Source organism: Urocitellus parryii, chromosome 2, assembly GCF_045843805.1.
Source record: "Urocitellus parryii isolate mUroPar1 chromosome 2, mUroPar1.hap1, whole genome shotgun sequence".
In the NCBI taxonomy this organism is placed as follows: domain Eukaryota; kingdom Metazoa; phylum Chordata; class Mammalia; order Rodentia; family Sciuridae; genus Urocitellus; species Urocitellus parryii.
The window spans coordinates 119,413,756-119,474,703 of record NC_135532.1 but is presented as its reverse complement, the minus strand read 5'-3'; the positions used below and the strand labels follow the sequence as shown (position 1 = coordinate 119,474,703).

The 60,948-nt window shown below is 48.5% G+C and overlaps 1 long non-coding RNA gene across 2 annotated transcripts; it reads left to right on the top strand.

Annotated features, from left to right (window-relative positions):
* Window positions 1-23,192: 23,192 nt before the first annotated feature.
* LOC113178033 (uncharacterized) lies at window positions 23,193-39,114 on the top strand. Of its 2 annotated transcripts, none has more exons than XR_003300168.2 (3): window positions 23,193-23,556; window positions 23,872-24,008; window positions 38,458-39,114. It is a non-coding gene; the product is annotated as an uncharacterized LOC113178033 (long non-coding RNA). The 2 variants fall into 2 exon arrangements; XR_003300169.2 differs by lacking the exon at window positions 23,193-23,556 and adding an exon at window positions 23,563-23,785.
* Window positions 39,115-60,948: the final 21,834 nt, after the last annotated feature.

Sequence of the window (60,948 nt, the reverse complement as noted above, 5' to 3'; positions counted from 1 at the left end):
TTTGTGGATATTGACAGATTGATTCTAAGGTTTGTATGGAGAGACAGAGACCCCCATTTAGTCAATTCATCATCAAAGGAAAGGAGCAAAGTCAGAAGACGGGGGCACATGACATCAGTACTTACTAGAGCTGGCAAAGGTCTCCCCCTTTCGGCAGGCTCTCTGCACTTTTTCCTTTGGCTATGCAAAAGCTCTTTCATTTGATGTCACCCCATTTGTCAATTCTGGCTCTTGGAGTTCTATTGAGGATATATAAGCTGTCTGAGTTCTGTTCAGGACATCACTGCCTACAGCACTCCCTGGAACGGTCTCCCCTTGTTTTCCTCTAATAGTTTCAAAGTTTCAGGTATCACATTAAGGTCTTTGATCCACTTTGAGTTGAGTTTGTACAGGGTGAGAGAGTTTCAGTCTTCTACAGGTGGGGATATAGTTTGCCCAGAACCATTTGCTAAAGAGGCTGTCTTCTCCAATAAGTGTTTTTAGCTCCTTTACCTGTAGATGTGTGGGTTTATTCCTGGGTCCTCTCTTCTATTCCGTTGGTTTATGTATCTTTTTTTTTTTTTTTGCCAATACCACGTTGTTTTCACTACAGTGGCTCTGTAATATATTTTGAAATAGGTATTGTGATGCCTCCAGCATTGGTCTTTCTGCTCAGGATTGCTTTGGCTATTTGAGTATTTTATGGCTTCCATATGAGTTGTAGGATTTTGAGGAATGCCATTGGTGGGAAGTGCATGGCATTTGTAGATCACTTTCAGTAGTATGGCCATTTTATAATATTAATTCCCCAACCCATGAACGCAGGAGGTCTTTTCAATTTCTGGTGTCTTCTTCAGACAGAGGATTAATATTAATAAAGAACTCAAAAAGTTCAACACCAAAAGAATATGTAATCCAAACAATAAATGTGCAAATGAACTGAATAGATACTTCTCAAAACAAGTCAAATGTAGTCCATAAATACATGAAAAAAGCACTCAATACTTTTAGCCATCAGGGAAAGGCAAATCAAAACTACATTGAGGGCTGGGGATGTGGCTCAAGCGGTAGCGCGCTCGCCTGGCATGCGTGCGGCCCGGGTTCGATCCTCAGCACCACATACCAACAAAGATGTTGTGTCCGCCGAGAACTAAAGAATAAATATTTAAAAAAAAAAAAAAAACTACATTGAGAATGGCTATTTGCAAGAATACAAAAATAACAAATTCTTGGGGTAAAGGAATCCTTAGACACTGTTGGTGGGGATGTGTATTAATTAGTATAGCCACCTTGGAAAAGAGTATAAATTACTAAAAACAGAATTGCCATATTAAACAGATGTACCTCTCCTGGGCATGTAACCAAAGGAATCAAAGTCAGCATACACCTGCTACTCATGTTTATTGTGGCACTGGCACAACAGCTGAGGTAGGGAATCAGCCAACATGCCCATTGACAGACAAATAAAGAAATGTGGAATGTATACACAATGGAGTATTATTCAGCCATTAATAAGATTAAATTGTAGGGCTGGGGATGTGGCTCAAGCGGTAGCGCGCTCGCCTGGCGTGCGTGCGGCCCGGGTTCGATCCTCAGCACCACATACAAAGATGTTGTGTCTGCCGAGAACTAGAAGATAAATATTAAAAATTTCTCTCTCTCTCTCTCTCTCTCTCTCTCTCAAAATAAATAAATAAAGTGTCTTAAAAAAAAAGAAAATAAATTTACAATAAATTTAAAAAAAAAAGATTAAATTGTATAATTTGCAGAAAAAATGGATGGAATTGGAGATCATCATGTTAGTCAAGATAAGCCAGACTCAGAAGAACAAGTGTCCCCAACAAATGGGACTAGAACGACTGCACATCCCCCCACAAAAGGAAAGATGTAGCTGGCTGGACACAGAACATACAAAAACACACACCTTTTACAGAAACTAACTCTGCATGAATCAGGGACCCAAATATGAAATGCAAAATATGGACCCCCCTAGGAGACAACATAGGTGGAAGTTTAGACCAATTTGGGCTCGGTGGTGACTTCTTATTTGCATCACTGGGACCCACAAAGTAGGAATTTGATAAACTGAATCACCCTAAAATCAAAGGCTTCTAAATGTTCTAAGAGATGGATATGTTTACCATGACTTAGATATCACACAGTGTGTACACAGAGTGGAGCATCACAGGGTACTCCATAAATGTGTACAAGGTTTATGTTTTTACATATCAGTTACAAATGGATGTAATTTAAAAATCTACAAGTCTGGTGACGCTGGAGGACAAAAGAATAGCCTCCCAAGAAGTCCATTTCTAATCCCCAGAAGGTGTAAATATTTTAGGACAAACTAAATACATAAAATTTAAAACTTCTGCTCTGCAAAAGACACTGTCAAGGGAATAAAAATATAAGCCACAGACTGGGAGAAACCATTTGCAAAGGACATACCAGATATAGGACTGTTATCTGAAATGTATAGAGAACTGTAAAAACTCCACATAAGAATTCAACCACCCAGTTAAAACAGGGACTCAGCCCTTAACAGACACCCATCAAAGCAGATACTCATATGCCAAGTAAGCATTTGAAAAGATGCCCTGGGTCATGCAGCATCTTGCAAATGCAAGTTCAAATGATGAGGTACTACTACACGCCTATCCAAATGGCTGAAATCCAGAACACTGACATCACCAAAGGCTGGCAAGGACAGGGAGCAACAGGAACCCCCATGCATTGCTGGTGTGAACGCAAGATGGGCCATCCACCTTGGGAGACTGTTGGCAGAGTTTTATGAAATTAAACATTCACCTAACATATGATCCAGCCATCACACTTCCTGATATTTACTCAAAGGAGATGAAAACTTACGTCCACACAAAAAACTGCACATGGATGTTTATAGCAGCTTTTTTTCATAATTGCCAGGACTTGGAAGCAAACACAATGTCTTTCAGCGCATGAGGAATAAACAGCAGAACATGTAGATGATGGAACATTATTCAGTGCTAAACAGATACACGCCATCACATCACAAAAGACATGAGGAGCCTTGAGCACATATTACCAAGTGAAAAGCCAAACTGAAAGGGCATGATTCCAACTGCCCGAACTCCTAGAACAGCAGAACTGTGGAGGAGTGAAAAGATCAGCTGCTGGGCGGGTAAGGAAGAGGAGGAGAAGAACAGGTGGAACACAGCCAGCCTTCGGGCAGTGGGTGCCCTCTGGACAATATGGTAGTGGTGGATACAGCCGTCGTGTATCTGTAAAAATATCTGCTAGAACATACAATGGCAGGAACCGTGGACACTGGGCAGTCATGAGGCTCATCAGTTGTGACAGATCTGTCACTGATGGGGCATGTCGATGACGGACATGGCTGTGCATCTGTAGGGCAGGGGCACAGGGAAAATCCCTGCATCTTCTCCTCAATTTTGCTATGAGCCTAAAACTGTATTAAAAACAGTCTATTAAGAGAGGAAAAGAAAAGGGGGTGCTTTTCTGTGTTGAGCCGTGGAAACTTTATGGTTTATTCCAACAGCATGGCCTGCCCCACCTTAACTAGTACAGGTTCATAGTATTATTAGCCTATTTTATAGATGAAGCAAATAAGAGATGAGCAACTCTTCTAAAATTTCAGAGCTACACAGGTAGAACTGGGCCTAAACTGATCCCTGATGTGCCCTAGTCCACCAAGGCATAGCCTCACATAAAGGAGCATCTTCATTACCTGGGATCTCCTGTGGGAATACTTGCAACATACCCTGATTTTCAGAGTAATTATCAACGTACCCAGGAGCTGACAGGGTCTGTCTATGCTAGAGCTTGAGGTACATGACAATCACTGGAGGTGATGGTTAAAAACCTCAGTTCCAGAACCACATTCTCATAGGTACTGAAAATCCACATTTTAAACCCATACTAAGGAATAAACTTGTTCCCACAAGTCCTGGCAGTAGCTGATCTTCATGTCAGCCAGTACCATCTTTCAGGCTCCCTTGCCCATGACTTCCTCTAATGTTTAGGGAAATTTCCCCTCTTTTGGGGTCAGGATTATGAATACTCAGCCTAGAAGCTGAAAAGTGACCATCGTGCACTTTCCCAGATCCACAGGCAAATGGCCTGGGCTGGATGCCTGGGCTTGACCCCTCCGCACCTCAACTCTGGACTGGAATGAAAGTAAGCGGGGAAGACGCAGAGAGCTGGGAGGCGTCCTGGGATAAAGCCTGTGTTCCAAGGGGCCAGTGGCAGAATGGAGAAGTCCCCTGGTGAGGTTTTGGTACCACCTGGAAGTAATTAGCCCCAAGCCCAGCTCGCCTGTTTCCCTGCCCTTTCTGTGGGCTTGTCCTGGGCACATCTAGCCTACAGCAATGCTGGGAGTCCCCTGTCCACTCCATCCACTTGACCACACCTGTGCACCTGCAAACACGTGACCCCTCCAAGAGATGGGAACTTCGGACCTGATGACAACAGAGACCAGATTGGAGGCGCAGGGGCGAAGGCACAGACAAGGTGCTAATGAGAAGAGGAGAATGGGATGGGGAGTCTTCACCTGGAGAGGAAGGGGGCAGTCCTGAGAGCGCATTTAGGCTGGCCCCAAACAGAGGAAGGGCTCACCTCTTCTCAGGCCAAGGTGGGCCGGGGTCTCGTATTTTCCCTCTGGCCCCGAGTATGGTGATTTTTTAAAAGGGATTTCTTCTCTGTGGAAGACCTTTGGAGGCACCTTGGAGCCATCCTGCACTGCTCTCTGTGGTCAGTGTGATTAGGAAAAGGGTTGCAGGGAGCGGAGCAGTCCATACCTTGTAGGAAAGGGGTGGGTAAGAAAGATTTCAGTGGGTGACAAGTTATGGATTAAGGCCCAAGAGCGGCTCTGCCTCTGTCACCATTGCTTCCCCAGGATGTCTTGGACTCCCCCTCTTCCACCCCCACCACCGTGTCCACTGCTGCAGAAAAGCAGGGGCGAATCTCCCTGGCAAGGGCTGGGCTGCCCCAGGAGCATGGTGCAGTCAGTGACCAGGCACAGGCAGAAGTCAGAGAGCTTGGGAGGGGACATCTAGAAATCGCCTGGCTCATGATGTTTTTGTGGTTGCTGACAGTGAACAGGGCCAGCTGGCCCACCTTCCCCTGCGTCCCAGGGCCTTCTGCCTGCAAGCAGTGGTGGGAAAGCCAGAATCTCCACAGCCACTCAGCGTTGACCAGCAGAGGGCTGGAGCCCCACACCCCAAAGTGGGCCCTCAGGACAGCTCCCATTTAGGTTCCTGTAGGCTTTGGGAAAGGACTTTGGGTTCTCGGTGAGCAACCGTGAGGCAGGCGTCCATCATCCATCGGCTGAGAGGCAGTGTTTTTTCTTCCCGTGGGTCCACACTGCTGTCATCTGACCCCTACTGCTGACCGCTGGCCGCTCCCTTTGTGGTGCGTTTGCTTCTCTCCGCCCACCCTTGGGTCCACTTTTTTGTGCACCTCTGCCTCTGCTCGGGACCAAACAGGAATCCCAGGAGGCTGTTTCCAGCCCATCATCCCACATCCCCATTGCTACTTGTTCCTGCTTCCTGCCAAGTGTGGGATAGATGGGGGGCTCTCTACCCTTCTTGTCCTACTTGGGAAGCAAGAACAGATGCCCTCACACTTGGGTCCCTCAGGGCCTCCTGGATTTCCCTCAACCCCTCCCAGCTCTGCTGAATGCAGCCCACAGGCCACCCCTCAGGGCTCAGCTCCTGTACTTCCCCCTCAGGCCCCTCTCCCGCCACTCCAGAGGGTCTCCTCCTGGAGCTGGTTCTGAGGTGGAAATGCAGGCTCTGAGTCATTATGCATTCTTTGGCATCTTTTGTCCTGTGCTTTTTCTGGTCCCTGCTGTGGATTAAGCATTTAAAACTAAAAAGGCTTCTCAGCCTCTCCGCTGTGCCATTCTTACCCAGAGGCCAAGTGAATTGAGCCTCCCCAGCTTGTGTGGGAGGAAGAGCCCCAGGAAAATCCTGGGGCCTGAGTGAGGGCCCGAGGTTAATGTCTTAAAATATTATTCCGCCATAGGGGTCTGATATATAGTGTTTTGCTAAGGGCCTTTTTGGGCATTTTATAAATTTCCAAGAACAATTAAATAATGATAGATTATAAGGCTTTGGATTGGCAATGCTCAGTATAATTGATTCTTTGATTACGTCTGTTTATTTAAAGAGCAGAGATTGCTTTATCTTAATGCACTGTACAAATGCAACCTTTGAGATCAACTGATACAGAACCAAGATCACCATTTTCCTCTTGTTGAATTTCATATAAACGGAAACATACTGTGGCTGCGTTTTTGTTGTTGTTGTTGTTGTTGTTTTGCTAATCTTAAAATTTGTGGGATCCACTCATGTGTTTTCTGTGTTTTGTATTGTTATGGAGATGGGGCCTTCCAAGAACCTGAGGCAGCCTGGTATCATCTCATTGAGGCAGCACAGAGACCCCTCTTCAAATCCTGATTCTTGCAATCAAGTCAGAAAGATTTCAGACCTGTGCTCGGGAGTAACAGGCATGAGTTGAAGGGACAGGAAAAGGGGAAGGGGACACTCTCAAGGGAGAGAGCGGGTCCTCTCAGGGAGGAGAGAGACAACATGCCTCTCCTGCACTCCAGTTTCATTGGGGGTCTGAGGGAAGATGCCAAAGCATTCAGCCCAGGTCACCTCTTGACTTTTGACTGACAGCAGGGTGACATCAGACTTTCAAGTCCCCACTGCTATGGCAACTCTATGTTACCTCGGCCCATGCTGAGAGGTTCTAATTGGATTCTTAACCATAGAATTATCTTTATCTTCTGAAATCTGCTCTGTGAAAAGGGTCACAAAATCTTTCCCTTCAAAGTAGCTTGGATTCCTCTTAACAATGTTATTGCCTGCCTGCATTTCCTTACAGATAACAGTAATTTGCTGAGGAATGTGACATATCCTGTCCACTTAGGCCAGGCAGAGCTGCAGGTAAATTGTTTTTTTGCAAAGAAAGCATGTGGGGTTAGCTCAGTAGGCACATCTTATAGAATTGATCTCTTAACCTTGGGTTCCCACCATCCTCATCTGACTGTCCCCTAACAGTTACTGTATTTTGTATCCCACTGTATAAATAGGCCAGAATTTATTTACCTATTTTTTTCACTGATCAACATCTAGATTGTTTCCAATTTGGGATTTTATGAAAAAACAAAAATTGCTTTGAACATTCTTGTCTTCTACTAGCTACAAGCTTGCCTTATTCCTCTGGGTTACATACTCCAGAGTAAGACTGCTGAGTCTAAAAATAGTTGTATATTTAGCATTCATATTCAAGCCCAAACAGGTTTCTAGGGCTCGTAGGAATGCATGCATTCACCAGCAGTGTGTAAGTTTCCACTTGCTTGAAATCCCAACCAGTAATTTGTATCATTTTTCTTTCAATGTAAGCACTCCCGTGGTATTTGGTATCATCTCATTGAAAAGAATCCACTTTTGCCTTAGTATTGTTATTGCCAATCAAGTGATTATATATGTGTGGGTCTATTTCTAGGCTCTGTGGTTTATTTTGCTGGTTTACTTGCCTATCCTCAGGAATTACCAAGGTGTCTGAATATCTGATGCTTTATGGTAAATCTTGAAATTTGGGTGTATAAATCCACCAACTTTGTGTTTTTCTTTAGGATCATCTTGACTACTAGGTCATTTGCATGTCTATATAAATGTTACAAATTTACACACACACACACACACACACACACACACGCACAAATCAACTAGAACTTTAATATTGATTCCAGTGAATCTGTAGGTCAATTTGGAAAGAAATTAAATATTGTGTAATACAATTTGACAAAGTCACTACATAAATCTATCTATAGACAATCATATCATCTGTGAATAAAAATGGTATCACTTCTAAACTTTCTTTTTTTTTTCTTGCCTTAGAGCACTAGCTAGTTTCTCCAACAAAACGTTTAATACAAGTGCTAATAGGAACCTCCTTGTTTCACTTCTAGCATAAAAGATAAGTTCACCATTGTATCATTTATTTGACACTAGTCATGGATATTTACTACAGGTACTCTTTATGTGTGTTCAACTCCAGGATATGGTTTACTGGTCCCAAGAAAGAGCTTGGAGGACTCAAAAGAGAGGGCTTGGACTTTTTATTACCCATATGCTCCTCAGGCAACAGCAGGACAGGACAAAGCAGAGAGCCACCCTATGCCTACAAGCAGGGGAAAGACACACCATGGGTTGCATGCCTCCTGTGTTTTATAAGTACATTCTTTTACTTTGCAACCAAGTTCCCTCTGCTCTGATCCTCACCTAAAGATTGGAGGCAAGGGAAATGGTCAGTTTTCCCTCTCTGATTCCTTTGTTATCACATTCTTTAGAGTCCTTATTCCACCTCCTGGAACAACAAGCTTTCTGTGATCTTCATACTCTCAACTCCAAAAATCACATTAAAACATTTCTTGTCTCATCCTTATTATTGGTTTTATCACAAATAACTATGTAATTTTGTCGAATTTTTTTTACATATATTAAAGGGATCCTACGATTTTTCCTATATGCTATTAATTTGATAAGTAACATTGATTTTCGAGTGACAAATCAATTTTGTAATTTTGTAAAACTTCATTTGGTCATAATGTATAATCTCTTTTATTTATCACTGAATTCAATTTACTAATATTATTTTGTTTGGGACTTTAATGTCTTTGTTCTTAAAACACAGTGACCTACAATATTTCTTTCTTAAAATGTCCTTGGAAGTTTCTTTTCATTGTTGTTTTTCATCAAGGTCATGCTTGCCTCATAAAACTCTAAGGTTTGGAATTGTTTACTCTTTCCTCTTGAAAAGTCTTTTAATTCTCCTTTCAATGTTTAGGGAAATTCACCAGCAAAGTCATCTGAGCCTTCGATTTTGTTGTTTCTTGGGATGCAAGGAGCCTTTAATTACCAATTCAACTTCCTTAATAAATCTAGAAATTATGTATTTTTCTATTTCCTCTCACATTCATGTATTTTGTAGTTCTCAAATGAATTTGGCCAGTTCAGCATTGTTGGCAAATTTGGGGGCATTAAGTTGCAATATTATTCCACTAGACTTTAAGATTTTTTTCTTTTTAGCATATGTAGTTGTGTCTCCTCTTTGTCTTTCTGACAAGGCAACTTGAGTTTTACTTCTTGATCCTATGCTCAGGGTTTATCAGTATTATTCATCTTTTCAAAGAGTCAATTTTGGGTTTTATTTTTTTATTTTTATTTCCTTTCTACCACTTTTTCTATAGATTTCTCCTCTTATTTCCTGTCTGCTTGTTTGTTTCATATGCATTTCTTTTCTAGCTTTTTGAGATGAAAACTTAAATCATTGATTTTCAATCTTATTTTAAAACTCAAAATTTCTTCCCAAGCACTGCTTCAGCTGTGTTCTTCGATTCAATATGTCATGATTTTACTTTTTGAAAACTCCGGATCAGACAAGGAGTGCTGATCCACTGAGGTGAGTCCTCAGCTCCAGGACTCATTGCTGCCACATGCTGAGGCACCTGGGAGGAGACAGTGTTTCTAGAAGATGGTAGAAGCTAGGACTGGGGCTAGGACTCGCAGGGGCTAGTGGGATGAGGAGCACCTGGCCAATGGCTTCACCTCCAGCCACTGTTCCCTTATATGACTCCTAGCCAGTCCTTGGGCAGGGATAGAGGGGTCTCCCAGGCAGGAACTGTGGAGAATGAGGGGAAGGTGGGGGAACAATCAGAAGATGAGAACCTTGGGGATGCTCTTGTGTCACCTGGACAGTTGGTGACCCAGCTCTGAATGGCTGCAGCTGTCCTGTAACGGAAAGCAATAAGGAGGCCAGCTGGTAATTGAGAAGACCAGAAGGCACATGGTCCTGGAACTTCATTCCAAAGATAAGTCGGTATTGGAGGATCACAAAAATATCGCCAGAGGGTGCAGAGGGTGCTCAGTACCCTGTAGAGCCCTGTCCAGGTGTGCACGAGCATCAGGGTGTGCATGAGCACCAGGGTATACAGGAGCATCAGGGTGTGCAGGAGCACCAGCTTCTGCAGGAGCACTGGGGTGTGCAGGAGCATCAGAATGTGCAGGATCACCAGAGGAACATTGGAATGTGCAGGAGCACTAGGGTCTGCAGGACCGGGGTGTTTAGGAGCACTAGGGTGCGCAGGATCACCGGGGTGTGCAAGAGCACCACGGTGTGCATGAGAAACAGAGTATGTAGGAGCACCACAGTGTGCAGGAGCACTAGGGTGTGCACAAGCACCAGGATGTGCAGGAGCACCAGGGTGTGTGCAGGAGCACCGGGGTCTGCAGGAGCACTATGGTGTTCAGGAGCATCAGGGTGTGCAGGAGCACCATGATATGCGAGAGCACCAGAGTGTGCAGGAGCATTACGGTTTACAGGAGCATCACGGTGTGCATGAGCACTGGTGTCTGCAGGAGCACTGGGGTGTGCATGAACATCAGGATGTGCAGGAACACCAGAGTGTGCAGGAGTACCATGGTGTGCAGGAGCACCTGGGTGTTCAGGAGCATCAGGGTGTGCAGGAGCACCAGGGTGTGCAGGAGCATCCCGGTGTACAGGAGCATCATAGTGTGCACAATACAGTGCAAGGACCCCGTGTCATCTGCATGGAATCCAGTGTGAAGGAGTAGAGTCCTCCCTAACCTTCCCTGGACCTCTGATGAAACCAAGAAGTCCCCTCAGAGTTCTGACTCCTGCTGGACTTGCTAATGTCCTTTTCTTAGGCAAACAGTGAATAGACCCGGTTCACAGGTCCTAGTTGTCGAGCAACAGGGCCGAGCTCAGGTCTGAGCTCAGAGTTAGTGAGACTGGTTTTTATGGCACTGACTTTAAAGTCCTCTCTGTGGCAAATAATACTGGTTTTCCATTTATGAGGATGATTCAAAGTTTCTTTTGAAAATACATGTAGAAGTCAAAAAACAAGTCACCTTAAGGCAAACTGTTGTGAACAATAGCGCAGGCCATGACCTGCCCAGCGAGTCCAGCGGAGGCTGGACCTGCAGAGAGGTTCCTGTCTCCCCTGCAGGTTGGGGTCCTCCAAAGCCTGCTCTGCCTTGGAGGCAGAAGCCATAGTCCTGGGCAAATGTCCCCCTGGTTTTAAGATAGTGACTTTTTCCCTGGGCATTTTTCTTTTTTTCAGGAGCAAAGCGCACACTTTAAACCCATATTTACAGCTATTTAATTTTTCTTATATGTTTTTGTTTTATTTTAAGGCTGTAAATATCAAGTCTTTTCTCTTTGAGGGAAAACACACACACACACACACACACACACACACACACACACACACCCCTCTCTGTGGATGATAAGGATGCTGACACAAAAACACAGCTAATCCCCGGTTCCATCCTTTGTTTAGCCCAAATACTAAATGAAGCTCCTTCTTTTAAGAGGGGAGGGAAGGGGTTTGGGGAGTTGGCATTTGAGGTTCTTATTAGACATAATAGGCCCAACTGGGTTGCCAAAAACAAAAATCCACCCTTATTTAGTTCCCCCTGGTTGCCAGATAAATTATCCTAATAAAAGGCAAAACCAATTTTTGAAAAAATCCAAACTAGGTGGACATATACATGATAAAGCGATACAAAACACAGGGAGAGGTTAATGGTAGAATATGGGCCATGGGTTTATGTGTGCTCACTGTAAACTCTTTTAAGCATCTCATATTACGGAAAAATTTCACAACAGGAGGTTAGGGGAAAATCCTAAGAAGGACCCATTAGTGTTACCATCTATCCTAGCTGGCGACCTAAGGCTGGATTCACAAAATCTGACTATTCCAATAACTTAAGAAAACGGCGAAGAAAGCACACAACCCACAGAAGTACCTTTTCAAAATCCTAGATGGCTCTCTGACCTTAGGGGTGCGTGGAAAGAGAGAGAGCCACTGGAATTCTTTATTCTTATATAGGAGCCACAGAAGGGGAAGTTCCATGGAACATTCTCTCCCCAAAAGGGCAAAGGGGTCGGATTATAAAGGAACAGGTGAGTGTAACTCAACCCCACCAGGTAACACCTACTCCTGGAGCCACGCCTCAACACCTACTCCTGGAGCCACGCCTCATTATCCTAACCTAGGGAAAGGCCAGGTTATTGTGGGGCGCAGTAATTGTTCAGTTTCTCTTGCTCAGGGCTTAAGGACGTGTATTTCCAGAGCGGCTCCCAGCACATTAGTGTTTTCCTCAGTCAGCAGGTAGAAAATAGGACCTCTCAGGTTTGGCGTACTGGAGGTGAGGTGGTCTTCTTGGGCCCCTAAAGGTCTCTAGAACCTTCGACAAGGTCTGTTCAGGTAAAACCTCTCTCAGTTCATAGTCAGCTGACCCCTCACCTGGGATCCCACCTGGGCAGCTGCAGGCACAGGTCACCACCTCCATGATTCTCTTTTGCAAATAAAAAACTAAAGCTCTGAACAAATAGCAATGGCCCTGGATGAGCCCAAGGTCTGCCATCAGTCCCTTGCTCTGTCCTCTCTACCTCTTCATTCCCATCAGGACTCCCTGCCTTCTTGTTGGGGGCTGTTCCAAGTTATCAGGGAGACAAAAGGGGTCTGCTAAACAAATTCAAGGAATGGAGTAGCCAAGGTGTTAGTGACTCAGAGGTGCTAAATATGCTGCTCGTCCCAGGAGTGTTGGGATTTTTAAGACAAATAGCAATACCTAAGCCAGCTTCACCTGTGCAGCTCTGGGCGTGGTCCATGGAGACTGCCTGGGAAGGACTGCAGTAGAAGTCAGGGGAGGCACAGGTGGCCCGTTGCCAGTCATTCCTGGTAAGCAACCAGCCTCTGTACTGACACACAAGCCAGCACAGGAGACCCACACCCATCAGCTAAGGGTGCTTTGTATCGTGGTGGATCAGTTCTGTTGCAGACACGCATTAAAAACGCTACTTACATTTTAAAATTTATGTTTGTTACAGAAAATTTACCTTTGGGTTAATGGTCTTAGTAACCATTGAGACCTGATGCACATTTCTCAACCCAGTCCTTCTGGTGAGTTCCAGAACTGAGAGATGCTCCATGGGAACGGAAGCATAGTTAACAAGCCAGGAAAAGTCCATCGACCCGAGCACCTGGGATTTCTTTAACTCAAATGGAGCAGATTGTTGTCACAACACGACTGATACCACTAACACAAGGGCACACTCTGTCACAACATCAGATGGAATGCTCATTAATTAGGTTTGGTCTTGAAATTTTTCCAAAGTTTCACAACTAATGAAAACCCCACTATTTCAGCATACTCAAAAACCCTAGGGTGAGGTTACTTTAAATAGCCCCAAGCCAGAGACAGTACCTCATGAAGTGAAGGGCTTCCCAGCAGGGAGAGGAACAAGCATAACCCCACAGGGACCAGAGAATTCCCACCTGAATGGATGAAGGTGGAGGGCAGCGTCTCTTTCCACCTCATGAGACTTTATCATCTCTTATTTGTATTTATTTATTTTTAGTAGTACAGATTGAACCCAGGGTGCTCTACCACTGAGTTACATTCCCAGCCCTTTCATTTTTTTTTTCCAAATTGTAGACAGGGTCTTGCTAAGTTGCTGAGGCTGGCCTCAAACTTGGGATCCTCCAATTTCAACCTCCTGAGTTGCTGGGACTATAGGTGTGCACCATTGTGCCCAGCTGCTTTTAATCATCTTTGAGATATAATTCACATGTCATAAAATTCACCCAGTTAAGTATAGAATTCAGTTCCTAAGCATATTCATGGGATTGTGCAAAAATTGATACAATCTAATCTTAGGAGACTCTTAATCACATCAAAAATAAAATCTGTTAGTGACATGTGGCTGGTGTCTTCCGCTCAGCGTATTCTCAGGCTTCTTCCATGTTCAGTGTGTGTCTGGAATTCGTTCCTTTTTATTGTTGAATAGCACTCTGTGGATACCCCACGTTTTTATGCATTCGTCGGTTGGTGGGCATTTGCATTTTCCCACTTTCTGGCTATTATGAATTAATGTGTCTCTGATCACTAGTGGCTGCTCCATTTCATGTTTCCATGAGGAAACATAGGAAAATCCAAGCAAGGTTTGGAAGGAAACGGAGGCTAGGCCTCAGAGACCTGCACTAGTGAAACTGATGAGATGGCACAGACTCCGAAGGTGCTGAGCTGGGGACTTCCCGTTGCCAGGGGCTGCCACACAAATCCTGTAGATCCTCCATGCTCAAGCGCTGGACCGTGGGCAGGCAGCATCCTTCTCACCTGGGAGCTCGTCAAGGAAGCAGACTCTCGGCTGGCCCCAGGCCTGCCACCCCAACTAGTTTTAACAAGCGTCCTGGTGGTCGGTCTGCACACACACCACAGCTTGGGACTCGCTGCTATGGAGCCCTTCAAGTAAGGAGATGTCCAAGCTGCAGTGCAGAAGGCCACCTGGTGCCTGTGCCACAGGGGCTGACAAGTGCTCAGGACTGGCTCAGGCAAACTGGTCTCCAGGGCCCCGAGACAAGCCTCAGTTCTTATTCTTTCCTTGTATTCTTTGGGTTCTCCAGGTTATAATCTTTTTTTTTTTTAAATAACCAGTTCCTTCTCTGCCTCACCTCCTGTGGCACTGCACTTCTGCATGGCACAAGGGTCTTCAGCACACCACAGGGAACAGCCCATCAGTGAGTCCAACAAAATGAGAAGACCTAAGCCTTTTGGAGAACACTGAATATGGGGATGTGTCCACGGCTTTCCTAGGTCCTGAAACAACAGAGACCACCTTTCTTATTTATGTCCTGTATCCTGTATAGTGCTAAGAATTGAATAATGGAAAATCAAAGTAGGAAAAGCTATGAAAAGTTACTGGAGGGAGGGTCTGTGTAAAATAGATGTCACGGTGTATAGTTCATTTTGCCAGAAATCGGTTGCAAATTTGGTCCTGACATTCCCAGCAGACAAGCAGAAGAGGAAACACGGGAGTTACATGGTCAGTGTTCCCAAGAGGAAGCTCAACGGGCTGCTCAGGGGTTGCCCAGTCGTTCTGGTGCTGAGGTCAAGGACAATTTTCCTCTTCAGTACTCGAAGCAGACGGGTCCCAACCCATGAGCCCCCAGTGAGTTGACATCCCCTTAAGACACCCAAGAACTCTAATGTGAGCCCCATGGGTGAGCACGGGGGTGAGCCAAAGAGGGCAGGCGGGAAAGGCCCAACACCTTGCCTTCCATGGACCACTTGAACTCACCATGCTGGGAGCTCAGGCCTCTGGGCATTACGTCGTAAACCATGGTAGGAACTGTGTAGCTCTCCACTTGGAGTGGCCAGTCTAGTAACTAATGTTTGTGGAGTTTTGTTTTCTTCTTCTTTTTCTTTTTTTACGTGTGTCTCTTCCCCCCCCTCAGTTCTTACCCTACTGCCAAAAAAAAAAAATTATTTATTTTTAACAGATACATAAAAATTGTCCATATTGATGGGGTACCAGGGGGTGTTTCTACAGTTGTATATTTTGTGCAATATTTAAATCAGGTTAAACATACCTATCACCTCAACCAGATATCATTTCTTTATGGTCCAAACATTCCGAATTCTTTCTTCTAGCTCTTTGAAGAAATACGTTACATTTACATCCAATGCTTCGGGGTCCCTGCAGTGGCTGTCCTGTACAGAGAGGCACCAGACCTCTTTGCTCCCCTGTACCCCTGTAACTGTAACTTAGTGCTCATCGATCAGCCGTCCCCATCATTCCTCCCTCTCCGCCATCTATAGTCACCACCATTCAACTCTCCACTACAACGAGACCCGCATGTTTGTGTTCCCACTGGGCCACGAGATCCATTCTCCTTTATCTAACAGGGAAACCTGCTTCTGCTTCCATAGTTCAATCATCTGATGATGCTGGAAGAAATGGGGCCTCGAGGTCGTCTGGGTTATGTGCCATGTCACTGGCCGCTGGCCACTCTGTGGTGCAGTCCCTCCAACAGTGCCTATGCAGAAGTGTGGCTGTCCATGATACTGGTGGCTGGCTAAGATAAACAGGGCAGGCTAGCAAAAGCTTGCAGTGGGCGGGGCCATGTGACTCTGGGCAAGAGGCTGCCTCAGTGTGAGAGCAAGCACTGGGCGGGCCATAACTGGACAAGCCAGTGATGCCCTGGATCTTTCTCGCCTGCAGTAAATAATCAAAGCATTAATGCTGTCTGGATTCTCAGTACTTGACCCAACTTCACAACAATCTCTAACCTCCATTTTACAGATGAGGAGACCGAAGCACAGAGAGGACAGGTACTTGCTCAAGTACCAGGCAGTCTGACCCAAGTCTGACCCATGAACCCTGAGCTGGAGTAACCGAGCACTGAGGGCCCTCCCACGGCTGCTATCACCTTGCTCTTTCGCCAGCGGGATGATACTAGGGCCGTTGTGAGGACCGAGACCAGAGGCCCAGTGCTCAGCCTGGCCCCAGTGCCCCCAGTGTCTGCTCCGACTGTCCACACTTCCAGTTCACCATGACCATTTCATGGAACAAATCACTTCCATCCTGTGCTCCATGGCTGCTCAAGTGCACATTAGTCCAAACCAACCAAATAACACATCCTGACAACGGGTAGGTTCAGTCATGAGATCCAGCAAGTCCAGGCTGGTCTGGAGCCTTGCGGGTCCTCAGGAGAACCTCTGTGGAACTTTCTGCGATGGCAGAGCACTCTGTGTTGGTGTCATCCTGAACAATAGCCACTGGCACCATGGCCCGCCCAGCCCGCAAAGGGGCTGGTGTGGTGGTGGGTTGCACGTTTGGCTGGTTTAGTTTTATTTCATTTGAATGTTTGTGGTGGTGGCCACGTATGGCTCATGGTCATTGTGCTGGACAGCTTAAGCTCAATGCCTGACCGGAAGCCCCTGGAGAGCAGGCAGGAGGGAGGAATCTGGCCTGAGGAACCAGGTTCTGAGGTCCCCTCTGCCTGCCAGGTGGGAATGTGCGTTTGGTGAGGGGCGACAGGACAACTCTACTTTCCTTGCTGAAAGGTCTCTTTGATTCTCAGTGGATTTTGATGCCTTGTGATTGTTAAAAGTTATTTTGAGGCCGATGCCTTGATTTTGAACGTCTGGGCTGCAGAACTCGGAGGATACAATTCTGTCATTAAGCCACAAGGGTGTGTTCCTTTGTTACAGACTTCCCAAACCAGCCTGTGGTCACTGCCAGGCAACCACACTTCAGGAGACAACTAGCTGCCCGCATGACAGAGGTCCCTGGGGATGGAGGTGCAGCCTAAGAATCCCCCTCACCTAGGGTCATGGCTGTGGGAACACCTTAGCACAACGCATCACTCGTGTGCTGGTGACAATGAGGGGTAAGGAAGTCTCCCGTGCTGATCATCATATGAGGGGCAGCGTGTGAGCACGTAGAGCACACGACACCTGATAGTAGACCACTGTTCTAGCTGTGTCAATCAGGAAAGCAGCTCTAGTGGAGGAGACCATGCAGTGTGCCAGCAGTACGGCATGCTGACCGGTGACAGATCGTGCTGCAGGCAGAGATGGGAAGGTGGCTTCAGGTCAGAGCTTGGGCTTTTAATATGGGAAAGAGCAGAATGAGGAATCCCAGATTGGGAGGGGGCTGTCCATGAGCGTGTGTGGAAATTGGCATCCTAAGGAAAGCCAGGTGTATATCCTGGGGACACAGGTGTGATGGCCTTGAGTCAGGGGAGGAGAGAGGGAGGTGGTGGTGCTGCCCCTCGCTCAGCCCTGGTTCTCCAAGGATCCCGCCCCTCCTTTAAGTCAGAGTGCTCGCTGTTGAGTGGAGAACATCAGTGAGTGCATCTGAGTCTCGGCATGTGACCTCTGTCCTCACACAAATGCTCAGGCCTCAGGTCATGTTCTGGTTCTAGATACTCTAGACACTGAAGAAGCCCCCTCCTCTGCTCCCCATCCTCCTACCACCAGCATTGGTTGGGTGACTATTTCAATGGCTGCCAAAATTTGCAGAAAACAAAATTGAAATGTAATGAGGCTTGCTTGGGTAAGCCAATTTTTAAATGATAGTAATTAAGGGAGTTTTCACATAGGAAAGGCTTTGTTTGGATTGCAATGTTAAAAGCCACCACCAGGAACATGAGATCCATAAAGTATTCTCTCTTTGCTGCCTTGAGATCACACTGGCCAGTGTTTGAGCAGTGAATGCTGTCTCGGTGGCCGGGCCTGGCTTTTGCCCCACTCCACTACCCTACTGTGCCTTGCACAGGGCTGTGACCTCCCGGGCTGTCTGCAAACAGACACCAGGCCATCTGCCCTCTCGCCTTCCACCCAAACACAGCTGCTGGGCTCCGTCCCAGCTTCAGCCATCTGGAGGAGGAACAAAGACCCCTGTCCTCGCCCTCCCCCTCTGCCAAGGGGAGGCTCAGCCAGGAAAGAAAAATGGAAGAAGAAACAAGATCCAGCCACCAGTGGCAGGCAGCCCTCCTCTGTCAGGGTCAGTGGCATTCATCCCCAGATGTGGGCTGAGCTCTGGTGAGTGCCAAGCCCTGGACCAGACTCCTGGGGCCCCAGCATGAGACGCAGTCTCTGGCCTCCAGGAGCCAACACTGCAGAGAGGGCAATGCCTTGTCCACTGCAAGGGGGTGCTTGAATTGACTGACAGGTCAGAGCCAGGCCACAGGAGGTGATGACAGAAAGGCGTCCACAGAGGGCACCAGCAGATCCATGGGAAAAAGCTGGCCCGGGCGGTGGGCAAGAAGCAGGAAGAGGAGGTGAGGGGGAGAGAGACTGGGCAGGGACCAGGAACTGCAGAGGTCGTGATGCCCAGTAGAGAAAGAAGGGGGACAGTGCAGGGCTGTGGGCGTGGCAAGGTCCCTAGCTGAGGTGGTGGGGAAGAGGAGGATTCACAGCAACCAATCAGGAGCAGTCGCAGTGACCCAGAGAATTGGCGGTGGCTGGACAAGGTGACTGTGGAGGCGGCAGATAAAATGGAGGGAGAAATCTTTGCTAAAAATGTGAGCTCCAAATGCCCCAGACTGGCTCCCAAACAATCCTGCCTCACAGTAAGTGCTGCAGAGAAGCAATCAGATCCAAATGAGACTCCTCTTCAGAATAGCCGGAGCCCTTCTCAGACAGGGCAGAGCTGGACTGTGAGGACAGCTGCTGCCCCAAGGGCCAAGCGCCACAGGTGGTCTATACCCATCAGCAGCTCAGAAGGACCTCTCATGAGAGGGGCCTGGAGTTCTGAAAGGGCTCAGACCTAACTGTAGCCTTTCCCGCTGCGTCCTCAAAGCCACCAGAGAGCCCCCTTTCCCAAGGCAGGAGGTCCAGCAGGTTGCAGAGGCTCTCAGGCACGTCTGGCCTGATGGGGAGAACCCCAGGAGGAGTGTCACCAGCCTCTGGGTCCTCTCCCTGGGTTCACAAGCTGCCCACCAGACTGGGGACAGCCAGGTGTTGACTTCCATCTTTAATCACAGGGCTGTGTTGCAGGAGGATTGTGTCCCCAACTCTCGTTGGGGGAAATGCAGTCCCCAGGGCAGGAGTAAAAGAAGAGGGCCTTCTGGAGGTGACCAGGTGAGTGAGTTCAGGCCTTTAGGAGAGCCCTCTGCCATGGCGTCTGACCTTCGTGCCTCTCCGTGCCGTCTGCCACATGGGCACAGCACTCAGAAGTGGCCCTTCCAGAGCCTGGAACTGCCAGCGCCCGATCTTGGATTCCAGGCTTCCAGACTGAGGAACAGAGGGCTGCTGTTTAGGGACCGCGCAGCCTGAGGGCTCTCTCACAGCAGCAGGATACATGGACGCCACCTGTTCAAGTCCCTGGGGCTCACGGTTTCCAGGCTCCCAGGAGGGACCAAGGGCAGGACAGCCGGCAAGGAGCAGTGACCAAGCGACGGCCATGCTCCATCTCAGATGGAAGAGGACACCAGCCATGCCACGCTCCACCCTCAGCCCTGGGCCATGGATGGTGCAGGTGACCAGGGCCACAGAGGCTGGCTCACTGCCTAAGTCCCAGCTTCTAGCTATAAAATAACTTTCAAAGCATTTCCCCTCTTTGTCTCCTTGCAGATTTTTGCCATTTCTGAAAATGAGACACGGCAACTATTGTAGGTTATAGATGTAGCAGCTAAATTAAAGCACTCAGGGCCTGGGGATATAGCTCAGCTGATAGAGTGCTTGCTTTTCGTGCTCAAGGCCTTGGGTTCAATCCTCAGCACCACACACACACACACACACACACACACACACACACACACACAAGACATTCATTTAAATGTGAACTTCCTAATCATCCTTAGACACTACGTACATAAGTCACTGTCACACTGCCCCCCCCCTCAAATGTGTACAATGAAAATAATAACTAGGGCTGGGGATGTGGCTCAAGCGGTAGTGCTCTCGCCTGGCATGCGTGCAGCCCAGGTTTGATCCTCAGCACCACATACAAACAAAGATGTTGTGTCTGCTGAAAACTAAAAAATAAATATTTAAAAATTCTCTCTCTCTCTCTCTCTCACTCTCTCTTTTTTAAAAAAAGAAAATAATAACTAATGAAAATACATAAACAGTAAGTCACTAAAAATTCATGCAATTTTTTTTCTTTCTCAGTGATGAATCTTCATTTCACCTCTGATTCATTCTTTTTTACTTTTAACAGATAACATTTAAAAAATTACAACTGCCAAAAATAGCTCTGGGTTGATTTTCTACAGTTTTCCAGGCCCTTGTGATGTTGCTGCTTTCCTCTAAGGAGGGCACTTTGTGTTTGTTTAGTGGTTTTTTTTAAAATATGTATTTTCTTCTGCTTAATGCTTGTATTTTAGAATCTTGTCATTAGTGTTACACCCTAAATTGGACAATATGAAGACAATAGACTTAAGCTTATTCAGCTGATTCACAATTTCTTACACATAATCAGCAGTTTTAGAAGACATGATAAATTAATACCATGACCTTGAAAACAGATTGCTTAGCTGGTGCAGTGGTGCATGGCGATCCCAGCAACTCAGGAGACAGAGACAGGAGGATCATGGGTTCAAGGCCACAAAGAAACCCATCTCAAAGCACAAACAGCAATGACTGGATGACTTAAGGGTCCAAAAATAGTTGATTAGTTATTTCTTTGGGAAATTTCTTCTTCTTTTTCTTGGCGTATTCACATATTTAAGATAGTAAATGAGAGTATCTTTGGTGTGCCGACCTTGCCTTGCCCTGGCCTCTGTGGGCCCTGGCCTCTCCACCTGTGAGCAGTAGAGATAGGAGGGCAGCAGAGCTCCGGGCTCCCCTCTGGAGCTCACTCATAGCCAGAGCTGGGGTGAGCCAGGCCTCCTGCAGGCTGGGCAAGTGCTCCACCACGGAGCCCATCCCTGCCATTGCTTCTTGTCCCCTTTGACAGAAGCCACTAACTCAGTGCCCAAGGGCTACGAAGCCTCCGTCCCCAACATCCACCTTACCCCTTTCTGTGGCTCTCTACTGTGTGGAGGTTGGACCACATTGCGTAGCCAGTGAGCCCTCAACAGACTTCTGCTAGACAGAAGAGAAGGCACACATTTCCCTTTTATTTTATTTTGTGGGGGGGAATACCAGGGATTGAACTCAGGGGCGCTGGATCACTGAGCCACATCCCCAGCCCTATTTCATATTTTATTTAGAGACAGGGTCTCACTGAGTTGTTTAGCAACTCAGTTGCTGAGGCTGGCTTTGAACTCGCTATCCTCCTGCCTCAGCCTCCAGAGCCATTGGAATTACAGGCCTGTGCCACAGTGCCTGGCTGAGGAAGTTGGCTGCTCTGGAAGTTGCTCTGTCTGAAGACTTCTCAGAATTTTCTTTGCTTTGTTTATCCTTCAATCCCATTGTGTTCTTGTGTTCGGTTTCAGCAGATGGTCTTCTAAAAGGGAAAACATGTCATGGTGCTCAACTCCCTTGCCCTGTTCCTCACTTACCTATCCTGGAAATCTCTTCCCATCCTATCCTTTTCTGGCTTTTAGACTTACTTTTCATTTTGAATCACGCTAACCTCCTTATCCACAATTTCTGATTCTTTCTTGCTTGAGATAGAAACTCGTGACTCCCAAGCCAAGCTCAGCTGGCACCCTGTTCTGCACCCTCAGACAGCTGCCAAGGGCTTTGTTCCAGTAGTCTTCCCTGTTTTCCATTTTAAAATATTCTATGAATTTTAAAATCCAGTTTTCTAGAAACAAAACATAGAAGCCCCAAATCCGGGTACTTTAGAGGGGGCGGAGTCCTCTGAGATGATTCAGTGGGGTGTCACACTTGCAGATTAGAGACCCACGGTCCAGACCTGAGATTTACAGTCACATTCCAGGTGCAGCCAAGTCAGTATCAGAGGCAGGGGTTGGCCACCTCCCAGACAGACTTCAGCTCTAAGGAACAAGGCGTAACATGGCTCACAGGAGTGTCGTGCAAGGGAGGTGGCTTGAGGGGGTACTGAGAACTATGCAGGGCACAGAATTCATGCTCCATAAATATTAGCTCTCCTTAGCAAAAGTACTGTGCGGGGGAAGATGCCCTGTGTCTTCACTGAGTGAAGTTGCCAAGACCATTATATTTCTTTATTCTATTCCCCATTTGAAACCTGGAGGATAGGATCTGGTCAAAATAACTATGATATTGACAAATAAATTCACCAACCGAAAATATAATTATAATGGTTTTAAAATGAAATTAAAAGTGTTAAAATAAGTGTTTATAAGGCAGATGGCATGACCAAGGGCACAGGGAAATTCCTCCATCTGTGTTCTTTTTCTCTTTTGACATAATTATTAAATTTCAGGCTTTTTTCTCCTTTTTAAAAAAACCCAAATATGTACTCTGTTTGAAAACAGCACCTTCTTCAATTTTTATTTTTCTTCTTCTTTTCTATCTGATCACTGCCCACTGAGACTCAGGGCCTCTGGATTTGCACAGTGGCCACACAGTTGACAGCAGTGGTCTGTCTTTTCCACAGGCCAACAATGCGGTCTATGTTCCTCAAACATGCAGTTCTCTTTTTAGTTACATGACTTGCTTCCTTCTCCCTCTGATATTTTCATCCCTGAGAGGGAGCAGACAGGGATTGGTGGTGAGAAATCTTCAAGGAGAAACAGCTTAAAATGAAAAGAGCTTGAAATGTCAGTGTGTCAATGCATTTACAACGTAATGTTCAGGGGAAATAAGCGGAAGTAGCAGGAGAGAGAAACAGCTGAGTTATCTACAGAGTTGAAAGTGTGGCCTAGGTTTAGAATTCCCTTTCAAATGTCAAGTTGGCGAGGACATTTCCAAATGTGTGGCTATGGCACACGGGTATGAGTTCACGCGGATCCCAAGAGAAGCAGACAGACTCTGACCCAAGCTCTGCATCACCCGGGTGTGTTGACGTCCCTGTTGTCGGAGAACGTGGCCGCTTCTTGTGAAGTGAGAGAAGAAAGCAGAAGACGTGTCTTCCTGAGAGGAGGCCACTGCTGGTGAGGAAGAGCCATCGGCCCACGGCCAGAGTGCTCACCGCACCACCCCTTCTGTCCTCACAGCAACCCTGTGAGATGGGCACCAGGATTCTTATTTCCAGACGAGGACACTGAGTGCCAGAGAACATGAGCAAGTGACCCAGATCATTTGGCCAACAAATGACGTCCGATGGAATGGAAAGTCATGAAGAAAGAGGAAGGAGCGCTGCTGGGGTCAGCTGGTGGGTCAGGGGGCCGTGGTCTCTGACTCATGGTTCAGCTTGCTGGGGGCGAGGCAGGGGACACCTGGACTAGGAGAGAAGCTGGAGCTGAGGTGACCCCAGGAGCAGCCACCGTGCTGCTGCTGCCTTGGCCAGCACAGTCCTGCCATTCTCAGACTAGGACAGGGCCCGGTGGGGAGACAGAGTCGGGGGCTTCTGGTGTGCGATACCTGCTCTGGCTTCAGTGAGGGTGAGCACAGATTGGTTTTCTGGGGTCACTGTCAATGGAAGAGGAAGAAACCTGTAGGGTTCTCTTCTAATCTTTGCTTTCTCCAGAAACCACTCGTCACTGCCGGGGTATGAGGTATGAATCTTGCACAAGCTGGGTTTGTCCCCACCAAATGCAAGATGTGTGACCTGTCTACGCTGGAGGACTACATCTTCCCAGAGGGGCAGAGGCCTGGCAGAGCATGGTAAGAGCTCTTCTCCCATCCCCGAAAGAAAATTCTTAGGAAACGGGGAGACAGGAGTGCACCTCTACTTTATCCCCTAAAAGAGGGCTGGTTGTTTTAGATAATCTCTAGGATTTCTTTTAGCTCTAAAATTCCACGTTTTAAAAGTCTAATTACATTTTCATAGCCCGACTTTTTCTTTGTCTTCATCAAATAAGGAAAATAAACCTATGTTTTAAGTATACATAAAATACACATGGCATATAACATGCAAATGACTAAAATGATACACATGTGAATGTACAGCTGAAAACTCTGGTCCTTTCGTCACCCCAGGAGTCTGGAAAGAAAACACAAGCAAGAGGGCAGAATGCCAGGGATCAGATAGGAAGTTCGTTCCCTCACAGTTCTGAGGTGCCACAAAGGTGGCTGTACAGTGCGTACCTCTGGGATATGGAATGTAAAAATGAGGTGGTTTGCTTAAGACTTCAGATGTCGCAGACTCTTCTGCTACAAGGGGATGCTCTTTCTCTCAGCTTACGGTGACAGGGTCTGACTGCAGGAGCTCCCAGGGTGGAAAGTCCACTAGGCAGCCCTTCCCTGTCAGCCAATCCCAGGACCTTCTACCCGCAACCCCACCCGATGGACAGATATTTTCAAGGCTCATGTGAGCCTCTGCAGCATGGAAACCAGATGGCAGTCTTCTCAAATCTGCTTATTCTACTTTAACAGCTTCTTTACAAAACACTCCCCAGAAGGGGACCCTGCAGGTGGGGTCAGCATGAGAGAAACAGCAGAATCAGGCCATCTGAGAGCAGAGATTCCAAAATACCAAGAAGACACAAAGACAGCTGAAAGATGAGAGTCCAACACTGGGCAAAACAGTGTCCAGGAAGTACATCTCCATTGACTTAGAGTTGCAGACATGGTCACTTATTTGAAGATGGGGACTGATTGGCCAGGGAAAGTTTTAATATGCAGCAGAGCTTAATATTTGCTGAATGCTTTGCAAGCATGTCTTTGTCTCATGGTGAGACTCTCAGGATGGGTGAGCTTGGTTATTGATTTTTGGTTGCTAAGAGAAAATGGTTAGGGCTACATGGATAGTGGAGAAAGGGAGATGTTATAGGATTCTGGGGTCAAGAAAGACAGAGTGGCCCTTTGATTCTCAAATGCCAGTCCTCAGGCTGGGAACAAACTGGCTGCTTCAGAATTGCTTGAGGAGCTTGTTAGAGAGATTTCTGAAGCCTATCCCCAGAAAAGTTTGATATGGTATCATTTTTTCCTGCTTGATTCTGACATTATTAGGATTAAGAACTAAAGGAATAGTTAATAAATAAGACTTAGAAGATTGGAATGCATTCATTATTCAAATACATGGTTATTAAGCATCAGCTACAGGAAAGTAGCTTGGTTAGGTTCCAGGGGGTTTATGACTATGCAGAAGACATACTGTGCCAGTTAATCTCAGTGGCCAGCTCCCCTGGGTTAAGACATGTCTAGAAAACTGATAAAGTATATTTCTGGGTGTGTGTTTCCAGAGACAATTGGCATGTGGCATACTGAGAGGGGGTAAGACCACCCAGAAGTGGACCACCCAGTAGGCTGGGGACCATTTGGAACAACAACAACAAAACAAATGGAAGGAAGGGATAGGGGTAGCCTGCGGCTGTGCACATGTGCAGCTTTTTGGGGGGGGGGGGAATTGAACTCAGGGGCACATTCCAGCCCTAGTTTGTATGTTATTTAGAGACATGGTCTCACTGAGTTGCATAGTGTCTTACCATTGCTGAGGCTGGCGTTGAACTTGAGATCCTCTTGCCTCAGCCTCTAGAGTCACTGGAATTACAGGTGTGGCCACTGTGCGCAGCTGCAAAGCTCTTCTTGAGCAGGTGCAGTCCTTGTTGCTGCCCTGGCGTGGACTTCAGCTTCTGTATCCTTCAGTGTTGGTGGTGGACTTGTACCAGCAACTGTCCAGGAGGCTTACAGGCCTTCAGCCTTGGACCAGGGCTGCATCTTCGGTCTCTTTTGTTCAAAGGCTTCCAACTTCTTGGACTGAGCAACTACTGGTTTCCCTGACTCTCCCACCTGCAGGCAGCCATTGTGGGAGTATCAGCCTGACTGTGTAGGCCAATCTAATAGATCTCCTCTTATGATTTATATATGCGTGTATACATATACAAATATACGTGTGTGTTTGCTTATGTGTGTATAAAGAACCAATAGAATGGTTCTATATTCTAGTAGAATACATTGGTTCAATATTCTATTGGTTCTTTTTCTCTGAAAATCCCTGACCCATAAGCATGGGCTGCCTCAGATCTCTCTGTTCATAAACTGGACTAGCTGTAGGAAGGTAGGTGGCAGGCAGAGATGTTCTCAGACACCAGCTCACAGGTCCCAGTGGGACAGAGAGAAGAGAATGGAACTGTGCTGCCTAGGGAACATAAGCCGAATCTTGAACCACATAAGGAAAGAAGAGGAAGGCAGCTTGGCAGATTTCCCAGGAGTGGTCTTAGTTCAGATGTCCAAAAGTCAATCTCATGAGCTTGTGAAAAAAACATGTAAATATGAAACATGAAAGTAGGTACGTAGTATTCAGCACAGCGTGGGGTGAATGTCGATAAAGGGGTGATAGAAACTGCAGGAGGGTTAAGAGGCTCGGGAAAGCACCACTTCCAAGAATACCCCCCCATTCTGTAATCCCGTGTGACAAATTTCTTCCATGGATTTTGAAAATTTTTTCCAACTTTAAGTCTTTTATGAATGATGGTATCTATCATGAGATGGGGCCTGTGGCAGAGGCTAACTTCCACAGCCCAACTCCATTTCTGCAGAAGCTGCCCTCCAGAGAGTGGGCTGTGGTCCAGGGAGGGTTGTGCCGCAGTCTGGCTGGGCACAATTCAGGAGCCACTTGTCAAAAGAAACAAACTTTATTTTTAGAACCACACAGGCCAAACAAAACAGCTCCTCAGGAAAAGAAACCCTCAGAGCCCAACTGCCACCACCGGCTTCCCACAAGCCTCTCTCTCAACCACAAGCCTCACCACCTCCCACAATCCTCCTGCTCTTGAGGCCAATTGGCTGGGTCGCGTGGGTGGAGCCAAAAAAGTCCCCCAATGAGCAGCTCCGTGGTCTGAAAGGGAAGGGAAACAGCCCAATGAGCATCACCGCAGAGGAGCCAATCAGCTAGATGTTGCTGGGGCCGCTGTGAGCCAATCATCAGCCGGCAGCTGGAAGTTTGCTGGGGCCCCTTCAGCTGTGGCTCTCAACAGGGTTGTATGGCCATGTGGTCATCAGAGCACCTGCCCCAGCACTTTGTGGGTACCTTTTCCTCTCAGCGGAGGGCACCCAGGGAAAAAGCCTGAGACCGCAGAAAGACTCTGCTTTCTACAGGTCGTTAGAAGACTCTCTGCTCCCATTCTGCTGGGGAGGCTCAGTCCCGGGGCCCCTCTAGAGGGAGGTGGGTGGAGAGGCTGGGCGGGGAACCAGGGTGCTTTGGGTCCTAAGAAACCTGAGGACTGAGGACACGGTGAGGAAGGGGTCAACAAGAGCAAGGCTTCGATGGAGAGGCAGCCCAGGTATGGACCGACAGATGGGCTTTCTCAGGGAGAAGAAAGGCGCTAAGATGGTTTGAGTTAAGAGAAAGCAGCTGGTGAGTTTTAAAGGGATCAACAGTAGAAGCCTCGGGTTTAAGATGCAGGACGGGACTCCAGAGAAAGACTGGAGGCCAACTGCATTGTCCTAAGCCCCACATGGAGAATTGGCTCTAGAGGTCTGAGAGCCATGGCTAGTGACCATCCAAGATCCAGGCTCTACCTGGCCAGCCAGGGCTGTTCCTGCCAGCCTCCTGCCCTTCCCTATAGAGGGCCTTGTGGGGGAGTCCCACCTGGAATCTGAGCTGAGGAGCTTTGCAAAGGTGACTTCCATTGTAGCCCCTTCCTCCACCTGCCAGCTGCTGCAAGAGTACAGAGGAAGGAGGAGCCGCCAGGTGAGGATCCCAGTCCCTGAAGGATCTCAGGGAAAGCCCCACAACCTGCCTTGGACCACTGCAGTGGCAATAGGCCTCCATCTTATCTGAGAGTCCAGGGCAGATCTGCTCTTGCAGCTCATTTTACTCAACACACAAAAAGGTGATAGGGGCCTACACACAGGAAATTCAAGGAGGAAGGTGACGACTCTTTGAACTCTTCCCTCCTGCAAATAAGAAACTAGGGCTGATAAACAGGAACCCTCGAGTACCTCTCTGCCTTTACCAAGGTGAAGGAAAGGCGAATTTCCTTCCCCTGTCTACTTGTACACCCTGACTTGGGGCTCCAGACTCTTAGGGAATTTACTAATCTTCAGGCCTCTAGTTGTCATCCTTTAAATGACTTTTATGTGACATAAAAATATTGGAGGCTAGGAAGGAGGCTGGGTTTATTCTTTGGGGGAGGACAGAAGGGTAAATTAACAAAGAGGTGAAAATCTTTTGTGGGGGAGTGCCATTAGAAATATTGTGCCAACTCTGAGTTTGCCTTTGTAAGGAAGACGGCTCTTGGTTTGCCAAACGTGTGCTTTGGGTCTGGGGTGGACAAACCAGGCTTAGGGCTCAGTTTGGGAGTCAAATTAGGAAGAGTCCAGTTGCCCGGCAAGATATGGGGAGCTAGGAAAAGCCAGAGATGGAAGGAGAAGCCAAGAGACCCCAAGGTGCCAGAGAGCAGCGGAGGGGGCCTCTGGGAGAATCTCAGTGATGAGGAGGCTATGAGACTATCACACCCGTGATCACTGATGTTCAGGGTCCACCCATCTGGTCACTTCTATGTGGTTCCCTCTTTCTTCCCACATTTTCAGTGGGGGTTTTCCCACCAGAGACACCTTCTGTGGGAATTATTTCAAGGGTATCCAAGAAAGGCTAGGGTTCCACAGATGAGGTGACAAACGACAATAGCGACACCTGACAGGTGGGAGAAGATGCATGAATAAAACGGTTCCGGATGGCGCGTGGATGAGACTCGTCCATTCGCTCTACCCCGACCATTGGCCACACTCTTCTAGACAGTCTCTGAACAAGCGGCGCAGCTCCCCGGAGCTTGCATTCAGGGGACCAGCAGGCGAGCCTGCGGGCACAGGAGGGGTCTGCGGGCCAGCGGGTGCCTAGCTTTGCCAGCGCCTGCGGGGACCTGCCAGCTCTCCGCGGTGACGTCATGTCAGTTTAGGGAACAATGCGAACAGACCTGCCCCTTTGTGTGCGGGAGCGCGGGTGCGGAGCGTCGTCCACAGATGGGCGCGGGAGAGGCGGGTCCTGCGCGGCCTCTCCCGGCCTCTCCAGCCCGCGCGGAGCTGCGAGCGGCGCCCCAGCACGCTTCTGCCCGCGCCCCGCGCCCCACCGCCGCGCAGCCCCGAAGCCACGCGCCCCGCCCTCCCAGGGACGGGCCTCTCCTCTCGGGCCGCCCTGGTTGGCCGATGGTGACGTCCTTGCCCTGCTGGCCGCGCAAGGGCACCGGCTAGGGGTGACAAGTGCCGGCCCACGCCGCGAGCTGCGGCAGGCCGCGGGGACGGAGAAGAAGGAGCTCCACCTAGTGTCGCCGGGAGACATGGCCAGAGGCACCCGAGCCGGCGCCCTTTCCGCAGGCAACGAACACACCACACCGGGTCTTCCTCTAGACAGTCATCCGAGAAGCGGAGACGTCGGGCTGCGGGAAAGCGCACGCGGTGTGGACCCCGCCTGCTCCTGGCTGGGGTCTGAGCCGGGAGGACCGGAGCAGCGGCGGCCTCCAGATGCTGCTGAGCAGGCACTGTGCGCCCCGTGGGTCCTCCCTGACGCGCGACCGCAGTGCACGCAGGCTCCCGTGTAGTTTTAGGATCCAGATCTGGATGCGGAGGGGTCTGGGGGGCACACAAACCGGGTCTCGTGCACGTATGATTTGGGGGCACTTGTGCGTGTGATTGTGACTGATGAGTCAGAGAGTCCTCACTTTCAACTTGAATAAATGATGCTGAACCCATATCCAAAGGGGATGGTTCTGTGCCCTCACTTGCCCCGCAGGAGGGCTCTCTTTGCTCCTTAGCACCTGCACAACTTGATGTTGTCATTTCATTTTTGTCATTCCGATGGTTATGGTAATTATACCACACTGTGTTTTAATTTGTGTTTTCTAGTGGCTAATGAAGTCAATGTATTTTTGTGTGTTTCTTGGTTATTTGGATTTATTCAGGATTATGGACCATTTTCCAGAGGTCTGGCTTTTTCTACTCGTTCTGCTGCTTTGGGTTTTGGTCAAGAAACCTTCCTGCGTCACACGTTTGTGGGACATTCTGCTCTGGGGCTTGCTTTTTTGTTTTTCCTAGTGGTGTCTCTGTGAACACAGGTTCTACTTCAATGGAACCCAACTTTAAAATCTTTTCTCTGATGATTTGTGGGTTTTGTTTCATATTTTATATTTCCCTAATGTGGGAGCAAGAAAATATTAAACTATATTATTGTCCTAGAGCCTTAATGTTTTGTCTTTCAAATTTAGGCCGGAATCTCCTAGCACTGACGGTTGTTGGATAAAAGGTAGTGGTCAGATTTTCTATTGTTTCCACGTGCATCTCCAGCCATCCATATCTATTCATTGGAAAGAGGTCCCTTTCCCCAGTTCTCCTGTCACAGATCAAGTGTTCCTCTGCCTTAGTCTGTTTTGAAATGACCTCTTCTTTTTCTTTTTTATACCTTGCTCCAATAGCCAGCTGCCCTGATTACTGGAACTAATGTGTCCCCTCTTGAAAGGTTAAAAGTATGTTTGGTTCTGTGAAGATTCTCCAGCTGACTACCAAAGTGGATGGTCCCTCCTGCATTCACAATAGCAATGCATGGGAGTTCCTGTTGCTTCTTGTCCTGGCTAGCTTTGGTGATGTCCATATTTGGATTTGCCCATTCTAATAGGTGTGCCTGGTAACTCATTGTTTGATTCTGCATTTTTCTGATGACATAAGATGTTAAACATCTTTTCATATGTTTATTTGACATCTGTATATCATATTTCTTAAGGTGTCTAAGTCTTTTCCCCATTTTAAAATCCAGGTTTATTTCTTATTGTTGAATTCAAGAGTTGTTTTTATATATTTTTGCTGCAGTCTGGCTGGGCACAAATCACCAGCCACTGAAGCAGGAACAAACTTAATTTCTGAACTCCCACAAATGCCATGCAGGGGCCTTCTCCCAGGACACACCACACCAACCGGAAATCCCTCCTCTGGAAATCCCTCCTCCGGAAATCCCTTCTCCTGCACTTCCCCAACCAATGGGAACTCAGTGAGAATTCCCTTGAGAACTGCAAAGTAGCAGGCCTAGGTGGACAGCAGGGGTCTAACATACAATTGAATACACAGCTTAACATAACCATTTATCATCTCAATGGCTTGCTGGCGTCACCTCTCAACCACTCCGTTCTGGCAAAAATGCCATGCATCATTCCCACTCCTCTATAGCTCTCAGCATATTTTTATGTTTTCTATAATACTCCTTTATCAGTTTTCTTTTTGCATATTTTCTCCCAATCTGTGGGGCCTGTGTTCTCATCCTTTTGAGCAGACTTTTTAATTTTAGTAAAATCCAGCTTATTAATTATTTCTAAATGAATTGTGACTTCGGTATTGTACCTAAAAAATCATCACCATACCCAAGGTCATCTAGATATTTTCCTTAGGTGTTTTTTAGGAGTTTTACTGTTATGCATCTATGATTTGCATTTACATCTATGATCCATTTTTAATTACTTTTCTGAAGTGTGTGAGTTCTATGTCTGGACTTGTTTTTGTTGGTTTGTTTGATTATTTTTGCACGAGGGTATCTGATTGTCTCAGTACCATATGTTTAAAGGAAGATCTTTCTCTTCTGTGTTGCCTTTGATCCTTTGTCAAAGACCAGCTGATCATCTCTGTGTGGCTCTATCCCTGTGTTCTCCACTTCACCCATTTTTGCTGGGTTCTCATTCCTGGGTTGTGTCTCCCTTTGCTATTGTCTGCTGTCTGTGTTACTGTAGCTGTGCAGAAAGTCCTGAAGTTGGGCCGTGGTCTTTGGCCTGTCCATATGAATCTCAAAGTCAACTTGTTGATATCCAGATAATAACTTGCTGAGGTTTTGATTGGGAATCTTTTGAATCTATAGATAAAGTTGGGAAGAACTGACATCTGGACAATATAGAGACCTATAATGCTGGGCTCACAAAATCTGACTGTTCCAATAACTTGAGAAAATGACAAAGAAAGCATGCAAACACACAGAAGTACCTTTTCAAAATCCATGATGGCTCTTGACCTTAAGGTCCGTGGAAAGAGACAGCCACTGGAATTCTTTATTCTTATATAGGGGACACACAAGGAGAGGTTCCATGGAACATTCTATCCCCAAAAGGGCAAAGGGGTAGGATTATAAAGGAACAGGTGAGTGTAACTCAACCCCACCAGGTGACGCTTAGTTTTGGAGCCACACCTCATTATCAGATCAGAGGTAAAGCCCAGAATATTTTGGGGTGCAATAATTGTTCAGTATCTCTTGCACAGGACTTAAGGGCATATATTTCCAGAGTGGCTCCTGACATATGATGGCAAAATCTCCGTAATTCCTCCCTCCTGTCTCTGGTACACCATTGCTGTCATTTGTTGTAATTATACACAAGCTCCATAATCAAGCACATTTTGCTATTTTTATTTTGATTAAATGGGTATCTGGTCAATTAAGAATAAGAAAAGTATGAGGTAGAAAATTGAAGAAAAAGAATAAGAATGATTTTGTTTCACCTTCACTTCTTCCTTCTCTGGTGAGTCCTTTCCTTAAATAGATCTGAGTGTCTGGCCATTATCACTTTTCTTCTCTGTGAAGAACTTTTAACGTTCTTAGAAGGTTTAGGGGCAACCAATCCCTGCCCTTGGGTTTGCCTTCTGTAGGGTGATCCACTGGTGCAGAATTCTAGGTTAGTGGTTTGTTCCTCCCAGTACTGTAAATTTTATGACTCCATCTCTTCTTGTGAGGTTTCCAAGGAGAAACCAGGTATGATTCTTACCTTTGCTCCTCTACAGGTCAGGTACTTCATAGCTCTTGCTTCTTCAAGGTATAGATAGATAGATAGATAGATAGATGATAGATCTTTTAATCTTCGACTTTCTTAGTTTGAATAGGACATGTCCAGGTCTAGGTGTTGTTTGGCTTGGGGTTGTTTCATCCTGCTTGGTGTTCTCTGGCTTCCTGGATCTGTGGTTTGGTGTCTGATGTTAATTTGTGGAAATTCCCCATCGTTATTACTTGAAGTTCTTCTCTTCTTTCCTCTCTCCTCTCCGGCATTCCCATCACACACCTGCTACACCTTGGTTGTTATCCTGTGGTTCTTGAATATTCTTTTTTGGTCCTTTTTCTGTTTGATTTCACTTTTGGAGGTTTCTGTTGAGATATGCTCAAGCTCAGAGATTCTCTCCTCGTCTGTGCCCTGTCTAGTAATGGACCTATCAAGGTGCTTTTTATTTCTGTTGGTATTTTGATGTCTAACATTCTTTATCCTTTCTTAGAATTTCTTTTTTTTTATATTTATTTTTTAGTTGTAGTTGGACACAATGCCTTTATTCTATAATTTTTTTTAAAGAGAGAGAGAGGGAGAGAGAGAGAGAGAGAGAGAGAGAGAGAGAGAGAGAATTTTTTTAATATTTATTGTTTAATTCTCGGCGGACACAACATCTTTGTTTGTATGTGGTGCTGAGGATCAAACCGGGCTGCACTCATGCCAGGCGAGCACGCTACCACTTGAGCCACATCCCCAGCCCATAATGCCTTTATTTTATTTATTTTTATGTGGTGCTGGGGATTGAACCCAGGGCCTCGAGCATGCTAGGCAAGCGCTCTACCACTGAGCCACAACTCCGGCCCTCTTTTTTAGAATTTCCATCTCTCTGTTTACTTTTCCCACCTCTTCCTGAGTGCTGTCCACTTTTTCCATTAGTGCTTCTAGTGCAGTAATCATCGTTGTCTTCAACTCCAGTCTGATAATCCCAACATCCCTGCCAAATTGGCGTCTGTTGCTGATGTTGGCTTAGTCTTTCTGAATGGTGTTTTTAACTTCTAATATGCCTTGTAATTTTTTCTTGATAGTCAGACATGGTATTTTTCGTAAAGGAAGCCAGGACTAGAATCTGACACTGCTTGTCCCAGAAACTTCCATTCAAGGTTTTGCTCAGTAGTCGTGATGGTTTGGTATTCACCTGTTGCCCTCTCTCCAATTTTGGTGGCAGTGGTTTGCTCTGTGATCTCTCTTCTCTGCAAATCTAAAAAGTGTCTGATTTTTAAGTAGATTTGGCTTTTTAGCTATTGTTAGGATGGAGCAATTATTTCCAAGCTACTTATACACCAGTCTGGTTGTTTTTAATTCACAGTTATTGTGGTTGACGGTTAAATTTGGTGGCTATTTCTATCGTTGTTTGTGTCCCTTTTACTCATAGAGTCCTTTTTCTTGACCTCATTCAAATTAACTCAACACTCTCTGTCATATACTGAGCCTTCCTCTCTGCTCCTAGGTGTCTATAAATGTGTTTTTATGTATTTTTCCTGCTTGGGATTCATTTGAATTCTTCAACAGACCAGTGTATTGATAGTTTAGAAAAATTATCAACATTATCATTACAAATATTGATCCCACACAGTTTTCTCTTCCTCTAACTCTGCATGAATTAGATTTTTTTCAGTGTTTCTGTCTTTATTCTTTGGCAGCTCTCTGCTTCTCTCATGATATTTTCTTTTCAGCTACTCCCTGGTCACTGACTTTTCTGTGGCTTGAGCATAACTATCAGCTCCCTCCCTCTGTCTTGTCCTTCTCTCCCACTGATTCATCCACATATGTAATGTGCACACCACTCAAATGAGCAAAGCGCAGTTAACTATCAACAATTCCACTTATCGTAAGGACCACTCGTCTTTTGCTAGATATAGAAATGTGTTTCCATGCTTTCTCTTTGTATACACAGCTAATGCACATAGAAGAACAAAAACAACCAATAGGGTAGGGGAGGGCTGGCTTGAAATCAACATATTTTGGAGGTTATGTTTAAAGTTTAGGAAGCACACGAATGGATATGGAAAGTTTTTATTATGTGCCCTGATAAGAGCTTAGAATTCTGTATCTACATACCAATTACATTTTTTATTTTTTATTTATTTATTTTTTTGCTTATTTAAAATATTTTTTATGTTAAAAGCAATACATTCAGGGCAAATATTTCAACTATAATGAAAAATGAAAAACAAGAAGCAAAAATTCTCCTCTCTAATATCTTCCCCCTAGATCTTGAATCCCATTGCCAAGGGTTATACAAAATTACATACAAGAGGAAGTGAGGGGAAAGGGAAAAATAATACAAGGGGGAGAAATGAATTATAGTAGAGGGGGTAAAGAGAGAAGAGGGGAGGGGAGGGGGGATAGTAGAGGATAGGAAAGGCAGCAGAATACAACAGACACTAGTATGGCAATATGTAAATCAATGGAAGTGTAACTGATGTGATTCTGCAATCTGTATATGGGGTAAAAATGGGAATTCATAACCCACTTGAATCAAAGTGTGAAATATGATATGTCAAGAACTATGTAATGTTTTGAACAACCAACAATAAAAAATTTAAAAAACACAATTTAAATTTAGATAATACAAAATCTTCATTTTGAAATATATAAAGCAGTTCCTAGGACAAATAAGTGAGTAGAACAAGTCACAGGCTATGAGATTGAATATGCAAAACTCAATTTTCATATACTCCAATCAATTCATGGAAGCCAAAAGATAGTTTTAAATAACATTTGTAGTTACTGAAAAAAAGGTAGGAATAAATCTAATGAGCACTTCCTGGCTTGTACGCTGAGGGTGCAAAGTACTGATGAAGGAAATTACAGATCTTAAAAATGGGTGCATGATATTCATGGATAGGAAAAGTCTGCTTTCCAAACTGAACTATAATTAAATGAAAAACCTACAGTTTGGTCACTGATTTTACTCTTCTTTCTTTAAGATCTTTATAACAGATTCCAAAGTGGAGCAACTTGGGATGATTGGTGTTTGTAAGTCTATGCTTTATAACTTGATTCCGGGGACCTTGCATTGAAGTGAAGTATCTGCAAAGCCACCAAGCAGAAGTGGGGCGGGGGTTGAAAACCTGGGCTGGGTGGGAAGTATTGTGTGCAGTCTTTCCTGAAAGTGGGCTTTTCTCGAGGTGACTCTTTTTACTAATCCTGAATAAATGGAAGTCAGGCCAGCCTGGCTTACAGAGGCGTGTCTGTAAGTGAAGGGCAGGAAGGGAGCTCCTGGTCAGCAGAGTGAGGGTAACAAGGAAGAGGGAAGATCAGAAAACTAAAGACGCCAGCCTCCTACAGTGCTGCAGCCACATCAGGATCACAGCAGCTCAGCTATGGGATCAGCCTAGGTGCCCTTCTACAGAAGAATGGGTCAAGAAACTGTGGCACAAATACACAATGGAACACTATTCAGCCACAAGAAGAATGAAATCGTGGCACTGACTGGTGGATGGGTGGACCCGGAGACTATCATGCTAAGTCAGACAAGCCCATCCCAAACCCAGGGCGAATGTCTTCTCTGGTACGCAGAAGCTAATCCAAGATAAGTGGGGAGGGGATGAGAAGAAAGAAAGGGGAAAACAAACCAGAGGGAACTTCATCAAAATAGAGGGAAGACCAGTAGAGTGTGAAGGGGACTGAGGGGGAGGAATAAGGGACGAGGACAGGGAAGGACAGTGGAGGGAGAGTGACTCTGGCCCAACTGTCCTAAGTGCATGTGTGGATGTGGCAGGGCAGGTCCCTGCGGGGGTGTCCCCAGGACTATAAGGGCATGGGTGAGGTGGAGGGGTGGGGTGGGCTGGGACTGCACTGGAGTAGGCTGTGCTCCATGCTTGTTCGATTCTGGAGGGGTGTATCCTGGGTGATCTATAATTTAAAAAAATAATAATAAGGGAACGGAAGCAGCAGCATGTAATAAAATTAAAGGGAGTTTTAACTTTTTACCCGCCAGTCTCTTAATAGCTTTGTTGAGGTGAAAAAGAATCCAGAAACATTCAGCGCTTACCATAGAAACCTTAAAGGGAAAATACCCTGTTTCAACAGTGTAATTGCTGCCTGATTGTCTTTTGTTACCAAGTGAACAAAATACAAATTGTTTGTTTTCAAATGTTCTGCGGTGTTCCAACAGTGTTTGCATTACCTCCAAAGAGGATAAACATCAATGTGGAAAAATGCTGCGCCCTGGCAGCAGACCGGCTGGGTTAGAATCCCTGCCTCACCACTGGCCAGTGCCCAGGCCCTCCCTGGACCTCATGGTCTGTGCTGACGGACACAGTGACAGCCTCCAGTGCCACATTTTAAAGATGAGAAGCCACAGCTTATTAGCACTTGCCTAACACATTGTGTGTTGCAGTCATCGATCAATATTCTTATTGTTACATGATTATTATTTTGGTGAAACTTCAGTATAATATCATTCAGTATCAAAAACAATTTTGTGTACTTTGAATATTCCCAGGACTAATAAATCCAGAGAAGATTAGCTACTGAAATATCATAAAAACTCTGACGAAGCTGTCTTACTTTATAAGGCTGTCTCCTTAAATGGATCCAGGGGTCTAGTTACAGGGATTTCTTCCAGCACTTATTTCCTAACACAAATCACAAAGCTTATTGGTAGAAAATTATTAATAGAAAAATGTGCTACAGAAACTTTTTTCTTCTAGAAACAAAATACTGTTTTCCCATAATGGAATCACAAAATAATTGATCCATTTGCCCAGATGCTGCAGGAAGTCGCAGCAAAAGCCAAATGGATATATATATATTTCTCTCTCAGAAACACAGGTTTTTCCGCCTCTCAAATCCCAAAACTCATCATAGTCCCCAGGCCACTTAGATCTTCCATGAATTCATTGGCTATCTTCAAATTTTTGTGCAATTTAATTATGTTTTATTTCTACAAATCTTTGAGATGGAAAGAAAGGAATACATTCCTTGAAAAAATAAGGTTGTCCCACCACCAAGTTCAAGGTCAGCCTTCATCCGTCGGTCATGTTGGGTCCACTTTCATGAACTGAACCCGAGTTACTCCCTCTGAGGCTCTCGTTCATTTGCTTTGTTAAGACTTCTCAGATTTCCACGTGGTGAGGGTCCAGTGAACCCTGGAACATTTGGTTTTACTCAGTCGGCTTGCCATGTTCCAATGACGAAGGAAACATTTTTATGGTAATTTAAAAGAGAGATCAGCAGGGAAAGTTTGGAAAGCACAAGTTCTCAGGGAAATCAAATTAGCTGGGAAGATTTAATTTTCACAAAAATATTGCCTTTACCCCGAGCTCCCTCTGAGGTCTCTCTCCAGGTCTGTGGGGGAAGAGGCAGTGGAGCTGGACTACAGAGTCTGTTATTCTTCAGAGTTAAAGAAAGAGATCATAACTCCAGCCTTCTCCATGATCATACAGAGTGACCGCCAAGACCATAACACCGGACAGTGGAGAGGCCTCAGAGAGGATGAACCCAGTACATGCCTGAGAACTGAATTGAAGCCTGAGACCAGCTCTGGGTCTTCCCACCACCACACAGATCCTCAGCACGGAGCAAAGATGAAACCCAGGGCTCCCCACCTGTGGGCCAGCTCTCTACACCATCACACCAGCTGCCCTAGGCCACCGCATACCTTTAAACACGGCCTTGACCGCACCTCCTGGGCATGTCCTGGAAGAACCTTGCTGGGGGTCTCACATCACCCCACAACATGGCCTTAGGAGACCACAATATGCCACCTTAAAATATGCTTCTCTAGCATATTTTGGGCTCATTATTTTACAAAACTGCATAACAGTAGCTTGGAAAGTCTGTCCTTTTGTAAAATATTTCAAGAAATCTACAATAATAAACGACTCCTATCAGGATAGCGCTGCCCTGCTTGTGGGCAGCGTTTTGTCTGCAGGTGGGACAACTTTTAAGCCCCATGTGTTCTCTCTCCCATCCCCAGAGTCCCCAGGCCCCTGCTCCTCCCTGTAGCTCAGGATGCTAGATGGGCTTCCTTCTCCTGGCTCTTCCTTGAGTCCTGTGTGTTATGGGACTTCTGTGTGTTGAGTGTGTACAATTAAACATGCTTTTTCTCCTCTTGGTCTGTCTTATGTGGACTTAATTTCAGCCCAGCAGAGAACCTACAGAAGTGGATAAAGCCATTCCTGCCCACACACAACCTCAAACTCAAAGAGACCTCAGTGGTTATGTGCGCCATTAACATTCCCAGTGCCTCAATTAGCTCCTGGCATGTTGTAGACTGTCTACTCAAAAGTGATCATGGGGTGAATGTTAGGCCTCTGGGTTTTATCTGTCTATCGAGGCCTGTCAATCAAGCTCAGTCAAGGTCATCCTGTAGTCCATGACTGATTGATGCCGGCTGTAAGTTCTTCAATAGTGGTCCCACGCAGAGGTAGAACCAAGTCCCCCTCTTGCTCTGTGACTGCTTAGGCCTCAGCAACACAGCAGAGGCAGAGCAGGGCCTGTTTCCAGGCATAGGCTCTGGGAACTGTCCCTCTGTGAGCACCCTGAGGCACCACATCATCTGTGACCACTCCAGGACCACAAGGCTGGAGAAGCCACATGAATGTCCAGTGGCAGACCCCTGTGAACTCTGCAGCACATGCTTCCCTGCCAAGATATTGGATGTGGGCAAAGCTGGCTTGGGCCCCCCAGATGGGCACATTGGCTCGATGAGTACCAACCGCAGCCCTGAGCAGAGCCATGAGGCAGGAAATTCACCCAGCTGTCACTTGCTGAATTCCTGACTCACAAGCCGGAGATCTCATAAAATAGTTGTGGCCCAAAGCTCTAAGTTTTAGACCAACCTGTTTTGTAGTGATAGATGACTAGAATAGGCCCCAACCCCAAACCAAAAGCCTTCTCTGTTCCCTTATGGAAGGTCTCAATTAAGAATGTGTTTGACTGCAAATAACAGGAGACCCTATTATCACAGAAGTCCAGAGCTGAGCAGCCCAGAACTGGTACAACTTGTCCAGGCCGCCACCAGGGCCCACATCCGCAGAATGACTGCTGTATCTCCAGCCCCTGCACATCGCTTCAGACCTGAAAAGAGGCAGTGGGAAGAGGCAGAGGGTCAAGAGCCCCAGGCCTGCGGCGAGCTCATCTCCTCTGGGAAGCTTTCCCAAAGGTTTGTTTCATGGCTTTCCTTTACATCTCACTGGCAGGATTTGAGTTCCAGGGGCCACCTCTACCTGCAAGGGCGTCTGCGGGGAGAGTGCCCTGAGCAGGGTGCACTGGCATGTGGGGTAACTGGGATCCTGCTAGGAAGGAAGAGGTGTCTGTGGCAGGAGGCCCGCCTGTCCTGGGACCTGGACCCCAGCAGTGGCAACTTGCTACAACGCCCCCAGATCTCCATGGAGAGGTGGTTTAGAGCACAAAACTCATGGGAAGGGTACATAAGAGGATTTATCTTGAGGTTGAGATTTCACAGCAAGTTCATTGCATTTTGCTTCAACCGTACATTTATTTGGGATGGCTCTGAGAAGCCATAAAGATCATCTTGTCTGGAGGGACAGCCCCCACAAACACCCTGGGCAGCTGACACTCCTCTTGGGTGGGAAGCACCAACAGGCATCTCTGCTCTGAGGAATGATTGGAAATGTGCTCTCCCCAATTCTAAAAGGCCTTAATAACCAGGTTGACCTGCAGCAATCATTTCTGAACGTCTTTGCATGACAAATGAACAGAGATGCAAATCCACATTCAATAGCACCCTGTACACAAAAACTCATTACAGAAATAGAGGCTTGTCATGTTTGGAACAAGAAGTATTTAAAAAAAAGAAAAAAAAAGCTCATATGAAATCCAAATACCTCGTGAGCACTTGAACGCGTAACATGGCCTAAATGTTAATGAAGCAATTCGACTCACTCAGCAAGATGAGCAACAAAAGAAACGCTTTCAAGACACAGCTGTCAACAATTACCCTGGATGGGGTGGAGCTGGCTCATATTCAGATCTTAGAGCTCATGGAAATGTGGAGCCTGTTTGACCAAGAGCCATGCCAGACTCCAGGCAGACAGTGAACAGCGCTCACTTAGCAGGACAGAGATGACGCATCCTGGCTAGCTGGGTGATCCCCTCATGTCTGAAATAAGTGGCTTTTTTTTTTTTTTGTAGGTTTGGAAAGCACCAAAGAGGGATATAGGACATAACCTGCCTTTTCCTGAGGTGAAAGTTTAAATGGCCCCTGGCAGGGTCTTGATGATTTTATTGTCAGTTTTTTCTTTTCTGATTTGAACCTTCTGGATAGCGAATATTTTCATAAATGGAAGCTCTCGGACTGTGTTTGGACCATTTAGAAGAGACAGGCTCTGTTTCGGCTGAGGACAGCACCTCTGGGCCACCCCTCTCACCCCAGCTTGCACATGCACACACAGACCTAGCAGACGGGTTTTACCCTTTGACCACAGACAGCTGGACCAGGGGTAGCCTCAGCCAGAGGGAGAGATTTCCTTTCCTGGGAAGCTGGGGTCAGTCAGAGAAGCCCTGCAGTTTCCCTGAAGATGGACCCAGGGAGCAACCACGTGCAAAGAGAAGCAAAAAGGCAGTGAACAGAACGACAGGCCTTGCACTGGGTGAAGAACAGACTGGAAGCCACACAGCCCCAGGAGGCCACTTTGTGCCAGGAGCCCGCCGTACCAGGAGGCCAGACCACACTGCCTGCCCCCAGTTCCCGTGGAATTCCCTGTGTCCTTCCCTTTGATGCAAACTAGCTTGAAGGATTTGGCCGGAAGCTGTCAGCTGCCCCTTGGATCTCCATTCTCCCTTCTTCCTCACTAATTGAAACCCAATAGTGTCCACAGCAGTTAAGAAAACCACACTCCCTAGCCTGTCTTATTATTGGGTCATTGATGAGAAGCAATTGGAAGCTATTGGTGATATTTTTAAGGAGCCTCTTAAAGAGGGCAGACTCAGGAGGCCCACCCTTTCCCCTTCTCCTTTCTTGTTTCCTGGAGAGCCAGTGTGATTGCTTAGGCTGTCACCACTGGGGTTTTGATTAGTCCCCAAATGAAGTTCTCAGTACAAGTGGGTGTCAGTGCTTGGCAGTCAGCTCTGAGAGCTTCACCTGTCATTACCAATTGTCCCACCCATAGCAGCTCTCCAGTGGGTCAACAGTGCCCAAACCCAGAAATTGCTGTACACAGTCCTTCTGTGTCCAGAGTCCAGTAAAGTTGATGTATTAAAACCAAAACACGTCCTGGATTGCAATTTCATTGCCTACCCGTTCTTACGCTCTCTTCCACTCCTGCTTCACACAGACTTGATGCTGAACAAGACCTCGCTCACCAGGATCGGTTCTGTGCCCTCCTTCACCGTCCGACACACATGCCATTGATTCTATGAACAAAATGAAAACCCCTTTGACTCCGTTAAGTGCCACATTGTGGATTTCATTCAGTGGAAATCATTTTCCACTGTGCTCTGAAGAAGCCGTAAATCATTAGATAAGCAGCTGCAAGATACCTTTGTTAAAGTCGTTGGTAGAAATTATTGACCTGAGAAGGGCCAAGGTTGTATGTTTTTGTGTCACCTCAAAAATGACCCTCCTTGGCAAGACACGGACAGGAACCACCCCACCACTGTGCATGCTGCGTTCAACCAGAATTGAAGCAGGAAACCTGTCACCCATCCAGGTGATGGCTGCAGTCTGTGCTGTGGACCGAATCTATGCCTGCAGCACTGGTCCCTGACATGGTGGTCACTAGAGGTTGCCCTCTGGGAGGTGGTCAGGTCAGAGAGCCCTCATGATGGACCAGTAGTAACCTATGGGAAAAGACCAGAGAGTTTGCTGGAAGAAGATGGTCATCTGCATGTGAGAAAGCCCACTGGATGACTCCCTCATCAAGAACCAAACCTGCCAGTGCCTTTATCCTGGACTTTGCAGCCTCCAGAATTGTGAGAAATAAATGTCTGTTGTTTAAACTTCCCAGTCTCCTGAGTGTGGTGGCGCACGCCTGTAACCCCAGCAACTCTAGAGTCTGAGCCAGGAGGATCACAAGTTCAAGGCTGGCCTCAGCAACTTAGAGAGGCCCTAAACAATTTGGTGAGACCTTGTCTCAAAAAATAAAAGGGCTGGGGATGTAACTCAATGGTAGAGCATCCCTGGGTTAAATCCCCAGCACCAAAAACAACAAAGCACCCTTCTGTGGCATTTTGTTGTAGCAGCAGAACTGAGTGTGATGGTACCTTTTGGGATTCTGGGTACGCTTTAGATCTGACACCTGAGATCTGGGCCACCTGGGATTTCGCCACAGTGCATTTCCTACTTGTTCACCTCTCAGAAAAGCTTCTCTCCATGGTTGCCTTGCCTATCTGTCATACCTCATTGAATCCATGATGCTATTAATTATTAGATGCACCGTAATTTTACATACAATGAAAGAAAACAAGATGGTACCCATCATAATGTGAAGAGATGTACCAAGTGCATCCCAATTTTAAAGTATTAAAATATTAAGAAGGGTATATTACGGAATGGAGGAAGGCAGTGCTCCTGAGTACAGGTCTGGCTACAGGAGAGAGACAGAACCCAACTTCTCCAGGCCACCGAATTCCTAAAGCAGGAATTCCCAGTCTGCTCGATGTTTCTCCCCAAGTCCTTTCCATGGTGTGAGTGGGAAGGAGAGGTCACCTAACATCCCCATTGCTGGGGGAGACTGTGCGATGACCACCGGCCAGGAAGCTTCAGCAAGGTGTTCTTGCTTTCCAGATAAGAAGCTGCTTTGGTCGGCCTGTCTGTCTTTCTGTCTGTCTGTGTGGCTGTCTGTCTTTCTGTCTGTGTGGCTGTCTTTCTGTCTATGTGGCTGTCTGGCTGGCTGGTTGGCTTTCTATCTGTCTGGCTGGCTAGCTGGCTGGCTTTCTGTCTGTGTGGCTGTCTGTCTGTGTGGCTGTCTGTCTGGCTGTCTATCTGTCTGGCTGTCTGTCTGTTGTCTGGCTCACTGTCTCTGGCTGTCTGGCTGTTGTCTGTCTAGCTGTCTGGCTGTCTGGCTGGTTCTTTGTCTATCTGTCTGTTGGACATTCTTTCTAGCTGTCTGTTTGTGGAATTGAGTGAAGCAGCCCCTTCCTGACGGGAAGTGGCAATGTTCCTTCTTGGGTCGGCTACCCAGGTGCAGGCTAGGCTGGCAGAGGAAGAAGAGGGGAGCTGGGCCAGGGGACAGCCCACAGCAGCGCACTCTTCCCTGCAGGGCCAGGCCCGGAACCACCTAGAGCGGCAGCCGCGGACCCCAGCCTCTCTTGGGCAGAGACTCACTGGAACCCAGCATCTGCGGCTTCCATCCCAGAGGTCCTGGTGTTCCTGTTCGGTTTTCCACTAACAGGTGTCAAGGACTAAGACCGCGGGCTTCTTGAGCTTTGTGGCCTTGCAGCCTTGGGCAGGAAGGGACTCCCCCAGGAAAGCCTCCCTCCCAAGGGCCCCAGGCGTTGCTGGGGAGCGGTGACTTCTCCTTGCAGTGTCCCAGTGTCCCTCCTGGAAGCACCCCACTGTGCTGTTCCAAGCACAGGGGATCCTCGCAGGGCTCCTCGCAGGCGCTGGGGTGGACAGCCAGGCCTCCAGGCCGCCCCGCCTTTCCCATGGGCGGCGCTGCTGGGCTTCTCCAGTGCACCCCTGGGGGTAGCAGCTGCCACGGCCTGGCATCTGGGTGGCCCTGCCACCCCCCCCCACTGGCCGCTGCCCAGAGCTGAGTCAGGGCCCTCGCTCCGCCCACAGGGCTCCGGCCCCCAGCTCTGCCCCATTCAGATCCCCACTGAGACGCTGCCCTAGTGCGAGGTCAGGGGCCAATGCAGGCTTGTTTATTTGCAGTCGCCACTTAGGGTTTTAATATTTTTGATTTAAATATAGTCATTTTGACAAACAAATTAGAAAGCCTATTCTGGAAAATAATTTACGTGTTTAACCACGAACCTTTTCTCAACAACCAAAGAGAGCATGGGGGTTGGGTGCAATAGCACTTGAATGTCTCCCTGCCACTGGTGCCCCCCAGCAGCACCATCCCCTAGGGTCACTTTGGAAACTGGGGGGAGGGGGTGGCGGCTCCCGGTCCGGTTCGCAGTGGCTGGGCTTCTGCCCCACACTGGAAGGCTTGTGGAGGTCACCTTGGACAGTAAAGTAGGTGAGAGATCTGTGCATGGTTATTCGCACATAAAACCCAACATAAGCATGATTTTTTTTGCAAGATTTTAACATATACTGGCATTTTTGGAAATGTAACTACACACACAGAAGGTTGGGCTTTTTTTCTGAACAGAATTTTACAGCAGTTGTTTGCGATTTTGAAAATCATCCACAGTGCTTGACACCAGGTCAGACTGAATCTGTCCCCTGACGTTGGTGGTTCAGTGGACAGATGCAACCTCTGCCTCTTCCACAGGTCTTCTAGGGTGACATGTCTGGGGAGCACTACTGAAATACAGGGGCTTCTCTCAGGAACACTGTCTCCTTACTTCTCCTTATAAGGTAGTTAGCATAATACGTTGATATTTTTAAATTTATGTGAATAAGTAGATTATGTTGTCTGTGCATTTTATTTCAAGATGGAACAGAGGGTATTAATTTCCTATTGGTGCATCATGAAGCACCACAAACTCGGTGGTTTAAAATGATGCAGACCCGCTATCTCCAGCTGCTGTGGGCAAGAGCCCAGCTTAGCTTGGGCCAGATCCTCTGCTCGGGACCTCACAAGGCTAAAGTGGAGGTGTTGCTGGCTTCGTCCTCATCTGGAAGGTCAGCCTGGAAAGATCTGCCTCCAGCCTCATTCAGATCACTGGCAAGATTCCTTCCTTGCGAATGCAGGTAGGACTGAGGTCCCTGACCCTCCACGGATGTCCATGGGGTGGCTCGGCATCCAGAAGAGGGCATCTCATACTTCACCTTCTTCCCAAGGTCACACTCATGAGGGATAATCTCCTTTATTAGTTCACAGCCAATTGATCAGTAGCTGAATTACAGGACTGAGAGCTCATGTATTGGGGGGCCTGCTCCCACCCAGGGTGATGCAAGGTGAGTCCCTCGGGCTGGGGTGCTGGTCTTAGACTGTCTTGGCATTCTGCCTGCCATTGGCTGTGAACAACTAACCAGTATAAAATGGGGGCTAACCAGAGGGCCGTGGACCTCTCAGTTTTAAAGAGCAACACTTGTCAATGTACCCCGGGGCATTTTCACCTGCCCAGCCTCCCTGGTGGTGGTTAGCAATGAACACCCCAACTTTCTTCATGGCTTATCCATAGGCCCCAGGTGGGGGCTGGGATGAGCACAGACACTTGACCACAAGGACTGAAAGGGGCTGTCTAGCACTAACTCTCAGCAGATAGGGACACTGTGGGGACAGAGGGGACAACAGTGACAGAGGGTAGGCACATTGAGCAATATTCTGCTTTGTGGGAGGGAAGCAAGGTTGACAACCAGGTACTGATCATGACACCTGAGGACAGGGTGGGACAGGACTCAGCAACCCTCCCGGGCCAAGCACGCCAACAGCCCGAGGGGGCCCCAAGGGCCATCGCAGACAGGCTGCCCATGGCCTGGGCAGCTATCCACTCCAGCCCTCCCACTGCAGCACCAGGGAGCCAGCAGGTGCCACAAGAGAGGACAGGAAAGGGCTACAGCCCGGCCACGGGAGAGCTGGGGCAGGGGACCCGGGGCCCTTACCCTATTGTCACCAGCAGCCTGTTCACTGAGAGGCTAGCAGAGGCAATACAGGAACCCGGCTAGTGAGGACAACTTCAGGCTTTCTCCACGCCAGCAGCTGCACTCTGAGGGAAGGAGCCTTAAAGAATCGATGGGGTTGGGGAGGTGAGCGACACTTCCCATGGACATTCCCAGCCACATTACCATGCGGGCGATGCCGTGCAGAGTTAATGGTGGCACTGCTGCCTGAACAGCCGCTGATGGGGACCATGTGTGGAGGACACCGTAAGTGCTTCCTGTCACCAGCCTCCATTCTTGGTGTTTCCCTGAGGTTACTACACAAGTCACCCCCTGTGAGGACCCGCAGGCATGGACAGCTTACTGCACTCGAAGGCATGGGATGGGCCACACTGCAGGGGCTCAGGTGGCGCCTGTGCTGCCCACAGGGAGGCCATATGGGGAGGAGGGACAGAAGGGAAGGGCAGCAGGTGGCAGCCGCTCCTGACCGGCCAATCCTGGGCTCACCCAGGCACTAGCTGGCCTCTGAGAGGACTGTACAGGCCACAGGGCTCTGGACAGGCGGCCAGAAGGCCGTGGAGTCTGCCCACACAGGGGGCATGCTTGCCCTCGCTCCCATGCCTAGCTTACCTGGCATTGATGAACACTTCCAGAAGTCAGCAGAATCTCCCCGGAGGATAAAAGGGAGTCTGTTTAAGGATAGGAAGAGCCTCGCTTTGCCAGCATGAGAAACTGAACTTCCAGATGAGGTGTTTCCTTTACACAAGGTGACCACTTTTTCTAATGCTATTGTTCGAAATGCATCTGGAACAAATCTTAGATATTCTACTTTGAAGAGCAAAGAAGCTGTTGGTCTCATCTCAGTAGTGACAGGTCCCTAGAACAAGATCCCTGTGGCTGTGGCTAACCCCAGTGAGCTCTAAGAGAGCCTGGCCCTGGTGCAAAGCTGGCTGCGGGCATCTGATATCTGTGGAGCTGTGGTCTGGGACGCCTTCCTGCTCCTCTAGCTGAGTAGCTTGAGTGGTGTTAGTAACACTCCTGAGCCCAACCTAGAAGACGACTTCCCAGCGAGGTTTGTAGCACCATGCTGATGCTCTGAAGGGCACCTAGTGCTCCCAAGACCCCGGTTTCCCAAGGCCTCCTGATGGCCCAGGGGCCTGGAGCAGCACAAGTTACCCTGGGGTTCGCTCCTGCAGAATGATCTGCAGCAAGTGCAGGAAGCGCCCCACCTGGTCCACCCATGAGCTGAGGGGCAGCACTGCCTGTCTGAACTAGGAATAGGCAGCTGTGGGAGAACCTGGGTCCAGGGACCCACCATGTGGCCAGCGGGTAAAGCAGGGACAGGAAGCCCTATGGGATCCCCAGCCCTCAGAGCGCCCTAATCTCTGTCTCCAAATCCCCCAGATCCTTCCACTCTAGTTGCAAGCTAAATACCACAGTGGTGCTTTCGGCAGGGTGGGGCCCCTGGCTTTGAAATACTCAATCTGAAAGCACTCTACTGCACTCCACATCTTTCCCCTCACCACAGAAAAGGCCCACATTCCCTCTGTTAATGAATCAAGAAGGAGGATAATTAGGTTCTCTTTGGGTACAATTTCAAATGTTGTAACATTTTGGATGGTCATAAAGTTGGGTTTAAAATTTTTATCTTCAGATGCAAAGTCAATAATGGTAACTATCAAAACTTTGAAGACCTCATCATGAAAATGTCTCAAGGACTTGTTGCAAGGGGTCATCTTGTGCATAAAACCTCATGCAAACAAATGAAGGGCAAAAAAGCAAACTCAAGCTCCTCATTGAAAACGCTAAAGATCTGCTTTGGAAGTTCCATGCAAATTTCATACTTACCATCATCTGAGGAACACACAATGGATTTTTCCACCAACTTTCATAGAGAGGCTTCTGAATCCAGTGCTAGTTTTTAGTTTTAATTTTATATACAAATATTGGCCCTTTCTGCACTTGTGATGTGCAGGCGGTTGGGAAGCATGGGGGAGGGTGGAGCCTCCCACCTCCCAGGTCGCAGACCAGGGAGACCAGCTTTGGGAAAAGCTAAGAGTGAGTCGAGGTGGCTCCCACCTGCAGGCTTTCCTCCCAGTCAGCAGTGTAGGAAGCAGGAGATCCCGGAGGCAGTGAGCAGCTAGAGAGGCCAGCCTCTTCCAACAGAAAGTTCCAGCTGTAACGTGAAGGCACCAGGCTGGTAGATTCTGGCTCCTGCTCATCCCTGTCTTCCAGTGGGTGTGGTGATCTTCATCCTTCCAGGATGGATTTATGTCCAGAAAAGCTTTGCGTCACTACAGCTTAAGTCAGATGAATAAACACACTTCAGTAATATTTGGAGTCCCAAAAAGGCACGGCATAAATTGATTTTATTTTTATTTCTCCTAAATGGACTCAAGGTGATTTCCTAAGCCAAGTGCTTTGGGTATTCCTGGAATAAATACATCGATTCTTGTGGTTTACAGAGAAAGTGTCAATTAGATATATGGGGTCTATGGTGTTTGATTAACTTTATTTTCCTTGCTTTACAGCTGTGTCCCTAGGATACACTGAACGCATTCTCTAAATAGAGGTTTCCGAGAGGCAACCTCAATGGCTGCTTCGCTGTTGTTTCTAGTGAAGTTCCAACAGTTAAGTCGGTAGCTCATTTGCGGCATCAGGCGTTCAGGGCTTCTCTCCGTGAAGGGCGGAATCGCAACAGTCCGGTGGGAACCGCGGCCCCGTGGGCGATGTCTGCGGATTCCTGTCTGCTGGGTGCAGGCTCAAGGCAGCCACGCGGCGGCCGAAACCACAGAGAAGGCGATGCACAGGCCGGGGAGGTCCGGAGGCCAGGGCAGCCTGGCCGGGGTCTCCCCGGCAGCCGCGCACCCGGGGTTCCCAGCGCTCGGCTCTCCACGCGTCTGCGCTCCGCGTCTGCACGCGTTCGTCCGCTGAGTCCAGAAAACCACGCACACTCGGCAGTGCGAGTAAACCGTGGAATCCCCACGCACGCGTTTTTACGTTAAACGCGGTTAATGCAAACGTCAGCGCCTCTGCATCACTCGGAGCTTGGGTCTCTCTCAGGCCTCGGTCCAGCTCCCCAGAACCTCTTCCTTCCCCACCTGGGCTCCGCGCCCAGCCTCCTGCTGGTGCGGCCCACAGCTGCCCGCGCCACTGGCTCCCTCTTGTGGGCCTAGAAGGTCACTGCATGCCCGCTGGACGGGGGGGGGGGGGGCGGCCTCCTGCAGGGCCAATCCCAGGGATTGGAGGATGCTGATTTTGGGAATTGATCAGGACCCTAACCCTTCTAACTTGAAGACGTTCCCGCAAGTGCTCGGGCTCCTCTGATTCCCTCTCGGGACACCTTAGAGTCCTCAGGTTTTCCCGTGTGTGAGACTTTCTGAGCAGCATCAGGATGGTGTGTGCACGTGTCTCCCAGGTGCCCTCTCACAGTGAGTGCGTGGGGCAGCTCACAGGACAGGTTGGCCTAGGGACACAGGATCACAAGGCCCACCATGGAGCCCCCAGTCTGCCGCCACCCGAGCATGTCACTTGGCTCCCAGGCCACAGTCTTCATTGCATGCTATGAGGTCAGCGGATGGGAACGTGTTCTGCACACAGGAGCTGATGTGTGGGATTTTTCCACCAGGGGGCCACTCCTGGCATCCCAGAGCAAAGTGTCCCTGGAACCACGGGTCACCTCCCCTGCAGGGAGATGGACAGTTCTTCAACTGGAACTCCTGGTTCTCTGCTCCGGGCTTTTTGGGCTGCCATCAAGTGAATGCCCCCAGAAGTGGCGCTCAGCCATGACAGGAGGTGCTTCCTCATCCCTGGGCAGCAGTGATGCTGTTCAACAGTGTTGCCCATTTCCCAGCACAGTTAAGCCCCAGGCTTCCACGGAGGTTCCTGCTGGCCACCACGCCCTATACTGGCTTCATGCCCTGCTCCATCTTTGCTAGTGCTTTCTGGATTCTTTTGCAGTTAAACGCCTTGCACTCAGATCCTTGTGTAAGGGTCTGATTCAGGGAGTACCCATCCTGGGACGGAGGGCACCAGCAGTGGGCCTGGGATGAGACCCTCGGGATGGGGGTCTGGAATGGAATCACTCACATGCCCAAAGGGAACAAGACCCCAATCCTGGTGTTAAGCGGAGTTTCAAAAGACTCTGAAAGCTTTTCATCTTATCTTGCAGATAAGTTCTGTGAAATTGTCATCTGCAGTGAATTGAGATGGAATTTGCTGGAAGGAGATGCATCCTGCTAATGCAAGAGTGCTTTAGAGATATGGCAGCAACAGACCAGAGTTGATTAGTTAACTGAAATTGAAACCCCAAAGAAGATGACAGGCTCAAACCAGCTGACCATAAACTTGGAACACAGTGTGAAGGCCAGAAGATTTCATGGCGCCATTTAAGTGCTTTCATCTCCTGCAGATCATGAAGACTGTCAGATCTAGGTCCTGACTGAGTGTTGGAGGAAGAAGGGAGGTTGAAGTCACAGCCCTGCAGGGTCTCTATGGGGCAGTGAAGACCCTGATAAGGAGTGGGACCTGGCAGCCAAGCAGGGAGCTGGGGGTGATATGCCTGAGAGTGTTCAACCCCCAGATTCCCAAGAATCTCTTGGCTGGCAGAAGTAGCCCCTTCCCACCCACAAGAAGGAGGAGCTTCTCCCCACCCAGGAGTCAGGAAAAGCTCTCCCTGAGTCAGGTCCCCCAGACAATGTTGCTGCCCTGAAGAGCCAATCCTGCCTCTCCTCTTTGCTACCAATAATTATGGCCAAGTTGAAGAAAGGCTTGGGTAGGGAAGGAGTGTTTCTGCTGTAGGAAGAAAGGGGTCATTCACCACGACAGCCCAGGGCCTGGCTAATGAGAGCTCCTGGATGGGGTGGATGCTCGGAGGATGGAGGCAGGGCAGGCAGGGATGGAAGACAAGCAGGGGAGGGCAGAGCTATTGACATGGGGCACTCTCTCACAGCTCAGGTGAGGTCCTGGAGGACACACCCTCTACTCGGGTACTAAGGAGTCCCCTAGTTAGGGAGACACCTGCTTCCCTGGGAGGCTCTGTGGTGGCTGTCTTAGGGAGGTCAATATTGCATGTAGGAGATGTTGCCTTTGAATTGGGCTCAGAGACAATGGGGATTGTGCTATTGGAATAACAAAGGCTACATGGAGCACAGGAAAGGCGGAAGTAATTGTCATGATTCATAATGGGAAATGAGACAGAAAGACAAGCTGGAGGTCTGCCCTTTAGGGACCCCTGGTGATTGCTAATACCTAAGGTGTGCCAGGATGAGATCGTGGGCAACCAGTGAGGGTATCACCTTATATAAACAACCAAGAAGATCACGATCAAAAGAGCAGAAACCAGGCACCACTCACTGCACTGGAAACCTGCAATCCCTCGCCCAGTGCTAGATGAATCCGTTCCACGGTCCCGGGCTCACGGGTTGAAAGGAAGGAGACCCTTGAGGAAGGGTCCTGCAACACACCACACCACACACACGTGGCAGCTCTTCCTCAACTCCTGCCAGAGAAGCTGGCCATTCCCTCAGTAATGCCACACTCAGGAAAGGAGAGAGGATCTCTTAAGGCTGTTGGACGTAGGATCTGAGTGGATACGGGTGATGGTGAGGCCAATACACCCTCAGGAACCCAACATTATGGAGCACACAGAACCACTTGTCACCAGGTCCCAATCAGTCTCATAGTGGTCCAGCGGTAACGCCCTTGGCCACTGTCTGCTGGGGCAGACCAGCTTCCCACAAGAGGAAGGGGAGAGAAGACACCTGAGGTGTGCACAGAGCAGCTGCGGGCATCTGTGTTGTGCAGGATCTCCCCACGGCCACCCACCCCACCCACAAGGAATCGCCGCATGTGGAGCAGCGGAAAGACACCTCAGCCCTGAGCCAGTGCAGAGGAGGGCACAGTGAGCAGCTGGAGAAACTCACTTTTCTGGCAAAGTGCAGAGGCCCTTGTCCTGGACTTACTGAATGAGAATCCTCCTTGAGCATAGTAGTCTCAGGTGACTTGTGCGCGTGGAAGGATGAGATACATGGCTTCAGGACCTTCTGGACCTTTTGGGAGAACATTTTGAGAACAGTTTCACTTTAAAATAAGTGGACCTGTGACTCTCTAACCTGGCCAACACCAGCCCCATCTCTACCAGCACTGTCACCAAAGACTGGCCATTGCCCTCCAGCAGGGCCACTAAGAGAGCCACCTCACTAGGCACCATTTCCTATGACAAGCACACAGCTGACCCTGTTCCCACAACTATTTTTCAAAGTGATCAGATTAGGGGGTAGGTCCCGCTGCGCCTCCCCAGGCCCCGCACTCACCGCAGTTTGGACCACCTCTGCGGCTGTCCGGACTGTGGGTCCCTCTCCTCACTCACCAGCCCTAGCGGCAGGTTCTGCCTGCCCCGCCCTCCATCTCCGCCCTGTACTCGAGGTTTTCTGCCGTGGTCAGAACAGCCAAAGACAACAGTGCTTCAACTGGCAGGAAACAGTCTTCACACTCTCAGGATTTCCTATTATGGGATGTACAGGCTTTTCCAGAAACACAATTGCACCTAAAAATAGAAACTGCCTGGATTTGCCTTCATCTCAGCACAATAACTCTGGGGCCACTGCCGCTGGCCTTGAAAGAGAGCCAGGCACTTTGATACACGAGGCTGTCAGCGGAGGTGAGGAAGCTGCTTCCAGGGCCTGGAGGGAAGGTGGGTGGCTGTTTACTTGCTCCTCATTCCTCTGTTATTTGGTTTGATTTTTGCCAGTAAAGCCTGGGCAGGAGGAAGGAAAGGAGGGAGAGAGGGGCAAAGGAAAGAGTGGGGTGGAGGAGGGGCTCAGGAGCTGGCGAGTCTAGAGGAGGAGGGGTAGGCCCAGAAGCTAGAGAGGGAAGGAGGACTTTGGTGGGATTTTCACTGTCCCCACAGCTGACCTGAAGCTGGCTCATGGCTTCCTGGAGTGCAGATGGAGAGAGCAGGTCTCACGGAGGGTCTGTGCTCTCCCTTCCCATCCCCTGCCAGGATGCCTGCCCCTGAGAGACCTCCCTGTCCTGTCCTCAGTCCCTCTGGGCAGGGCTGGGAGGGAAGGAATGATGAGGTAGGGGGGTAAAAACAGAACCTTCCAGACTGGAGGGGCCCGGCTTGTGTCCCACCTGTCTGAGAGCAACAATAAACCGCAATCCGGTGGCTCCAGGTTACAGCCAGAGAAAGCCCAACCTGGAAATGCAGGCATGGGTTAGCTGTGGGGCTGATCCCAGAGAGTGTCCAGCGGTGAGGCCAGGAGGACACAACCTGAAGAACATGGTCAGTGACCTGGAAATTGAGAAGACAACACAGGAGTGACAAGAAGACAGGCGGCCTGAAGGTGTCCGAAGAGGCGGGTGAGCCCTGCTGGTCCCGGCACGGGGTCGGGTTAAGCAGCCTCACGTGCTAATCCCAGCTGTCCGTTACCAGCTGCCAGGCCTGGAGTGCCTGCCTCTCCTCTAGGGCTCCCTTCCCTGTCCACAGAACTGACCACCACTCGTTGCAGGGGTGTCTTCGAGGTCAGCTGAGAGGGATGGAAAGCAGCACTTGTGCCCTCGGTTGAGGGGACGCGTGGGCAGAAGAGGCCTCAGGAGGAACAAGACAACAGCTTCACCGGAGCCAAGCAGGGGCCAGGAAGAAAGGGCGCAGCAGGGCCGCAGCAGAGCTCAGACCAGACCTGGAGCACCGAGGACCGGGACTCGAGGGCCCACCCCGGTGAGAAGAGGCACGTCTTGTCAGTGGAGTGGACGCACTGTGCTCTGCTGTCCAGGAGGGGACGTGGGGACCCACTCCCTCCAGAAGCTAACAGAAGAGCTAGAGTATCACCCTCTGCAGCCCCCAGGAAGGAGTGGACCCACCACTGACCATCCCGCCAGTTATCCAGCGGGCAATGCACTGCCTCAGACCAGGTCCACCTTCCAGTACTTGCTCTGAGATGGAGACACGGTGTCCAGCTTCGTCAGCAGAGGGTGCGGGGGACGTGGCAGGAAGACTGGGGCTTTGGACATGCGGTCTGGGAGTGTCCAGCGAAGCTCTGTCCCACCATACATCCAGAAGCGCAGTTGCTCTGCGATCTCGGGCCCAGCCTGAACCAGGGCCCAGCGTGCCTCAGCCCTGCCTCATGGACACTGTACTGCGGCCTCCCTCACAGTGCATCCCTACCTGCTTCTGGCCTCTGCTTCCAGCACCAGCAGGCCCTCCTGCACCAGGACTTGACTTTCCCCGGCCGCTCCTGTGCACACGCAGAATTCCCCCCATATTGTCAGGCAATTGTAAAATTTTTAAAAAATGTAAAACATGCATTGCCAAAACCCCAATAATTCAGTTTCTAAATATCCAGTTTAGAGAAATTACCCAGTAGGTGAGCGAAATGGTAGTTTTCTGCAGTGTTTTTTTGCAAGAGCAAAACCCCTAGAAGCAAACTACATGTCCATCAGGGAGAAAGCGGTTAACAAAAAGAAGCAAACAAAACTTGATGTATCAGCTGGGCAGCAGTTAAAGCCCATTGGTCAGCGCAGCAAAGAACTCCAACACACGTTATTCAGTGGAGCAAGCAGAGTCATGTGTTTCATTTGATCCCATTTCCGAAAAAACAAAATGAAGTAAAGCTAGTAGAATAACCCCACCCCCAAAACGATATTTGTAACTGTTGACATATGCACATGATTTTCTATATATTTCTGCTTTGTTGATTTTTCATAATATGCTCCCTGTGCTTTTCAATTTGCTTTTATTTTACATTACAAGTGTTTACTGAGTTTTGCAAAAAACAAATTTCCAGTGACCTGAGACAGACCAGTTTCTGAGGCATGCAGTGGACTGGGAGCCTCCTCAGAGGTCATGTCCAGTGCTGAGACAGCCCCACTCAAGGCCCCTGGCCCCACTAGAGCATAGATAACCAGCCACGTTTCAAGAGAGAAAACTCCAGTGCCTGTTTCCTGTGTCCAAGGGTTTCCTCAGATGTGTCTCGTCATTGGACTTTAGGGCCAGAGGGTCCTCAGAGACCAGCTGAGTCAGTCGTTGACTTTTAAGGCTGAACAAGCTGAGGCTCTGAGGAGCCAGGGGAGGGGCTTGAGATCTCCAGAATGTTGGACATTTTTATTAAAAGGGTTTCTTGCTGAGTACCAAGAGGGCAGCAGGACAGTGTGCCCAGGACACCTCTGAAAGCCTGGGAGACCAGAGGAAGCACCTAGGGAACCATGTTCAGAACAGACCCCAGCTCGGCATTCTCGTGACGCTGCTCAGGCCCTGCCGGGGCACCTGGCATCCAGCCTACAGTGCCCCCAGGCTCTGGAGAGCCAGCACGGGCTTGGGCTTGTCCTTGGAAGGACAGCGCATGCTCCTCTGCACCAGGGGACTGTTCCAACCAGGGTCACTGTGCAGAAAGACCCATAAGGTTGACCTCGTTCCTGCCCTGGCAGGCTGCTGTTGCAAGAGGAGGGGGCAGTGCTTACAGTGTGGGAGTCCAGGGATGTTGACTCCGGCCTGACTAATAAGGCTCAACCTCAGATGGACAGAGTGGGGAGATGCTCTGGATGAGGAGTCGGCCACCCAGGAGGGTTCAGAGTTGGTTCCAGGACAGACCCAGCTGTGTGCGGAAGCTGGTCCTTCAGATCCTCCTGGTGGGAGTTAATGGTCAGCTGGCTCCCAGCTCACTGTTCTGGGAAGCCTTTAGTTTGTTGGGAAGTACTGGGAATTGAACCTGGCCCCCACACCACCACCACGGAGCTCCATCCCAGGCTATTTTATTTTATTTTTTAAATTTTGAGACAGGGTCTCACCAAGTTGCCATCATGACCATGGACTTGGGATCCTCTTGCCTTGGCCTCCCAAGGAGCTGGAATTCTAGGTGTGGGCCATCATGCCAGCTTCATAAAATCTCCTTAGAAAGAAAATTTCAGGAAGCTGGCTCGTTTGGGATCTGAGGAACAAAGAGAGGATAGGGCATCAGGACGCCCAGATTCCATTCTCTGGACTGTCGTTAGATAATGGTACTCTAGGACAGATGGACATGTTGGAATCCCTGGTTCTGCCTCTGCTGTGGTCTGAGGGGTGAAAAGAAGGTGGGAGGGCCTCTGCATGTGGGCCGGCACTCAGACCAGCCCTGGTGGTTCTACAGTGCAGAAAGCCTTCTGTGGGCATTTCAGTCTGTTTTATTTTAACTAATACCGTAATTGTACAGAGTTTGTTAAAATGTAGGGTAAATTACATATTTTTACAGTGTGATTATATAAAAAAGAACAGAAAAAAAAAAGTGATCAAAAGAAAGTTCCCTGTATTCCTATCATTCAGATTCAACATTTGACACCTGGTTCTACTTCCTTGATAGTCTGATGTAAATATTTTCTTCAATAAGTAATAGATTTGCTTGTTTTGGGCTCATATCCAAGAAAATAATTAATAAACTGGGAGAAAGGGAATATGTTAAAAAGTCACAAAATAATTACTAAGTAAAATTAATCGATACAGTAATGGTGTGTTATTGTCACTGAATGGCAGGCCAGGGCCAGGTGAAGGGATGCTGTTTAAGTTATTATTTCTAAATGTACATGCAGAATTGAGGCAAACCACAGCCCTATTTGAAGTGTCATGCAAAGGTGAACAAGGAACACAAAGTTAACACATAAAAATGCATATTGTTTGAAATTATTGTCAATGTTTCTAAATCATATATTCAACAAAACAAAATAGAAATCACATCATAGGATTCTTTACAAGGGGTGGTAGGCAGTGTGGTGGACTGAACTGGTCGCAGGCAGTGACCCTGAAGTCAGACTGGCTGGACTGGCTCCCCAATCCCACAAGACTGATCCAGTGGACACAGGCCGACTTCCTAGGGTGGTGCCTGGCACACACTAGGTACTCAGTTAACCGTAGGTCAAGATTCAGCTGTGGAGCCAAACACGCCAGAAAACTGTGCTGCTGCGGGGGTGGGGGTGGGGGTTCTCAGGTGGTCTTTGACGGGCAGCACGCAGCGCAAAACCTGGACGCGCGCCAAGATGGAGAAGAGAGGCATCCTCACTGACAAAACAGAGCCCTCCCACAGAAATCCCAACAAACCCCAGAACCATCTCAGGCTTCAAAGTCATGTGCCAACTCCAAGTCACTCCCTCCTTAACACCCCACTGTGGGGACACTGTTCTTTAAACAGGTTTGTAAACGCCATCAGCACTTTGAGGGTGCGTATCCTTCACGCACTTATTGACTCCCTGGGGCTCACCCCTGGAGACAAGGCTGGATGAAAAGGGCAGGCCTGTCCTGGGGAGGGTGTTAGCGGGCTTTGTAGTACTACAGTGAGACACCAGAGGGACTCCCTTTCTGAAGAGAGAAGGTTCACATAGCTCACAGTTTGGGGGGCCCCATTGGTTTGGCCTTCAGGGAGGACAGCCGTCAAGGTGGGAGTGTGCCAAGGAGCAACCAAGTGATCGAATATCCAGGTAGCAGCAGAGCAAGGGAAGAGACCCAGGGTTCCAGGACTCCTTTGGAGGGAACATCCCAGTGATCTGCACTGTGTGTATGTGTGTGTATGTATGTGTGCATGCTGCTGGGCATGCTGAGGATCGAACCCAGGGCCTTGGCAGCTAAGCTGGTGTTGTACGGCTAAGCAAGGCCCCATCTCTACAGACCCACGGAACCTTCCAAAAGTACCACAAGCCTCTAACATGGAGACCTTTGGGGACAGTACCTGTATTAGGACCACCCCAGGGAGCATGGAGTCCAGTAAGGCACATGTGTGCACACATGCACACACACACACACACACACACATACACACACACACCTTCCAAAGCACAAGCAGAGATGGGGCAATGACAGAAAGGGACCCTTTGCTAGGGAAACCAAAGTCAGAACGCTTTCCCAAGCTACCTTACCTTCTTACCCTCCTCGTCCCCTTGTGCTCTGCTTTAGCACAGAGATTCATCTGCTTCTTTTGTGATGCTACAGGCAATCACAGAGGCTTCTGGATGTGAGCTTGTGGGCTGCTACTGACCTCCTGGGGAGGTGACCTCTTGGGGAGGATCTTAACCCAACCACCTGCCTCCTCCTGCATGTTCCCTCCTTCTCTCCCACTCCTGGGCATCACTGGGCATGCTCCACTGCCTCCTCCATGCTGCTCCCAGGACACCCTCCTCCCTGCCACCCAGCTGGGCCCCGTGAGGTGCAACCCTTGGTGCAGTTGGAGAGGACAGAAAGGAGCTGCCAGCACAGACTGGGTCACCCAGGAACTGCAGGGGTTCAAGCTGGGCCATGAGGGTGCGTGGGACATGGGACCTAGCAAAGTGCCATGTGGAGAAATAGGGCCTGGGCTTTGGGGAGAGTGGATAGCTGCCGGAGATGACCAAAAGCAGGGCCACTGAACCATGGGACATTGGCCTGGTGAGGCCAGGCAGGGACTCCTGGGAAGAAAATGATTCCCCCTCAATGGATTCTCTGTTAACTGGGGATCCAGAAACAATCCAAAATTCTCTTTAGGCAGGCCACGGACACAGCACAGCTTCCAGACTTCAACAGCAGACGGACGGCCCAGAGATGACGCTGAACCTTTCCAGCTGCCCCTGCCTTGAACACCATGGCCATGGTTTCCATCCGTGGAACATTTTTGCTGCATTACTGTGGCCACTTTAATTTATCACTTTGTTTTAAAGAACTGCACCATCCAAAAATTGCACAAGCTCACTCATTCCGTGGAGGGCAGATGGCACCGTGCCTTAATGAGATGTAACCTCCCACTGGCAGGATGGACCCAGGCCTGGCTTTCTGGGCTCCAACAGTCAAGAATGGGAGCTGCTGGCTTTTGCAAGCAAGTTTTAAGATCTCTTTTGTTTTAATCTCTGAAGACTCTCCACCCAGCCCCAGAGAGGACCTGCAGCTGGCTCCAACTGCCCTGGGTCAGGTCCAGGCTGAGTCGGGAGGAAGCCTCTTAGCTCTCCTTCTCCTCCCTGGCTTTCCACCACACCATTTCATGACGTGGTTTTTAACATGCTCAATTTTGCACTGGATTTTATTGTTTTAATCGTATGAAGAGCTGAGTTAAGGGTTTCACTGACGTTTGGAAGATAATTTAAGGGGTGCTATTTGAGAACTAGAAATCAGGGCTTGTTTTTTTTTTTTTTGTTTTGTTTGTTTGTTTGTTTTAGTTTTGTTGTGATTACTTGTGATAGCCCTTATTTTTATGACTACATTCTCCCTTTCCCCTCCACCACCCGCCTTCAGCCCCTCTGTGTGCATAGATGGCCTCATCTCGGTGGTCTGTCTTGGACATCACCATAATGGAATATATATGAGGATTAGGCCTGGAAATGTCAGGCCTTATTAAATCTTACCGTCAAACCCGCTTTCCTATTCTCCATTACCTCTCTGGTCTGTGTGACCTTCCAGAGAGAACTGCCCACGCCCCATGGGAAAAGCAGCCCCTCTGAGGGTCAGCAGAGCCCTGCTGCTGTCAGCGGTCAGTCATTACTGCAGAGGCCACGACGCCCACTCTGGTTCATTTTTTAAAACTCTATTTCAGAGGAGACCCCAGGGAGGGAAACCTGGCTGTTGGTGGTGCCAGTAAGCGCCCAACTAGACCACTGAGCCTGGGCCCTCTGACCCTGGTCCTAGGGCTCAGAGCGTTGGAAGCCTTGCTTCTTTAATTCAGCTTCAGGGGTCCTGAAGAGGAAGAAGGGCCGGCTGCTTTCAGCCTTGTGTTTGGGGCTGCAATCCTTCCAGGCTGTGCCTGTTCCCTGCACAGGCTCCTCCAGACCGAGCTGCAGAGGGAGCCCGAGAGGAGACAGCTGTTGGGTGGCGCCCCATGCAGCGAGGTGGTCAGGGTTGAAGGCAGCTCCACCTGGGAGCAGGACAAGGGCTTGGGAAATCACCTGAGGCAGGAAGGAGGGGGCCTGGGGACAAGCAGGCAATGTGGGAGCTCGCCACCGCGCTTTGTGCCCAGGATTCACCTTGCTCTGAAGCCTGCCCTCCCCCCTTGGCTACTAAGGAGGGCTGCTGGCTCCTCTCCCGGCAGCCTGCACTGTGAAGACCTAATCTGCTGATCTACACACTCATCTCCTGAGGGCGGCCAAGAGGAACTGGTATGTGGGAGTCTAGGGTTGTAGGAGCAGCGGGCCAATGTCCACATCCCGTCCTACCCGGAGCATGCTTAGGGGACGGCCCTGAGGCCAGCTGCCTCCAGGTGAAAAGCAAACCCAGAGCCATTTCTCCCTCTGACAAGTATATTCCCTCTGGGAAAGTAGGAGTCTTCATATACGC